At 36.2% G+C, this 72089-nt stretch overlaps 6 protein-coding genes across 7 annotated transcripts; 5 read left to right on the top strand and 1 right to left on the bottom strand.

Annotated features, from left to right (window-relative positions):
- The first annotated feature begins 28615 nt into the window (after positions 1 to 28615).
- LOC127106213 (uncharacterized) lies at positions 28616 to 31147 on the top strand. Of its 2 annotated transcripts, none has more exons than XM_051043507.1 (3): positions 28616 to 28809; positions 29162 to 29348; positions 30661 to 31147. In XM_051043507.1, the coding sequence occupies exons 2-3, from the start codon at positions 29167 to 29169 to the stop codon at positions 30845 to 30847; spliced, it is 369 nt and encodes a 122-aa protein (XP_050899464.1). In that variant the 5' UTR covers positions 28616 to 28809; positions 29162 to 29166; the 3' UTR covers positions 30848 to 31147. The 2 variants fall into 2 exon arrangements, with proteins under 2 accessions (XP_050899464.1, XP_050899465.1); XM_051043508.1 differs by having other exon boundaries at positions 28640 to 28809; positions 29151 to 29348.
- Positions 31148 to 41732: 10585 nt separating this feature from the next.
- Positions 41733 to 46148, top strand: LOC127106212 (uncharacterized). The gene is made up of 3 exons (XM_051043506.1): positions 41733 to 41922; positions 42186 to 42372; positions 45692 to 46148. Exons 2-3 carry the CDS (start codon positions 42191 to 42193, stop codon positions 45876 to 45878), a joined length of 369 nt encoding a protein of 122 aa, XP_050899463.1. The 5' UTR covers positions 41733 to 41922; positions 42186 to 42190; the 3' UTR covers positions 45879 to 46148.
- A 606-nt stretch (positions 46149 to 46754) lies between these two features.
- On the top strand, positions 46755 to 48113 carry LOC127106209 (probable caffeoyl-CoA O-methyltransferase At4g26220). The gene is made up of 5 exons (XM_051043504.1): positions 46755 to 46850; positions 46932 to 47011; positions 47175 to 47319; positions 47402 to 47533; positions 47611 to 48113. The coding sequence occupies exons 1-5, from the start codon at positions 46782 to 46784 to the stop codon at positions 47899 to 47901; spliced, it is 717 nt and encodes a 238-aa protein (XP_050899461.1). The 5' UTR covers positions 46755 to 46781; the 3' UTR covers positions 47902 to 48113.
- An 852-nt stretch (positions 48114 to 48965) lies between these two features.
- On the bottom strand, positions 48966 to 53155 carry LOC127106210 (40S ribosomal protein S15a-5). The gene is made up of 3 exons (XM_051043505.1): positions 52867 to 53155; positions 49697 to 49857; positions 48966 to 49516 (listed from the first exon to the last, which is right to left on the bottom strand). Exons 1-3 carry the CDS (start codon positions 52994 to 52996, stop codon positions 49418 to 49420), a joined length of 390 nt encoding a protein of 129 aa, XP_050899462.1. The 5' UTR covers positions 52997 to 53155; the 3' UTR covers positions 48966 to 49417.
- A 577-nt stretch (positions 53156 to 53732) lies between these two features.
- LOC127106208 (uncharacterized) lies at positions 53733 to 69598 on the top strand. The gene is made up of 3 exons (XM_051043503.1): positions 53733 to 53875; positions 61354 to 61415; positions 64032 to 69598. The coding sequence occupies exon 3, from the start codon at positions 66159 to 66161 to the stop codon at positions 69498 to 69500; it is 3342 nt and encodes a 1113-aa protein (XP_050899460.1). The 5' UTR covers positions 53733 to 53875; positions 61354 to 61415; positions 64032 to 66158; the 3' UTR covers positions 69501 to 69598.
- LOC127101865 (uncharacterized) lies at positions 53874 to 56055 on the top strand. Its single transcript, XM_051039297.1, has 2 exons — positions 53874 to 55611; positions 55738 to 56055. Exons 1-2 carry the CDS (start codon positions 54610 to 54612, stop codon positions 56053 to 56055), a joined length of 1320 nt encoding a protein of 439 aa, XP_050895254.1. The 5' UTR covers positions 53874 to 54609.
- Positions 69599 to 72089: the final 2491 nt, after the last annotated feature.

Genomic DNA, 72089 nt, shown 5'->3' with positions numbered 1-72089 from the left:
TTGTTGTTGCTTCGTTTTGCTGTTTAGGGTTTTGGATTTTTATGGATTGTTATTGATTGTGGCTATACTGTTATTTTGAATCTTGTTGTTGTTTTAGATTAACGTAAGAAAAAAATATTTGATAACTTCTTCTGGATTTTCAAAACATTCTCCTTGGTTTGGTTTGAGTTAGAAAAAACTTTGATTGCTCTGTTGGATTTTTTAAGAACCGTGTTCTGTTTGGTTTGGTTATCAGAGAAAAAAATGTTTTAGCAACTTCTTCTGGATTTTCTTCCACGTGCTTTACTGTTAATTGATTTGTTCTTATATATGAATGTTGGTTCTTGAGATCACTTGTTGAATACGGTTTTCAGATTTTGTGGGATAATTACCTTATGGACTTAAAGGTTGTTGGTTTGGATATTGGAGTGTATTTTTTTTGGTGTTTCCTTTGATTCATTGTATAACCAAATAATCTGTTTATTTTATGGTTTATTTTCCAGTTTGTTTTAAGTGCTTATTTTGATAAGCAGTTTTTTAACTTTGAATTTGGTTTTGCATTTGCAGGTGAAGTGATGTTGAATTGATTGAAAAGAGGCGATGGCTTTTTGAGTTGGGGCACTACACGAAGGGACCATTGGCTTTGGAGAAAGTTTCTGAAGACTACTTCAAACCATTAGACTCCATTCAATTATTTTCAGAATTTTAGATTATTTTTGTAACCTGTAAATTAATCAAATGCTCCTTTGAATTTTTGTGTAAATTTGGATTATTTGGAGTTTTTTTTTAATATGTAAATTTAATTTGAAACTTCCTTTTTTTTGGAGAACTATGTAACTACTTTTTTTGGGATTATCAGCAAGATCTTTTTATAATTTTAATTTTAGCTCTATTAGAGTAACTTGTAACATTTGGACTTAATTGAAATATGATTTGGAATATCACTTGGAACATTATTTGGAACATGATTTGTGCAATTAGTCTTTTTTTAAAAAAAATTCTAAACCTTGCCTTAACAATCTAATAGTATTAATCAAAAGAAAATTTACTATAATTTAAATTGAAAATGGATTGTGCTCAACAATGCAATTTAATGGACTTTTAATTTGATTGATTTTAACACATTAATATTATCAAAAATAAAATGTGCCAAAAATTCCTAAGATAAAACAGGTCACAAAAATGTTGCACTTTCAAACTTTGATCCTAAAAACCAATTAAATACTCGTGCATGTGATATCTTAATCTTAAACCAACATACTCACTTAGAAAAGATACAAGTTTAGTTTAAGGATTTTTTATGAATGGTTTAGAGATTTGGCAGATGTATTTGAGACGTGCAAATGGGTTTAATGATGAGTGATCATAAAAATATCCATGGCTCTTAATACCTTACTGTAGCGGTGTATTCGTCGTTATATGATCTATTGATTAAATCATAAGCAAAGTATACAAGTAAATAGAGTCGCCACCGCACTTTTATTTATCCAATGGACTGGCTAAAAAGCGAACAAAAGCCTAAGAAGTTTTACACGTAGAAAACCAATGAAAAGATCAGAGATCGGGGTAAGGGGTAAATTACGCAATGGGAAGGTGTTAGGCACCCATCACGTCCTAGGTACTCCTAGGGAACCCTTTTCACACTTGTTGTATAAAAAATGTTTATTGTTTTTGACATATTGTGCAAACATGGATGGGATAATGAGAAAAGAATGTACATGTTAATTATTTTTGTGTTCGAACGGATGAACCCGTTGCCTACGTACCTTCCATCAAAGGTAAGGATCAAAACGCCGTAGTTCGGCTAAAAGATTTCCAAATTATCGGTGGATTCAATTTTAAAACAAGAGCACTAAGGCTTTTCATTCTCAACGGGAGAAAACTCAACCAATACCAACAATCCACCGTGCAAGGATAGCTTCAACATACTAGTGAGGGGTTAACCCTATAATAAGTATGGAAGACTTACGATCAGCTTACTAAGGATTCGGTAAGATTTATATCAACCACTATGAGAATTGAAACCTATGGCTAATGTATGAAAACATATTAACAATGGACAAAGCCACAAAACAATTGAATGGGTGAAGTTAATTGATTACGAGTATTCACAAAATATGGTCAAAGTATGATTAAGATTGATTCAAAAAGAAGTATTAACAAAAATGAAGTTTGGAAAATCAAGGACTTAAGGTCCAAGTTTCTAATTTGAAAGAGGTGAGAATGTTTGCACAACATGTATATACAAGTTTGAAAAAGTCAACAATGTGAAAAGGGATTTGAAACAAAAGGGGTATGGATGATGGAGTGTAAAACTTCCTAGAGGTTCACCTCTTGAAATCATATAGAAGATGATTCAAGTGTGTCCTTTGGAATGAGGCAACAAAGCAAGTTAGTAAAATAAAAGACAAGGTGATACCGGATGCCATCAATGGACTTACTCCAATCTCACACAAAAGCGGATACCGGCTACCAATAAATGGATTTACACCAATCTCCTAAAACAAAACAATGATACCGGATGCCAATACATGGTCTTACTCCAATCTCACAAACAAAAGCGGATACCGGATACCAATAAATGGATTTACACCAATCTCCTAAAATAAAACAATGATACCGGATGCCAATACATGGTCTTACTCCAATCTCACAAAGCAAAACAAAATATGGATGTCAGATGCCAATAAATGGTCTTACTCTAATCTCCTCAAAGCAAAACAAAATAGGGATGTCGGATGCCAATCTATCTGGACTTATTCCAACCTCCACAAGATGATCATAGGAATACAAATGCCAACAACATGGACTTATAATTGCATCCTCACATACAACAAACAAACAATGCACTAAGCAAAGAGGATATGAGTGACCAATGAAATGGTCTTACACTCTATCCCTTCCAAATCATAGGAACAATGGCCAAAGAACATGGTCTTACAATTGTCCTCAATGGGCAAACACAAATGTGTCACAAAGATATGCAATGATGATCATGCACTAATGAACAATCAATGATGACAAATGCACAAAAGCATGCAAGCAAACATGTACGTATGAATCAAGCAAATAATCAAGCAAGGTCATTTATCACACACTATAACCAAGCAATCAGGCTCAAGCAAAGGGTTTGACTTTAAAGTCAACTGGAATGGGGTAAATGGTGCTCTTAACCTTGACATTGAGAGCCAAGGTGAAGCAGATGAAAGGATATGAGGGGTGTGCCTCATCACTCTTATCCCTGGTCAGGGAGAGTATTGAATATCAGAAGGTGTGGGAGTTCAGAAAGGGGGAACTCTCTCCACAAATTAGACTCGATAGATCTTGGGCTTTTACTCACTATGCATCAACACAAGTAGTGTGAGCAAGGTGAGTGACTCACAAAATAGTAGAAGATATGCTACATATCTCTTTTGTCTACCAATTGCCTTATTAAAAGGACTTCACCTGCTTGGGGACAAAATTAAACACACAAAGACATTGCCTCTTAAGGAGGACTTCAGACAGGTGCCTGGCTAAATAACAAGCCAGGTCTTCCAGACTACATGGAGACAAGAGAGTCTACCTCAATGCAAATGCTATCAAGCAAAGCAATGCAAGTTCTCAAAGAACTATTAGCCACTATGGTACCTGAAATCAATCAAGTATAATCAGTACCAATCACAAAATCAAAACAAACAAGGTAGTGAACCAACAGATAATGTACAATCAAACAATGCAATGTGCAACGCACAAAGCTCAAGTGAACCAAGCACCCTACAAAATAAACCAAGTTAGTCTATAACATCAAATGAAACAACTCAAACAACTTGCATTAATCTCCTTAAAGCATTTTGCTTCATAACCTGAAAATCACATTCAAACATGAGATACAAGACCACTAGGACAAGCCTAGGGTCAAAAGGAGATGAGAAATTTAAAACAGCAAGTGAAAAATGATCACAACCAAGATTAATCAATTAAGAAGAAAGACCAATTGGTCCCATATCAAAACTATATACCAAGTCCATTTTATACACATAACATGTCAAACTATGCTTTTTGGAACCACATTGGAGCTAACAGAATGATCACACTCAAACCAATATCAAAATAGCTCAATAAATTCCACAAAAATTCCAACTCAAACAGAACACATTCAATGAGCAGCATATCAAATTTCATAGCATTTGGACAAGTGGAAGTAGGGGAATTAAATCAGAAAGTCATGGTATGCAAATACGACTTCAAATAAGGCTACAAATCATGTGCCAACTTCAAATGAATGCCAAACAGTGGAAACAAATGATAAATGAGTGGGACCAAATCCAGGATGAAGTTAAACATGTTAAGAATTAATCCACAAAATTTCAGCTTCATATGATAAGGCATGAGGATTTTACAAGTCATGTAAGTTGATCACTCAATAAAAGTTCACAAAATGGTAAACAGCAAACAAAAATACCAATCAAATAGGAAATTGATCAACAAATCCTACAAAACATCATGGTTAAACTAGACATATAGATGAAATCACATGCAAAACTCCAGGGCAAATGGCATTCAATAAGCATGGAAACAAAATTCATGAAGTTGGCATAACATAGTGTGACACACATTGTCACACTCAACTTGATCACATCATATCTCCCTAACCAGAAACTCAAAAATAGCAAACTATACATCAAAATCACCAGGAAAGAGTCAAGAATGTGCATATAAAATTTCATGCATTTTGGATAAGGCATCAAGATTTCACAATCAAAATGGTGAAGCATATACTCAAAACATACATGATCAAAACCTCTAGGCAAAAGCAAAAACCAACCAGGCACAACTTTGATTATCATACCTAAAAACAACTAGAGAGAATTTGGAGATGAATGCAAAAATCCTCACTCAATTTGGATCAAAAATGAATTAATTATGATTTTTTGAAGATTTGATAAAAATGAAATAATTATTTAAGAAATTAAATGAATTATATGAAGTGAATGGCAATTTTGTAAATATCCTGAGCCAGGGGCGAAACGCCCCGTTTCATTAACAGCGGTGGCAGCGTGTTATTGGTCAGTGCACGCGGGAAACAAGAAATTTGAACACAGGCCAGGCGAGAAAGATCAAAACGCGTTCTGAAGCGAAAATAGACGTGTTCTTGGTGTTCTTGAGCTGAAATTTTCACCATGACCAAATCTCCATGGAAACGTACAAACTATATATGGTTGGAATCAGCGTGCAACGTGCATCAACAATATCCATTCAATTTCATATAACATTCAACACAGAAAGAGATTCGATCCAAGAAAGTTTTGCATCTAAATGTTCAGATCCAGATTTCTCCATGAATATTGGATGGATTCGCACGATTCAAATGTCATTCTACTCTATGTTGCACACTCTACCTAAACCACATGTCAATTTCGAGAATCGAAGGAATTGAAATCTTACCTTCTTGATGTGCAGCTCGGGTTTTTGGACTTCTCAAGCCTCCAATTATCAAAACAGATTGCGTATGATGTTGTAGGAGGTGTATGGAATGGATCTTTTAGCTCAACAGTGCACGAGGATGATGAACTTTCGAACTGCCATGGATGAGCAAGGTTTTCAACAGCTGCAAATTTGCACAGTTCTTCCAATTCTAGCTTCAAACAGATCTTCTAATCCACCTGCAGATGAAGTTTAGTACAAGGAATGGCACAAATGATGAAGAATTTTGATGAACAATTGCAAAAAAGTGTGAAGAAAAATTGAGAAAAATTGAGAGGATTTGTGAATTTGTGATTTGATCTGAAATTGTGATTGTGGATCCTCAATTTCTGTTATGATTATGCCTTTATACCATGTGTTAATCCAAATGTTAATCAAGTTTAGGCAAATTGGAAGTGATTAAGCAAAATGCATTTTCATGAGTTTTGGCCAAAATGCCCTTTTTATTATGCAGTCAATGTAACAGTGTAATTGCAATGCAAACAAGTCCAAAATGACATTCATGATGTGTTGGAAAAGGTTTGGAAGGCAAATGACTTGTATTTTTGAAAATCACTATTTTTCCCACCAATTTCTAAATGGTTCACTTGAAAAATGGCCTTTTGATGTATGGATTTGTGATGAAATGTAATGATGCAATGTGATAGTACATATCAAATTTGGTTTGCTCAAAAAAGAATCACCCAAATTGGCCTTTCCATTCAAAAGTTATGGCACTTTGAATTTCAACTTTTTCTGAAAATGATTTGATCATAACTTGCCAACCACACATGAGAAATGAGTGTTCTTGGACTTTTTGGAAAGGTGAGAACAAGATCTTCAACTTTCATGTTGGGCAAAATTTCATTTGAAGCATTCTTGGACATGTAATTTTGAGGAGAAGAACTTTCCATTTTTGGCAGGTGAAAATTACAGGTCATTTCTATTTTTGGAAACTTTTTGTTTGACCTCAAATCCTTCAATCTTGATATTTGAAATGCCAAATGAGGCTTATATGGACATGAATGAGACCTTTCCAACCATCTCACACCTTCCAATTCCTGATTAAATGCACAGTTGACCACAGTTGACTTTGCTAGGGTTTTGGTTGACTGAGCCATGTTCTGATGAATTCCAAGCCTCTACCACATGAGATCTTGATCCAAAATGATATCACAACTTAAATGAACTCTTAATGAATGATCATGGTGCCCAAATTCTTCAAGAATGGTCACCATCCATTGCCCAATGAATGATTTGACTGTCTTGACCTAGTTTGCTTCATCTGCAAGTAACAAGGTTAGATGACAATATTTTTGTACTTTTGGTTAGTAAACATATGAAAAGCAATGATATACAAATGCAACACATGCCTGGTGATCAAGAACCACACTCACAAGATAGCCACCCACTAGGAGGCAAGCAAAGATACACAATGATCCTTGAGGCAATGAATGATATGATATGATGCCATGAGGGATCTTAGGGATAAAATTGGGGTCTTACACTTACCAATAATCAAATGGACTTTGAATTAGTAATGTAAAAAGATTCAAGCCACATTTTAAATTATGGACACGTTTATGCAAATGGGCCTTTGAAACAAAGAGATCTCACGGGTAAACCAAAATGAGCTTTGTTAGCCAAAAATGCACATACCATCCCATGCTTCAGTAAGACAAACGCAACAGATATTTTCTTAAGGAATCTTTAATAAATGAAAGTGTCCTTGAAGACTTGATGTCACCAAAGGGCTGAGAAACCTTAAGATGAAGCTTATATCTTAAGATAAGATATATGTCTTATAGCATTCGATAGTGAATGCTGGTTGAAGATTTTTCCTTACCCGGACAAAATTGGGGTATGACACTGTTCAACATACACTTCTTCATTTAAGTAGCCATTCAAAAAGGCATGTTTTACATCTATTTGGAACAGTTTGAATTTCAGAATACACGCCACTCCAAGCAATAATCTAATGGACTCCATGCGAGCTACAAGAGCAAAAGTTTCATCAAAGTCTACCCCTTCAACTTGAGTATATCCTTGAGCTACTAATCTTGCTTTGTTCTTAGTAACAACCCCTTGTTCATCGGATTTATTCTTATATACCCACTTTGTACCTATGACATTTACTCCTTCAGGCCTAGGAACCAGTTCCCATACTTCATTCCTCTTGAATTGACCTAATTCCTCCTGCATGGCATTGATCCAGAACTCATCAGTCAAGGCTTCCTTGACATTTCTAGGTTCAATCTTTGACACAAAGCAGCCATGTGAGATCACTTCCCTTGATCTAGTAGTGACTCCTTTAGTTGGATCTCCTATGATAAGATCTTTGGGATGATCCTTCTGAATTCTGATAGAGGGTCAATTATTGAGTTTGTCATCTTCAGGTTCAATTTGAGGAGGTTCACTTTCCTTATTTTTGTCTGAGAAGTCAGCTGGGGAATCATTCAGAGATGTCTCGACATCGTCTATGACATCAGTCTGTTGGTCATCAACCACAACATTAATGGATTCCATCAATACATTAGTTCGGGAATTAAAGACCCTGTAAGCTCTGTTGTTTGTAGAGTAGCCCAGAAATATTCCCTCATCACTTTTGGGATCCATCTTCCTTCTCTGCTCACGATCAGCCAAGATATAGCATTTACTACCAAATTCATGGAAGTATTTGACTGTAGGTTTTCTTCCTTTCCAGACTTCATATAGGGTTATGGGAGTCCTTTTCTTTAATGTCACTCTGTTGTGAACACAACAGGCTGTGTTCATGGCTTCAGCCCAAAAATGGTAGGGCAACTCCTTAGCATTTATCATAGCTCTGGCTGATTCTTGAAGAGTTCTATTTTTTCTTTCCACCATGCCATTTTGTTGAGGAGTAATGGGAGATGAGAACTCATGATGAATTCCTTCTGAAGAGCAGAATTCAGCAAATTTGATGTTCTCAAATTCCTTCCCATGATCACTTCTAATTTTGATGACAGGGCTTTCCTTTTCTCTTTGTAGTTTTAGACAAAGCTCCTTGAAGACTTCAAACACATCAGATTTTTCTCTTATGAAATTGATCCAGGTGTATCTGGAGAAATCATCCACCACCACATATGCATACTTCTTCCCACCAAGACTTTCTACTTGCATGAGTCCCATCAGATCCATATGGAGGAGTTCCAAAACTTTGGTAGTGGTGTCATGTCTGAGCTTCTGGTGTGACATCCTTGTCTGTTTACCAATCTGACATTCTCCACAGATTTTTCCTTCATCAATTTTTAAGTTAGGAATTCCTCTAACAGCTTCAACAAATATGATCCTTTTCATTCCTTTAAGATGCAGGTGGCCCAATATTTGATGCCATATCTTCACTTCTTCTTTGGCTAAGGTACACATTAAAGAGTAACCAGCCTCTTAAGAGCTCCACATGTAGCAGTTGTCTTTGGACCTAACTCCTTTCATGATAACTTCATTTTCCTTGTTAGTAATCAGACATTCAGTTCTAGTGAAGTTTACATTCAGACCTTGATCACATAGTTGACTAATGCTTATTAGATTTGCAGTCAAGCCCTTAACCAGTAGGACATTGTCAAGGTCAGGGACTCCAGGGCAATCCAGCTTACCCATTCCCTTGATTTCACCCTTTGCTCCATCACCAAAGGTAACATAAATCATGGCATGAGGGTGAAGGTCAGTTAGCAGATTTTCGTTTCCAGTCATATGTCTGGAGCAACCACTGTCAAAATACCAATCTTCTTTGGCTGAAACTCTGAAGGAAGTGTGAGTTATTAGGCTTGTAACCTTTGTCCTAGGAACCCATTGCTTTTTGTTGACAGGCCTGTGAGGTTTGGATCTTGATTGATATTGAGTCTTCTCAGGGGTAGGATAACCATATAGCTTATAGCAGAAGGGCTTCAGGTGGCCAAAATTTCCACAGTAATGGCATCTCCATTTTTGATGCTTCCCTTTCTGCTGTCTTCCCTTCTGATGTTGAGACATATGATGTGACATCTCAGGTTTGTTTTTAACATGGCTGTACTTAGGTTTGGATTTTGGTTTACAACCAGTGTAACTGCACTCAGCCTTAGATTCATTGAATCCAATGCCAGATTTGTCCCCTGTTATTTGTCCGGTCTGGAGAATCTTGTCTAAGATGTCAGATCCATTGTTAAGCATTCTTACATACTTGGTCATCTCATCTAGTTTGGACTTTAAGAGTACTGCTCCAGTCTTCAACTTGGAGATGGTTTTCACATAATCTTCCTTTTCATTTTCCAGCTGAGCAATCACTTTCCTCTGAGTTTCAACTTGTCTGCACACTCCTGCACTTTTGTTGTACAACTCTTTGTAGGTAGTGGCCAGCTCTTCAAAGGTGACTTCATCATCTCCTGACTCTTCATCAAAACCCCATCTTCTTGTCAATGCAGTCACATGATGTGCAGCTTCTTCTGTTTCACTTCCATCAGACCAATAAGCAACAAGACTCCTCTTTTGTTTCTTGAGGTAGGTCTCACATTCAGTTTTAATATGACCATACCCATTACACTCATAGCACTGAACTTCTTTGGGCTTTTCTTCAGACCTTGTTCTTCTACCCAGACTGTTGGATTTACTGATGTCAGATGCGATGTTCTTGACATTAGATCTCACATCAATCTTTTTCATAAGTTTGTTGAACTGTCTTCCCAGCATTGCCACCTCTTTTGCCAGATCTTCATCAATATCTTGACCACCTTCCTCATCTTCCGCTTTAGTGTTTGACATGAAGGCTATGCTCTTGGCTTTCTTTTCAGATCCATCGCATATTCCCATCTCAAATGTTTGGAGGAATCCAATTAGCTCATCAACTCTCATATTTGAAATGTCTTGAGATTCTTCTATGGCTGTTACTTTCATAGTAAATCTCTTACGGAGTGATCTGAGTATTTTCCTTACTAACTTTTCATCTGACATCTTCTCTCCCAAAGCTCCAGAGGCATTGGCAATTTCTAGGATACTCATGTGAAATTCATGAATATTTTCATCTTCTTTCATCCTTAAGTTTTCAAACTTGGTGGTGAGCAGCTGTAGTCTAGACATTTTCACTCTAGAGGTGCCTTCATGAGTGGTTTTAAGAATGTCCCAAGCATCTTTAGCCACTTCACAATTGTTTACTAATCTGAAGATGTTCTTGTCTACTCCATTGAAGATAGCATTCAATGCTTTAGAATTTCCAAGGGCTAGATCATCCTCCTCCTTGGACCATTGTTCTTCAGGCTTCTTATCAGCAATGGCTTCTCCTTCCTTAGTAATTACTGGATGCTCCCAGCCTGTTAACACAGTCTTCCAAGCCTTATTATCAAGAGTTTTTAGGAAGGCTACCATTCTAGGTTTCCAGTAGTCATAGTTAGATCCATCCAAAATTGGTGGCCTGTGAATAGATCCTCTATCTCTCTCCATTGTACCAGAAAGTGTTGTCCCTAGATCTCACCCAGAACCAGAGCAGGATGCCTGCTCTGATACCAATTGAAATTCTGGTATCATATATGAGATGTCGAAGGTAATGTCACGACACTAATATCTGAGTAATGCAAACAAACTAAAGATAGAGAATAGTAAATGCAAGATACACAAGCAATTGTTAACCCAGTTCGGTCCAACTCATCTACATCTGGGGGCTACCAAGCCAGGAAGGAAATTCACTAAAATAGAATCAGTTCAAAGGCTCTCCGCACACTTCAACAAGTTACAGTCTTCCTCACCTAATCTCTACCCGTGCAATTTCTACCTAAGCACTCTTAGATATGAGAACCCACTCACTTCCCTATAATCACACCTGTGATCTTAAACAATAATCCCTTGAGAAAAGAAAACACTTTTCAATAACACACTCTTGATTTTACTTCACAGTTTCAATCAAGAAGACATACTCTTGATCTTGCTTAACAACTTTTGATCAAGAAGACACACATTTGATCTTGCTTCACAGCTTTGATCAAGTAGACACACACTCTTGCTTAACAGCTTTAAAGTGACAAATTACAACCACAAATCAGACCAATTCAATCATCAATGGATAACTTGAATGGCTTACAAGTCTCACGACTAAACAAGACACAAACCCTAGCTCTCTCTCTCTCTCTGTATTTCGCTCAGTATTGGTTGTGTGTTAAAACAGGTTTTCCAAGTCCCTTTTTATAGAAGCTATCAGCTGGGCTTGGACATCTTGAAAACCCTAAATCTATTTTCCAATCAAATCTTCTCATGACAGCTGGTTAGATCTCTTTGGAAAATAAGTAAATCAAGTTGTAATCCATGATTGAACGCGCCTGCAAATCAGATCTTTAATCATACATAGATTCCCATTAATTATGCAATCACAAAACACCAAACATTCACACTGAATGTTCTGTATACAGGATGTCATGACATCGGGTCTGACATCCTGGAGTAATTCCTGCATAATTTCATAATTCCATTTATAACTTCCAGCAGGTACATACATATCAGATGACATGTCATTGTGTATGACATCTTGAAACAATCCTGCATGATAATATCTTCCATTTGGACTCCAGCAGGTACACATCATCAGATGCCATGTTATTATGTCATTCTGAAACAATTATGCATGATCGTGTTCTTGAACTCCAGCAGGTACACAGGATATCTCATGTTAAGACATCACACATAACATCTTGTGAACACTCTTTGTTTTACCAAAATTGCTGCCAACACTTAGAACCAACATTATTAATATTATTATTCGATTTGAATATCATTGTTTTATTTTACAAACTAAACTTTAAAATTTATACTCTAAATACTTAATTTTAAGTTAATTAATTATCCATATTGTTTTTATTATTATTACTTTTGTTGTTTTTGTTATTATATTATTCGATGAATATCACCATTTTACTCTACAAACTAATCTTAAGAAAATATATATAGTAAATAAAATAATCTTAAGTTAATAAATGTATTAGATAATTATCCTTGTGGTTATTATTATTATTATGATACTTATCATTTTATTATATAAAATAAATATATATTTTATTTTATTTCTATTAATATCCTACATGATCTTATGTCACGAAATAGTAAGAAATCAAGCTTCCATACATTTCTCACCAACTATTTTCGCAAAGTCATATTAGAACATCTATGGAAACTATTCATGTAAGACTTGTAAATATTTGATAAAGACATATTTACTAGTAAGAGTTGAAAAGTTAGAAAGCATGGAAAAAAGGAGATAAATTTATATTATTTTAATATCTTACAACTAGTATAAATAGGGGTCTTTCTCACCTCATTTTCATTTATTCATTCATAAATCATCTTTCTTACCTCTCTGTAAGACCCCAATTTTGTCCCTAAGATCCCTCATGGCATCATATCATTTCATTGCCTCAAGGATCATTGGACATCTTGCTTCCTTCCCTGTGGGTGGGTCATCTTTTTGAGAGTGGTTCTTGATCACCAAGCATGTTTGCATTTGTATATCATTGTTTTTCTTTTTATCACTAACCAAAAAGTACAAAAATATGTCATCTAACCTTTGTCTTGCAGATGAAGCAATAACGGGTCAAGGCATCAAAGTCATTCATTGAGCAATAGATGGTGGTCATTCTTGAGAATTGGACCCCACAATCATTCACAAGAGTTCATATGAGCTATGATGTCATTTTGAAGCAAAATCCCAAGTGGTAGAGGCTTGAATTTCATCAGAACATTTCCCAGTCATCTGAAGACCTAGAAAGTCAACTGCAAAGTCAACTGTGGATTTGGAGGTGGGAAGTGACTAGAAATACTTCATTCATGTTCAAACAAGTCTCATTTGACATTTCAAATACTCACATTGAAGAATTTGAAGTCCAGTCAAAAATTTCCAAAAATAGCAAGTGACCTGTAATTTGAACTTTCCAAAAATAGAAAGATTTTGGACCAACTTCAACTCAATATTACACCATCAAAAAAGCTTCAAATGAAATTTTGTTGAACATGAAAGTTGTATATATTTCTCTCTCATTTCCAAAATGTCCAAGATCATGAGCATATGATGTGTGGTTAAGGAGATATGATCCAATCATGGCAAAGTATGCATGGGACTTCAAATGAGCATAACTTTTCAACCAAAGCTCCAAAATGAGTGGTTCTTTTTGCAATATTCTCCTCTTGACCTCTAATTTCCAAATCATGCATCACATTACATGAATTGTCATCATATGATCATTTGTTAATCCATGGTTTTTTTGGAGGGAAATTACAAAATTCAAAATTGGTGCATTGTATGGACTTTTTGCCATTGCCATTGGTTTTAGAAAAAGATTTTAAGTGAAAATAATGGAGCAAGTGGTACTGTTCACGTGTAAATGATACATGCACATGCAAATTTGGATTTTTGTAATTTGCCTTATTATCATTAACCAAACTAATTAGGGATTAACAAGTTGATTAGTAAACCATATAAATACCTAAACCCTAACAGAATTGGGGAATTAATCATATTTTCACATTTTCTAGATCTAAATTTCTCTCTCACTCAAAATTTTTCTCTCATTCACAATTCAATTTTCTTCCAAATACCATGGCATTTTAACTTCAGATTCTTGTTCCTGAGCTTGGATTTAGTAGAGATCAAGGTTTATTGTGCTGAATTCGTGGAAGAAAAGTGCAGTTCATGTCCATGAAGATGCAAATGGAGTTTCTGTTTTGAGCTAGATCTAGAGACATTCGAGCTTCCATTGATTCATCAAACCTCATTTCAAGTATAGTGGAGTAGATTGGAACACTTCCAGGCTGCAGATCGTGTGAATTCAAAGGCTCTGCACTTCAAGAGGTCACAATTCAAATCTCTTAATTTTAAAATCCATTGCAATGTTGTTGTAGATCTTTTTGTCCTGATGAATCTGAGCTTTGAATCGTGTGATTTGGTGCTGTTTTGAGTTAGTTATAGATGTTTGAACATTTGACATGTTGAAATATTTTTCTTCGATCCGAGTTTGTTTTGATGTTTTTGCGTGTTTTGGTTGTTGATCTTGAATGTATATGTCATGACGAATCGTTTGGTGTTATTCTTGTTAATTTCTGGACGTTTTGAGATTTTCTGGAAAATCCAGATGAAGATCATCATGATCTTCATCTTCAACCTATGAACATTCATCGTTTCCAGAACTAGCCACAGTTTCGCTACCATTTTGCTACGAAAAATTCATCAGTTTGCTACGAATCTGGAAATACCATGCGCGCTAGGGTTTAAGCCAATACGGTGTCGTTTCATGTTGAGCGCCAAATTTGAATGTGGCAATGGTTCGAATCCGCCTGAGCGCAGTTTTTCAAAATGCTTTATCATTTCACCTTTTCCCTTTCATTTTCATGCCTTTGTCCATTTTTTATTTCAATTTTTTCCTTAACTTCAAAAAATCATATAAAATAGAAAATTGATCCAATTTCACTCCAATTTTTTGCACAATGCTCCTTGGTTTGTCTACTTTTTTATCATCATAATTTCCAAAGTTGTGCTTGGCTGGATAATATTTTGTGCTAGGATGATTGATCATATGTCTTATTTTGACCTTGCCTTGCTTATCTCTTTGTGAAATGCTTGTTTCTTATCAAATGAACTTGAAGTTTTGCATGATGAATCTAGACACATTGCTTGACATTTTGGTTTTGGTTTGGTATTTTTCCTATGCTCCATTGCTGTTTTATGCTTGTGCTAACTTGGTGTGACAATTTGTGTCACACCTTTGCTTGTCCAACTTGTACCATGTGATTGCCATGCCAAATGATCTTTGATTCCCCTGATTTTTTGTATGTTGATCATGTTAGATGTCTTGAATGTGCATGAATTTTTCTAGATTTATTTGAATCATTTCTGTTTTGATTTGAATTTTTCATTCATGATGATCACATATGAGCTTTGAAGTTTCCTTGAACTTCACTTGATCATGAAATGCTTTTGGTGATTGATTTTGGTATGAGACCTTTTGGAATATGTCAATAGGTGTTTGAAGTTACTTTGTGTTAAATTTCAGCTCCTGTTTCAAATTCTTTCTTCATCTTTGACCCTAGGCTTTGACCTAGTGGTTTGTTACTTACTTATGAGCTTTGATTTCAGGTTAAACATCCAAGTTGCATAGTTGATGATGCTCCATCATTTGAGTATTAATGTTTGCTTTTGATAATTAATACTTGAGTGTTTTGTAGGTTGATGCTAACTCATTTGAGTTTGCCTTTTGGCTTACACTTTTTGTACATTGGGATTGTCTGTTGCTTATTGACTGTTGTCTGTTTGTCTGAGTATTGTACTGATTTGTTTAGTGTTTCCACTGGTACTTAAGTTGCTTTAAGTTCATTGTGGGTTGCTTAACCACTTAGGTATAATATCTAATATTCATGTAGTCTGGAAGACCTACTGTTATTGGTAGGCACCTGTCTGAAGTCCTCCTTAAGAGGCAATGCTTGTGATTGTTTAATTTTTGTGCCAAGCAGGTAAAGTCCTCTTATGAGGCAATTGGCAGATAAAAGAGATGTGTAATCCATCTCCTGCTACTCAGTGTGTCATTCACTTTGCTCACACCATGTGTTGATGCATTGTGAATAATAACCCAAGATCTTATAGAGTCCATTTATGGAGAAGAGTTCCTACTTTCTGAACTCCCACACTTTCCATTGTTTAAAGCTCTCCTTGACCAGGGATAAGAGCTATGAGGCACACCCCTCATCTCCTTTTTATCTGCTTCACCCTAACTCTCAATGTTAGGGTTAAGAGCTCAAAATACCCCATTCTAGTTGGCTATAAAGCCTAACCTTGCTTGAGCCTAATTGAGTGTGTATAGTGTGTGCTAATTGACTTGTGTGTCTGCTTACTTGATTCATCTGTGCATATTTGCTTGAGTGTGCCTTTGTATCTTCATTACTTGTATATCATGTCATAGACATTGTTCATCATGTTGTCACATTTTGTTTTGTCCATGGAGGAGGCAAGCATAAGCCCATTGATTGGCAGTTTGTTTCCCATGATATGGTAGGAAACTAGTATAAGTCCATTGATTGGCCTCTGGTATCCTTGTTTCTTTGCTTTGCGAGACTAGTATAAGTCCATCGATTGGAAACTGGTATCATTGTTTCTTTTTGTTTTGTGAGATTGGAATAAGTCCATTGATTGGCATCCGGTATCCATTTACTTTGTCCATCTGTTATTTGCTTATTGCCTTGTTGCTTATTCCAAAGAAATCACTTGAATCATCTACATATGATCTTAAGATGTGAACATCTAAGAAGTTTTACATCCTCAACCTTCCACCTTTTGTTTCTTTAAACCTCCATTTGCATGTTAATCCAAAACCAGAAAACTATTGTGCAAACATCTTCATTTGTTTTCAAATTAGAAACCTAGGCCTTAAGCCTCTGATTTTTCAAACTTCATTTTCATAATACTTCTTTTGAATTGAATTCTAATCATACTTTGACCACTTTTGTGAATAATCCTAATTGGTTAATTTCACTCACTCAATTGTTTTGTGGCTTTGTCCACTCTTGATAAGTTTTCATACATTAGCCATAGGTTTGATTTATCCTAGTTGGTTGATGTTAATCTCACCTTGTGTCCTTAGTGATTGAATTGTAAGACTTCCTTGCTTATTATAGGGTTAACCCCTCACTAGCAAGTTGAAGCTTTTCTCACATGGTGGACTTGTTGATTGTATAGGTTGAGTTTTCTCCCGTGGATAATGAAAGACCTTAGAGCTTTTGTTTAAAATGAATCCACCCATACTTTTGGAAATCTTTTAGCCGAACTACGAGGTTTTGATCCTGTAAAGGTACGTAGGCAATGGTTATCCATCCAAACACAATAATAATAACTTGTATATTCTTTTCTCATCCCTCAAATCATGTTTGCACAATAAATATTTCATAAACAAATAACATTTCGTACAACAAGTTGTGAAAAGGGCTCCCTAGGAGTACCTAGGACGTTTTGGGTGCCTAACACCTTCCCATTGTGTAATTAACCCCTTACCCAGATCTCTGATCTTTTCATTAGTTTTCTATGTGTAAAACTTTTTAGGCTTTTGTTCGCTTTTTAGCCATTTCTTTGGATAAATAAAAGTGCGGTGGCGACTCGATTCTTTGTATGCTTTGCTTTTGGTTTAATCAATAAATCATAAAGTGACGAATACACCGCTACACTCTCTATTTCTTTCCTTCTCTAATTTCTTCATATAGCAATATTAGTTTTAGTTGTCGAAGTTCTCACGGTGTCGGTTTGTAGCTTTTAGAGTTATTTTGGGATCAAAGTTCTTTTAAAGTTTTAAAGGAGTTTTATACGTCAAAGTTCTGCCCAAATCATTTTGATAAGTAACCGATAAGCCGTTATAATGTCCATTTTATTTTAATTATGTTATTTATATAAAAGTTATATTTAGATTTCGATTTAAATTTCCGTTCAGACGTCGAGATATTGAACATATAAAGTCCAAGATAAATTTTACCATTTTAAGTTGTTATAATGTCCAAGTATTATTATAAAATTAAAATGTTATTAAGAATATACTCTTGATAATTTTCTAAAACAAACAAATCCAAACAGGAGTATAGTCTAATTTATACTTGAATTTAATAATTATTTAAATATAGTGGAGGTTATTATTAAATGATTTTAAAATATATATATTTTAATCTGTAATGGAATTATGTTTAATTAACCGTAAATTATATTCTAATTATTTTATAAGTTTTGTATAATTCAACGGTTATCGTAAATTAGGCTTTGGGCAAACATCGGAGAAAATGCTCGTGGACTTTCAACAACGCTCAACACAAAAGGTGGGGGCAAGGTCTCGTATACATTGGGACAGTTAGCGTAAAATAGCTTAATATATATGTGTGTAGTGGTGACCCAAGCCCTACTAGCGATAAATAAGTAAAGAGAGCTTATTCTCGAATAATGATTTTCCCAAATCACTAAGCAAGGTTACGCTAGCCTTAATTATTTATCATAAGAATAATCTATGACAATTTGAGGTTGTATTGTGCTTGCATTGTTCGATTAATTGTCTAATTGTTTATTTTATTTATACTTGAATGATTGTGATTGATAGACTAAGAAAATGATCTATTAAGGAGAGAACCAACAACATTGTTAGATAGTAAGTGTTAGGTCCCCAATAAAAGAAGGGAAGTTGTATACATTGAGTAGTTGTATTCGGTTGGATTCTGGCTAAGGAAAGACTTGGTCGACTATGTCCTTTACGGTCCAGCTCTCTTACCTGGGAAGTCAACCATACATTATTCATTGTATAAACTGAACCGAGTATATAGGGATAAGGATCATGCCAAGAAGAGATAGACAAAATATTTGACGGATTTGGCACTCAACCTAAGTATCTAGATAATAAGTATAACCTAAAAGGTTGATACGATATTTCCCAAATATTAACTTAATACTTAGGGTTGAGAGTTGCCACAAGATGATTGAGTGATCATATAGGCTTGCATTGAGGAATGTGTAAGTCCACTACCGTGCGGTATGAGACGTACGAGGTTGATCGGTCGCCTACAATCTCAATCTCAACGAGGATTATTATTTATGCATGTTAGGCAAGATGAGGTTCTTGGCCTGAATCCTCAAGGAAGATCGACTTATAACACCTGGACTCCGTGTGAAGTTAGATGGTGTAGCTCTTGGTAATTGGGAGTACGTTGGTGGCATGTGGTCTTGTGATCTTTGATCTTGGTAAATGGGATAGATATCCTTGACAATGTTTAGTGGCCTAAGTCAGCATATAGTTTAGGGATGCATTAGAATAAATTGTTATATAGTAGAGGTAAATATGGGATAAAGATACACTTGTTTGAATAATTGTGGTTGTCATATATATTACTGTTTTACATCCTATTCACACTTTTAAACTTGTACGTAAATCTTAGCCATGTATTCTTTTTGTCTTGCATTTTGGGAATGATCTATGACGATCAGGCGACGAGCTAGACCGTTTATGAGGGAAGGCTATAGAGTGACAAATTACGATAACGTCAAGACTGAAGTTTGCTAGCGTTTTGTCAAAGGCTGATTAAATCGCTACTACTACGTAATATTATGTACAGTCAATATAAGTCTCAGTCTCGTTGGACTTAGAAGGTCCTTCTATTATGCTTTCTTTTGGTTTTCTTCATGTACTTTTATTTTAATTTTTATCTATGTGGCAAGGTCACTAGTCTTAACGGTGTCAAGCTCTATGTAAAATATATTAGAAGCACATATATGTGAAGTAGTATGTTTTAATTAATTCAGTCTTGTTATTTAAAAGTTTCAAATTTTCTTTATTTTTTTATAAAAAATTCTACATTTTTATAACAATTTCACTAATGGGACATAGGTTATCTCATTTAATGGTATCAGAGCTGGTCGATTCAGCTCGTACCGTAAGTGTCTAGAGTTACATTGACTGTATCGAGTTGGATTCCAAACTGGATGATAACTTTTCTTTTGTGTGTTGTGTCTTCCTCTTGAGAGCCTTCTAATATACTGATCTAGGAAGCATCTTTAACACACTTAACTTATTCCCCCCCCCCCCCAACGGTCACACAACGGTAACGTAACAGACACTTCACAAAATTCACTCTATAAATACTTCACACTCATTCATTATTTTCATATTAATTTCAAAGTACTTATCCATACCTTACAAGTGGCAAATGTTTTCTTTTATTCATCACTCTTCTTGTCATTATCTTGTTTCTTATTGGTATTATCAAGCATGAAGAATTATGTAAAGATTCCGTAGCAATAATGATAATTATAGTTTTACCATTACTAGTCTTAGCTTGATTTATTAATAGAGGTTTTTAAATGAAACATGGTCATGGTTTTTGTAATCGTTGTTATTGAATAAATTGATATACTTTTGTTTGTACATTAAATGTTGATTATGTTTGCCCGAATTCTAGATATAATCATAACTAACGTTAAGCATTAATTCAATATTTTAAACATAACCTTGCATGTGAGAGAATTGAAAAAATCCTTATCGATGAATCATTCATTGGGATATAAATATACATATTTGTTATGTTCTTTATGTCTTGTGAATGATTGAAACCTAATAACTTATCCTTTTCAGGAAGTTATGGTTCAGAACGCCAGAAACGCGAGGTGTGGTAGGAGTGCTGGTAGAGGCGCTAGTAGAGGTGTAGGTAGGAATGTGAGTGGTGAAGCTACTCCCGAAGGGATAGCTAACATCCCCATGGGACGAGAAGATCATTCCCAAACTGGAACGGACTCTCAAGCTGACACTCGAGGTGTTCGTGAACTTACTGCAGTTGTGTTAGTTCAAACACAACAAAATGCTCAAATCCTGCAAATCACTCATGATCATCAACTTTTTCAGCAATAGTAAAGAGAAATCGTGCATGAAGATATGAGATTGAACTTGTTTCTGAAAGGTAAACCACCATAGTTTGGTGGTGAATTTAATCCAGAGGATGCTGAGAAATGGTTGTAAGAGATAGAGGAGATATTTTCGTTCACTCACTGTAGAGAGAATAGAAGAGTCGATTATGCAACATTCATGCTGACAAGCGAGGATGAAGCCTGGTGGAGAGGAAAACATAGATTGTTGGAAGAGGAAGGAAGAGAGATCAACTGGATCTTATTCAAAGAAGAATTTTTGGGTAATTATTTTCCAAAGCTATGTAGAAAAGAGAAGGAGAGAGAATTTTAGAACCTGCATCAAGGTATGATGACAGTGGGAGAGTATATTAGGAAGTTTGAATCCTTGCTAAAGTATTCTGAATTTTACCACTTGCATCCAATGGAAGAATAGATATGTGAAAAGTATCAAGATGGATTGAAATATGATATTCAGAGAGCGGTTCTACCTCTGCATATTATGCACTTTGGTGAGCTGATAGAAAGGTGTTTGGAGTTGGAAGGAATTAACAATAGGAAGAATCAATATGGATCAGGAGGACCAACCCGAAACAACAATCACAAGGGCCATTTTAACTGAGGCCATGAAGGAAGGACCCAACAAGGGGGTAGGCCATATCAAAGGCCTACACCATATCATAACCAGGATTCTAGGAGGTTAATGTTCAAGTGTTACATTTATGGAAGGGCACATCTTAACAAAGATTGTCCAAACAGAAATATTAGAGCTTATTTTCGCTGTGGTCAGAAGGGCCGTTTTCTCAAAGATTGTCCCCAAGGACAAAATCAACCAATAAGCCAGAAGAGAGTCCTAATAAACAATAACAATGTAGGGAGAGCAAGGAACGGAGGCCCAAATGTTGGTCAAAGACCTCAGAATCAGAATAAGCCAACCACAGGAAGAGTATTCACAGTTAGAGGAGCTGAGATCTCAAGGAATTAAGTGTAGTGGTCATATTAGTTCACAGTAAGATGATAATTTAATTGCAATTCAATAAATACATAGTTCATTAACGGGTAAAATAAGGGGATTCAATATAAAATACCTAATTGTTTTTCTCATCTTGAATTTTATTCTCTTAGTTTTCTTGTTCTTGTTTTGGAACCATATAAAATCAAAACCCCCAAGTTATTATTATTTTAATTCACATTATAATTACCTTGTTTAAATTTGAAATCCTTGTGGAGATGAATTATTTTATTACTTCGACAAAATTACCACTAGTAAGAACCAGTAATCTACAAGAAGTGTGTTGGTCAACTTTTGGGAAGATGTGTGAACTACCTAGAGGTGCTCTAGATCTTATTAGTGTGCTATAATGCACACTATGAAGGACACTTTAGAGGAACCAGAACTGTTGCTAAGATTCTACAATCAGGTTATTTTTTGCCCTCTTTATTCAAGAATGCTAATGAATTTGTTAAAATTTATGATAGATGCCAAAGGATAAGGAATATTTCCATGAGTCAAGATATTTCACTCACAAACATTTTAGAAATTGAATTGTTTGATATGTGGGGCATTTACTTCATGGGACAATTTCGCCAATACTTTGAAACTATGTACATACTTGTGGTTGTTGATTATGCGTCCAAGTGGATAGAGGCAGTAACAACTCCAACTAATGATGATAAGTTTGTGATCAAATTCTTAATTAAAAACATTTTTTCTAGACATGACACACCTAGAGTCATCTTTAGTGATGAAGGATCCCTTTTTTGCAATAAACGTTTTGAAGATTTGATGAACAAATATGGAGTCAAACATAAAGTTGCTACATCTTACTATCTCCAAAGTAGTGGACAATCTGAATTATTTAATAGGGAGATAAAAAGAATCCTTTGAAAGGTAATTAACCCTTTTAGGAAGGATTGGCCAAAACATTTGGATGATACTTTATCGACCTACATAAATGCTTTTAATACGCCTTTAGGAATGTCTCTCTATCAACTAGTTTATGGCAAAGCTTTCCATTTACCCGTTAAGTTGCAACATAAAGTCTTTTAGCCAGTAAAAAAATTGAACTTCAACTTGCATGTTGTTGGGCAAGCAAGAATGCTGCAACTCAATGAGCTGGAAGAACATAGATTGTTCTCTTATGAGAATGTTCAACTTTATAAAGAAAAAACCAAAAATGGCATATGACATAAAATGTTAGAAAAGAGAGTTTGTAGAAGGACAAACAGTCTTTTTGTGTAACTCAAGGTTGAAATTCTTCCCCGAGAAATTAAAATCAAGATGGCTAGGTCTCTTTAACATAGTAACAATTTATTCTCATGGGACTGTAGACCTTTTTAAAAAACAAACAAGGAAGATGTTCAAAGTGAATGGTCAAAGAGTAAAAACCTACCAGGGTGAGCCTTTGAGTAACACAAGGGCCTTCATGGATTTGAATGATTAAGAATTTCGTTTAAAGTCAGGATATAAGACTTTAAAAATAGCGTTATTAGGAGGCAACCTAAAATAATGTAATTGTTTATGTTTTTATTTTTATAATGATAGGTTGAAATTAATTTTCTTGAGTTGCTGAAGTCCTATGTAATCTCCTCTCACAAATCTGACATGTTAAGGAAATGTGAGAATATCAGACTTGAAAGTGAGAAAAGACACGTGGAATTATCCAAAAAGGGATTAAGTAAAATGAAAAGAAAAAGGAAGTTGAAGGAATGAGAGAGAACGTGCACTAGTAGACAAAATCTAGGGAGCTATGCACATGGGTCTGATGCACCGTACAAGGACTGTAAAATGATGGCTTTGTCCCCTTCATAACACCTGGAATCTATAACTGGTCTCGTAAGTTACCTTGCGGTAATTTCCCAACGTTTATTTCCTCTCTCTCTAATTTCAAATTTCAAAATTTTCACTCCCCCCTCACATACCATTACTTAACCGTGTTCTCACTCTTAAAACTCTTCACTCGTCCATTGTAAGAAACTACCCTAAAACTTATCCTCTCTTTTAAAAATAAAACTTCTCTCAAATCTTAATCTTCCCTAACCCTCTTCTCTATTCTTTCAAACGTTCATCAATGGAACCCAAATTAATTGGAAAAAGGATCAAGACTTGTGCACGAAAGAATGACATTCCCCATGTGGTGTATCTTGAATCTAACTCCTCTGATATTGAAACATTTGTCAATATCAATGCCCATAGAAGGTTCACAAAGTTCTTTGCTTTAAGGAGTGTGTTGTCTGAAAGAGGTTTTGTCTTTGATTTGGAAGACGAATACCTTAGTTTCACTGATGAGATCGGACACATCATAACAGATTAGAAATAGAAAATATTTTGCAAACACCCTCTTCGTTACAATACTCAGATTGTGAAGTAATTATACTCCAACTTAACCAACACCTCTTAAAAGAAAAAGGAAGTGCTCGTGAGAGACAAACCGGTCCAATACTCTGAAAAGACTCTTAACATGATGTTAGGAGTAAAAGAAGTTGAATACTCGTATCAATCCCCCTTCGAGAAAGTTGATGATGAATACTTAGAAGTGATTGAGGAATCTTTGTGTCTCCCAAGAATAACTTGGATGGAAACACCTAAATCTGTTGAAAGAAGACTGTATTGAGAATGTATTTGAGACTCATACCAAAAATATGATAGCAATTTCTAAAGCACTCTTTGATGCCAATTATACATAATGGGACTGGAAACAAGACAAGGTTAATTTTTATGCACCGCATCAATGGCTGTACCCTAATCAACATTCCAAAGGTTATTATTCAAGAGATACATGCATGCGCTAGATAGTTTGAATATATGTTCTTTTCTTAGTTATATAGTTTATCTACATAAAATATTTCATATTAATATAGCATGCATTGCACTTTGAGACTAAAGTAGTTATACCAAATAACTTTGTAAAAATATTATAATGCAAAAAGTTATTATGTTTGTATATTACAAAATAGAACATTGTGAAATAGAGCACGTATTTGAACGGTGTATTAGAAAATATGCGGGTGTAAATAATAACTCATTGTGGCCAACTACTTTGGTCTCACACGGCCCAAACAGTTCAGCGACCAAACTGAAAAAGAAAATTAAAGAAAAATAGACACACAAAAAAAAGAATTGAAAAAAAGAACACTTCACAGTTCACAGAACTACGTAAGGTTTAGACTCGAGCGCTGAGAGTCTAAATTGCTTTTGCGAGAAAGTTCTTTTGTGAGTGAGAATAAGTTGTAATTCTGGAATGGAAGACTTGTAAAATTCACCATGAGAATTTTTATTTACACATTGGTTAAAATATTATCCATTTATAAATTGTTTGGGATAAAATTTAAACCCGTAAAAGCTTTTGGTTTGGGGATTGTGTGATCAAGCCCTTGTTTAGGTTCGAGATCAGCCTGTGGTAAAATCTCATAGGTTCTTGGTTAGCCTATGGTAAAACTAAGGTTAATTAAATCTTGCTCCAGTATTAAAAGCTTGGATAACATTTGAGATTAGCCAGGTATTAAAATCTCCCAGGTTATTGGTTAGATAACGTAAAACTAAGGTTTAAGGTTCGTGAGCTCAACCTCGTGGTAAAAGTTTGCAAAGTTTGTTTAGAAGCTTGAAGACTAACCACTCCAAGATTCTCGTGGAAAGAAGACTATATGCTTGATCTACCCCGGGAAAATAAGACTAACCTCTTCGATCTATCATTTGAAATAGAAGACTCAAACTGCTAAATTTTCAATATTATTGTTTAGTTGGAAGTCAACCATTTTTCCTTGTATAAGGGGGTTAGTGAGTATTACCTACTAAAAACTCTCAAAGTTTATTGGATGCTCTTAAGATCAATTATTGGAAAGAGAAGTATGTCTTTTTCTTGTTGGACCAAACCTCTATAATTCTTGGTGTCCTCTCTTTTTTTAAACTCTTTATTTTTCACAGTTTATATTTCGCAACTTTTTTGTTGCTTGATATTTAAACTATTTTCAAAATTATTTTTAACTTTTATTTTAATTTGCAAAAAATTTCAAAACCATGTTTTCTGGACCACACATTCACCCCCCTTCTTGTGTAGGAAGTCACGTGTCCAACAGAGCAGGCTATGGTAGATGTTGTTGTTGATGTATTGCCTATATGTCATTATATCGTGGAGCTTGGGCAGATAGATAGATATATATGACTATTTCCATATGGCTTTGAGATGAGGGACACTCTATATACTATCATTAACGAGGCACAGAAGGAACTTCAATACATGAGACATTGTAGGAATAATGGGACACGATTCCATCATACGCAGTAATATATAGTATTTCTATTATGAGCACTATTATCGGTTGTATTTTATTTTGACTTCATTCTATTTTATTTTGACGTCATAAAACTTTTGCAACGCCATTACTAATGATTTATATGTACCATTTTCAAGCTTAAATCCTCCAACACTTGCCAAGCATATTTGATTGGTCATGTGCTCCAACCTACAGTGAGGATATGCCATGTGCCTTTGCATTAATGTCACTTAGAGGGAATCATACGACGAAGCCATACAAAGTGTATCTTGACCATATTTTAGCAGAGGATATACATATCTATATGTTGGCTTGCGATTCAGGTCTGATGTATCCTCGTTTGCCTGAGTACGTCATGCGTTAGTTTGACTACATGCAGTTTGTTTCTAGAGACCCTTCCGAGTATGCTCCTCCTGTTATGACACGTATAAATATAAGTGTCATGCATGGTAATTACCTTAATCATTTGTTACTAGACGAGGCACAAAGTACCATAACTTATAGCGATTGGAGTACTGCACACAGCTAGATCTAGTGTTATTTCAGAGTGTCACATTCTTATATAACATCAGATGCTTCAGGAGATCCACATAGGCTAACTCATCAGGAGATAATATAGGAGGAACAGGTTAGGGCATATCATGTTGTTGATGGGTTGCCTAGATGTCGTCGTATCATGGAGCTTGGGAAGGCAGGTATAGATAAAAAAAAATCTCTGATGACTCTGAGGTGAGGGACGTTTAAGAAGTCGTCATAAAAAAGGCACGAGAGACATTGCAGTGCAGGAGGCAGCGTAAGAACAAAGGGACCCAAGTCCCTCATACACAATAGTATATAGTAGTCCATGAATGTTAAATTCCTTTTTGATTTTAGCCCCTAAAGCTAAAATCCGCAGGAAATCCACAGGAAGCCTGCAGGTTTTAACTGTAGGGACTAAAATCAAACGAAATTCAACATTTAAGGACTTTATCCAGAACAAAAAATATAAGAACAAAAAAGAAAAATACGTCAACTTAAAGGGACTAAAAGACTATTTAAACTTATATAGTATTTGCATTAGGAGCACTATTGTCGATTGTATTTTATTTTGACTTCATTGTATATTCCAAGTTTATTAATTTATATTTGTCATTTTCATATTATTCCGAAAGTGTGTGGTTTAATTTATATAAAATTGAATATGATAGGATAACTATAATACATCGTCAACTTTATTTGTGCATTTCTACAATAAAGTCAAAATTTAGTGTCTGTGGTGAATACGAAGATGTATCTCCGAATTAATTTATGTAAAAAAAAGGTGTTTCAATGAAGAATGGATGGAGTCTACACAAAGTAATTAACCCTTTTAGGAAGGATTGGCCAAAACATCAGGATGATACTTTATCGACCTACATAACTACTTTTAATATGCCTTTATGAATGTCTCTCTATCGACTAGTTTATGACAAAGCTTGTCATTTACCTGTTAAGTTACAACATAAAGCCTTTTAGCCAATAAAAAAACTGAACTTTAACTTGCATGTTGTTGGGCAAGGAAGAATGCTGCAACTCAATGAGCTGGAAGATCATAGATTGTTCTCTTATGAGAATGTTCAACTTTATAAAGAAAAAACCAAAAATGGCATATGACAAAAAATGTTAGAAAAGAGAGTTTGTAGAAGGACAAACAGTTTTTTTGTTTAACTCAAGGTTGAAATTCTTCTCCGAGAAATTAAAATCAAGATGGCAGGTCGCTTTAAAATAGTAAAAATTTATTCTCATGGGGTTGTAGACCTTCTTAAAAAACAAACAGGGAAGATGTTCAAAGTGAACGGTCAAAGAGTAAAAACCTATTGTGTTGAGCCTTTGAGTAACATAAGGGCCTCCATGGATTTGAATGATTAAGAATTTCGTTTAAAGTCAAGCTATAAGACTTTAAAAATAGGTTGAAAGAAGTTGAATACTCATATCAATCCCCCTTTGAGAAAATCGATAATGAATACTTATAAGTGATTGAAGAATCTTTGTGTCTCTCAAGAGCAACTTGACTGAAAACACTTAAATCTATTGAAAAAAAGATTATATTGAAAAGCATTTGAGACTCGTACCAAAAATATGATAGCAATTTTTAAAGCACTTTCTGATGCTAATTATACATAATGGGGCGGTAAACAAGGCAAGGTTAATTTTTATGCACCGTATCAATGTCTGTACCCTAATCAACATTGCAAAGGTCATTATTCAAGAGCTACATGCATGTGCTAGATAGATAGTTTGGATATATGTTATTTTGTTACTTATATAGTTGATGTACATAAAATATTTTCTTTTTAATATAGCATGCATTGCACTTTGAGACTAAAGTAGTTATACCAAATAACTTTGTAAAAATATTATAATGCAAAAAGCTATTATGTCTGTATATTTCAAAATAGAACATTGTGAAATAGAGCCCGTATTTGAGCGGTGTATTAGAAAATATGCGGTTGTAAATAATAACTCATTGTGGCCAACTACTTTGGGCTCACACGGCCCAAACAATTCAGCGACCAAACTGAAAAAGAAAATTAAAGAAAAATACACACAAAAAAAAGAATTGAAAAAAAGAACACTTCACAGTTCACAGAACTACGCAAGGTTTAGACTCGAGCGCTGAGAGACACACATAGAGAGAGATACGCATCGTCGGTTATTGCAGCGTCGTGAGGTACCGGCGGCGAACAATTTCCGATTACTGCATTCATTCACTCGATAAGGTAACGTTCCTCCGTCGTCTCTGAATTATCACTCCCGTTGAGTTATTATCTCTTGTTAGGATCGTTTTCTGCTATTACTCTTCAGATCTGGTTTCTCTTTTGTTTTTCCGATCTTATTTCCTGATACTTTGCTTCTCACAAATTTTTCTCGTGATTCGTGATTTTAATTCTTCAATGTTTTATTATTGATTTACCGAAAATTGTAGATATGTAGGGTTTTGAACAGTTTTTCTTGAAGTTCTAATTTTAAGATAGAATTTAATGGAAAAGTTATTATAACAATTTGAAGCTCATAAGCTCATAAATGCGCTTAATAATTTAAAATAATTGTTGCTTGCGAGGCTTTTTGCAGATTTGATGGCGTCAAAGTTGCAGCAATTGACGTCCAAGGCATGTCAGGCATCACAATTTATAGCGAAGCATGGAACTTCTTACCACAAGCAGCTGTTGGAGCAGAACAAGCAATACATTCAGGATCCTCCTACAATAGAGAAATGCAATCTTCTGGCCAAGCAATTATTTTACACTCGCCTTGCTAGGTTTATTTCAATCAACTTTTTTTTTCTTTTCATTGTTAATATATCTAGCTGGATTTAGTGTGTAATATTCTCTAGCTATATATACTTGTTTGTTGGCTTTGGGTTATGGATTTCAAATAAATTTGTTGACATTCTTTGTTGCACTTTGATTGATGTTAGTAAGTTTTGAAACTAATGTTCATTGTTCAATTCAATCATGTTTTTTGGAATGCACACTTGAAATACAAAGTAGACAGTTAGATGCTCAGAGTAGTGTTATGATGAAACATCTTACTTTTGTATTAGATTAACATGAACATTAGTATTTGCGTATGATGATTGGGTGATCACGGGTCAACATGAATCTTTTCTTAGCAATGAAGTGTTGGTAACTAAATATGATGCAGCTTGTGAATATGCTTAGAGTTTAATGTTGGATAACATAGAGTTCATGCCATGAATTAGGGTTTATGTGGATATGATCAGAATTATGATCCTTTGTTGAATTGAAACATAAGATATATTCTGAAAAATGTTCAGAACTGCTGTAAGACTGTTTATCGGCCCCTTCTGATCTCTTGAACTGACATAATTCCTAAGCCTCGAGGAACTTTTTAGATTGTCATCATTAGTTGAAGCTGCCAATACATAGTTGAAGTTAGCTTCGTAAATATATCAATACGTGAAACCACAACACTAATAATAGTTTAGCAGTTCTAGAACTATGTTGATCTACATCACAGTTGTACAACAACAACAACCAAGTCTTATCCCACTAAGTGGGGTCGGCTACATGTATCAACTTCCGCTATAATGTTCTATCCAGGGTCGTGCTTTTATCTAAATTGTTAAGCTCGAGATCTTTCTTAATAACTTCTCTTATAGTGTCTTCCTTTATCTCTAACTATTTGATCCCTCTCTATCTGATCTACTCTCCTTATCACAGAATCTAAAGGTCTTCTTTCTACTTGTCCAAACCACCGAAGTCTATTCTCCATCTTTTTTTAGCAATAAGACACTAATTTTATTCTCCATCTTTTTTTAGCAATAAGACACTAATTTTATTCTCCATCATAGCTGTAAGACACTAATTTTAGAATTGCGATTAGTTAGTTAGCAATAATTGTTTGGTGAAACGTGACATTGGATCGAAGGTATGAATAGTGGCAATGCGCAGATATGCTAGTCTGTAGTTGGTGCCGTTTAGCAGCATTTCCATGGTTGGTTTGTTTTGGTATATGTTTACTGAATCTATCTTATTCTATTCTATGCTAATTTGGTTTTTGTTGCTTCTGTTATTACATTTAAGTTATAACTCATCAATCTTTTGCAGTATTCCAGGTCGTTATGAGTCCTTTCATAAGGAACTTGATTATGCCAAGCAATTCTGGAAGAACAGGAAAGACTTAAAGGTTGAAGATGCAGGTATTGCTGTTTTGTTTGGCCTGGAATGCTTTGCATGGTTTTGTGCTGGCGAGATTGTTGGAAGAGGATTTACTTTCACAGGTTACTATGTCTAACAGTAATCATTTTACAATGTAATGATTTAGCGGGGCTCTATACTCTCCTAAATCCAGGAGTAATGTCATTTATAGCATTATGTTGATGTTAATTTTGGGCATTCTACAAGCAATTTGTCATTCTTTTTCTGAGGGAAAAAAGGTTGCAAAACTAGTGGTTAATAAGCCTCGGTAACCTCTTGTATTTGAAGCGGATGAACTATGTGTTGTTCTCTTATCATGTTAGAAAGCTAGCAGCGGCAACCGACCATAATCATTTTCCATGTTTTTAGACTGAGAATAAATTGTTCAATTTCTGTACTGACTTTTTCATCTTGATTTTGAGTTTAAGCTAGTCTGAGTACATATTACTGCAATATGTAGCGGTATGGGTATATTATATATGAATTATCAAATTTGCTTTCGGTTAAGCTTATTTTTATTCAATGTAAGCCACAAATTCAAGCTTTAGATTGAAGTTAATTATTTTAATGAATCGGACTCAAATTCTACAAACTTGACATTAACTAACTAAAGGGAGATAGACTCCCTTCATATACAATTTCAATGTGCCCAATTTTACACAAGTTCAGAAAGAATGGTGCACCATAAAAAAGATCATGATCTAAAGTTGGACTAACCAACTTAATGGGTCTATTGTTGCTTGGGGAATTGCATATCCCACTCTAAGTGATGGAAAAGTATTCTATGAAAATTTTAAAATGCATTTTTTATTTCGGAAATGTATTTTCTGACACATCCTATTTCACATCAAATTACGACTCACTTGAGATTTTTCCTCTATTTTCTTTTAAATATATCCTGGAGATGCATCTTTAAAACTACTTCATATACATCCTATGCAGTCTTCACTTAAATATCCTTTTTTGACATAAATTGATTCGGAGATGCATCTTCGTATTCAATGTACATACTTATTTTTTACTTTGTTTTAGAAATGCACTTATGAAATTGACGATGTATTATAGTTATCCTATCATATTCAATTTTATATAAATTAAATTACACATTTTCAGACTAACCAACTTAGTGTGGTCTATTGTTGCTTGGGAATTGCATATCTCACTCTAAGTGATGGAAAAATATTTTATGAAAATTTTAAAAAGCATTTTTTATTTCGGAAATGTATTTTCTGACACATCCGATGTCACATTAAATTACGTCTCATTTGAGATTTTCCCTCTATTTTCTTATAAATATATCTTGGAGATGCATTTTTGAAACTACTTCATATACATCCCATGCAGTCTTCACCGAAATACCCTTTTTTTGACATGAATTGATTTGGAGATGCATCTTCGTATTCAGTGCACACACTAATTTTTTATTTTGTTTTAAAAATGCACTTATGAAATTGACGATGTATTTTAGTTATTCTATCATATTCAATTTTATATAAATTAAACTACACATTTTCAGAATAATATCAAAATGACATATAAATTAATAAATTTGGAGTACAAAATGAAGTCAAAATAAAATACAATCGACAATAATGCTCCTAATACAAATATTATATATTATTGTGTATGACGGACTCAGACCCCTTTGTTCTTATGCTGCCTGCACTACAAAATGTCTTTTGTGCCTCCTTCATGTTGACATCTAGAACGTCTATCACCTCAGAGCCATCAGAAAAAAATCATTTGTCTGTACATGTCTTCCAAAGCTCCATGATACGACTACATATAGGCAACATATCAATAACATGATCTTCCCTATCATGCTCTTCCTCTAATATCTCCCGATGAGGTGGTCATACAGATGAGGAAACATTAGACCTAAACCGCAAGCCAACATATAGAAGTGTATATCCTCTGCTACCATGGTCAAGATACACTATATATAGCTTTGTCACCTGATTCCCTCTGAGTGAGATTAATTCAAAGGTATGTGACATATCCTCAATGTAGGTCGGAGCACATGACCAGTTGGATATGCGTGGCAAATGCTGGAGGATTCAAGCATGAAAATGGTACATATAAATCATTAGTAATGGCGTAGCAAAAGTGTTATGACGTCAAAATAAAATAGAATGAATTCAAAATAAAATACAACTGATAATAGTGCTCGTAATAAAAACACTATATACTGCTGCATATGATGGACTCGTGCCCCCATTGTTCCTACGATGCCTCATGTACTACAGTTCCTCATATGCCTCCTCCGTGATGGTATCTAGAATGTCGCTCATATCAAAGCTATCTGGAAAGAGTCATCTATCTATACCTGTTTTCCCAAGCTCCATGATACGATGACACTTAGGCAATACATCGACAACAAGATCTGCCATAACCTGCTCTATTGAACATGTGACTCCCCACACAAGAGAGCGATGAATGTGTGATCCAGAAAAGCATGGTTTTGAAAGTTTTTACATATTAAAATAAAAGCTAAAAATTATTTTTGAAATCAATTTAAATATTAAGCACCGGAAAATAAATTGCGAAATATAAATTGTGAAAAATAAAGAGTTCAGGAAAAGAGAGGACACCAAGAATTATAGAGCTTAAGTCAAACAAACAAAAAACATACTCCTCTCCCAAATAATTGATCTTAAGAGTATCCAATAAACTTTGAGAATTTTTAGTACGTAATACTCACTGACCCCTTATACAAGAAAAAATGGTTGACTTCCAACTAAACAATAATATTGAGAATTTAGCAGTTTGAGTCTTCTATTTCAAACGACAGATCGAAATGGTTAGTCTTATTTTCATGTGGTAGATCAAGCATGTAGTATTCTTTCCACGAGAATCTTGGAGTGGTTAGTCTTCAAGTTTCTAAACAAACTTTGCAAGCTTTTAACACGAGGTTGAGCTCATGAATCTTAAACCTTAGTTTTACACTAGCTAACCAATAACCTAGGAAATTTTAATATCGGGCTAATCTTGAACTTTATCCAAGCTTTTAATATCAGACTAAGCTTTAATTAACCTTAGTTTTATCACAAACTGATCTCAAACCTAAACAAGGGATTGATCACACAATTCCTAAACCAAAAACTTTTACGGGTTTAACTTTTATCACAAACAATTCCTAAATGGATAATATTCAATCAATGTGTAAATAAAAATTCCCTTGGTTAATTTTACAAGTCCGCTTTTCCAGAATTACAACTTATCCTCGCTCACAAAAGAACTTTTTTGCAAAGGCACTTCGGCTAAAATATTAGTGAGAGAAAGTACAAGAAAAGTTTAGAGAGATATGGAGAGGGTGGGAAGTGTCAAAATAAGATTATGGATTATTTTAAATGAGGGAAGAGACTTCTACTTATAGGCTAGAGGTTGGCTCAAAAAGGAAATTGATTTTAATGCTTTTTAAAATAATCTAATCGAGTACACCTAATGCCAATTGATTAGATACTTTAAATATAATCGATTATAAGTTCGAAATAGGAAATAATAAATATCTAGTCGTTACACATCATTAAGATGATGTCCTAATCGTTTATGATTCAATTTTTAATTGAGCTAATTGATTAAATAAATGTCCTAATCGATCAGAAAAGACTAAACTTTGCCCGCAACAATCCTAACAACTTCTAATTCACCTGACACAACTTCAAGATATTTTTTTAATATATTTTCTTGATAAAAAATAGTTTGAAAATGTGTGTGTGTGTGCGTGTGTGTGTGTAAGAGTGAGTGCGCTCGCGCGTGTGCATGTGTGTGTGTGCGCGTGCATGTGTGTATGTGTGTGCAATTTAGTCATTCACTTTTATGAGAATTCCCCTTTTATTTACAAAGTATTCACTCTGACTAATCTGGATATGGATTTCTTGCACTTCAAGACTTTGTCAGATGCTTTCTTTTGCACACACTTGTTTAAGTCCACTTGAGATGAGGCTTGAGCTTATATTCCATTTGGTTTCCATCATCAGATAGTCAGGTCCATCAAATATTAATATTTAGGTTTGCATTTTTATCCGCTTAATCACTTATGATTGACTTGTCATAAGACATTAGAGTCATCATCGAGTTGTTGTCATCATCAGAAGTTCATGTCCTTGTTAAAATTATATCACCTACAAAATAAGGTTCCACATTCTCCCCATTTTCAATGATGACAACACATCTTTCAGGGAAGGTGGCAAAAGAAAATAAAACATATATGTTTGGAGTAATTAAACTCCTTATGAGTTAATTAGAGAGTATAATCTACTCCCCTTGGGAGTATATTTCTCCCCTCTATCAAAATCAAAAAGGCGGGTAAAGATGCATTGCATAAACTTAAATAAGCAAACATGAGCAGTTAAGACATAAAGAGAAGGAAAAAGCATCACTCGTACTATTTCTAAGAGTTCAAATTACATAAGGGAATTTGCGGAATTGAAAGTACGAGAAATTTAAAACATAGGTGAGATTATTCTTCGTCAAGATGATCATAGAAGAATATGTCATGTGGTATTTGGGTTTGACATGGTATGAAGTTTCAGACTATGAAGTCGATCTTGTTACTCATTACATCTATCTTCCCAGTTAAGATTTTAAGTATGTCTTTGATTGTGGGTAGTTAAGGTATGGAGTTGTCGGAGCTGTCTATCTATATGGGTATTTCTTTTATTTTATTTTCATTTGATGGGGGCTTTTCGTTTATCCTTCCATTTATGATTCCAAACTTCATTGGTGGTGAGATAGATTTTCCAATTATAGTTGTCTCTCCTTTCAATTATTCATCTCCAAAGTTGTATCATGTTTCTTTCAATTTTTTTACTAGATTCTCATATGAAAGACATGTTTCTTCTTACTTGTTAACCATCATGTAGTCTACTACTTGTTGTGCCCAGTTTACCTTGACTTTTTTTCACTAACCATATCACTTCTACATCAACTTGTGTTATTAGACCGAAGTTGATTTTTATTGGAAAAAGTATGTGATTAATCACATATTGAGTCATACGACTTTCTGAGTGGATGTATCCAGCAGTGAACAAATATGATATGGATGGTGATGGTTCCTTCATAATAGAGGATGCATCGATAATGTAGTTCTATCTGTTTACTTTGTCTCTAGTCTCGATGATTGTGTCTTCATGAGGGAGACCTAACATCTCTCCAAAATCTTCTACTTAGAGAGTTAGAATATGCATTTTAACTTAACTTAGAAGTATTCCATCAGTGAGATGAAGATTTGAGAAGAAAATATTTATCAAATATGGATATATTCTTTTTAGGGCATACAGAGAAAAATTGATAGGTTGAGTTCTTCGAAGGTTTCAAAGAATTTTCATTCTTTGAAGTCTTATGGACCTAAAGTGTGAATTATTACAAGGGATCGGTTGGAAAAACTTTGAAATCTAACTTGTTGTTGTTTACTGGTGAAGAAGTCAGAGAAGGGTCTAAAAAAGCTTAGCCTTTTGGGATTCATGATGATTTTGTAAGAACAATATCACACTCACAGATTTGAAAAGAATATGTAATGCAAGAGAATGACAAAATAATACGTATTTATAGTGTGCCATATGAATATTTGATCATGTATTCCTGGAAATCATTTAATGTGGATTGTGCTGATTGAAAATCAAATCAAAGTCTTTCCAAATTAAGTGAGCTAGTCGATTAACTAAGGGATCAAATCGATTAGATAGCCAGAATTTTCAGGATTTCGTGCAATCTTCATCAATGTTGGGATTTTATTTGATTGAGGATAAGTTTGGCTTGGATTTGATTTGAAATTTTGCGCCAAGCTTTTCTAGTCGGTTGTCCTACCGTGCTAATCGATTAGGTTTACGTAGTTCAACCTCTTTGGTGCATGTTGGGCCTAATGTTGGAATTTTGACTTTTTAACACCCCCATTTGTCAATATTTGCACCCCTTTCTTATAAAACACTATAATACCCCTTTTTTAGGTTAGAATAATAATTTTTTGAAATGAGAAACAATTAAATTCATTATATTAAGGGTTTTATCAAAATTATCTGACTATTTGGGTTTAATCAAAATTGTGTGGGTTTAATCAAAATTGTGTGGTCCAGAAAAACTTTGCAGAGTAAAATCAGAGTTAAAAATCATTTTGAATATTAAGCAGCGGAAAATTAACTTTGGAATATAAATTCCAGAAAATAAAGAGTCTACAGAAAGAAAGAACACCAAGAACTTTATAGGTTCATTCAAATAAGAAAAAGATATACTTCTCTCTCCAAGAACCGATCTTGAGAGTATCCAATAAAATTTGAGAGCTTTTAGTAGGTAACACTCACAAACCCCCCTTATACAAGAAAAATGATTGACTTCCAACTAAAAAAAAGTCTGGAAATACAGCAGATTGAGTCTTCTCTTTCAAACGGTAGATTGAAGCAATTTGTCTTCTTTTTGCGCACTAGATCGAAGCAGTTAGTCTTCTTTCCACGAGAATCTTGGAGCAGTTAGTCTTCAACCTTCTAAACAAACTTTGTAAGTTTTTACCATGGGATGAGCTCACGAATCCTAAACCTTAGTTTTACACAGACTAACCAATAAACTGGGAGATTTTAATACAAGGCTAATCTTAAACCTTATCAAAGTTTTTAATACCAGGATAATATTTAACATAGCCTTGGTTTTACCATGGGCTAATCAAGATCCTATGAGATTTTACCACTGGCTAATCTCGAACCTAAACAAGGGCTTGATCACACAATCCTCAAATCAGAAGCTTTTACGAGTTCAACTTATAACCCAAGTAATCCCTGTATGGATAATATTCAACTAAGGTGTAAATAAAAATCTTTTTGGTGAATTTCACAATTCTACCCTTCTAGAATTACAACTTATCATCACTTACAAAAGAACTTTATCACATAAGCATTTTGGCTAAAATTTTAGTGAGAGAAAGTAAAAGAAAATTTTAGAGAGAGAGGGAGAGAATGAGAAGTGTCAAAACACAATTGTGGATGATTTAAAATGAGGGAAAAGACCTCTATTTATAGGCTAGAGAATGACTCAAAAAGAAAATTGTTTTTAATACTTTTTAAGACAATCTAATTGATTAACACCTAATGCTAATCGATTAGATACTTCAAATATAATTGATTATAAGTTAAAAATAGAAAATAATAGATATCTAGTCGTTGCACATCATTAAGATATTTTCCTAATCGTTTAGGACTCAATTTTGACCTGAGCTAATTGATTAGATAAATGTCCCAATCGATTAGAAAAGACAAAACTTTGCCCATAATTCACCTAGCATAAATTCAAGACATTTTTGAAGTTATTATCTTGAGAAAAATCAATTTGAAACTATGTTTTAGTGTTTATGTGATTTAGCCATGCACTTTTACAAATGCCCTCTTGCTTTACAAAGTATTCGCTTAGACTAATAAGGATATGGATTTCTTGCACTTCAAGACTTTGTCAGATGCTTTATTTTGTAGACACTTATGTTTGAATTTTTATCCGAGTTAATCACTTATGCTTGACTTGTCAGAAAATATTATAGTCATTGATGCGGCCGCAAGTGCGCGACTTTATCTATTTTAGAATAAAAGATGTTGAATCCCATAGAGACCAGTTGACTAGTACCATTATCTGTTATTATGTTGGTTATCTAAGGCGATGTAATTGGGTTTGTTTGCGTAATTGGAAAATAAGCATTTTTAATCAATTCTAATAACGAGAGGTCAGGACGTGGTTTCCATCTACCCGTGTTACTCTCATAAATTACAACATTTTATTGTAATGGGAAAAATATTTTATTTTTGCAGAAATACTAGTTAAAGGTACCACAAGCTTTCGTGTGCCTGTTATTGGGTTTTAGACTCATATTCGTCTGCTTTCGTGTGCTGCAAATTACAAGTTGAAAACATTGATTTAATAATTAATCAGAATCACTTTCGCGTATTTAGTAATTAAAAGTAATAATTTTCTAAGTTTAATATTTTTTTCTTTCTTTCTAGTCGTAAAAGGTATTTCGGTGTCTCTACTTCTGTAGTAGAATTGTGAGTCTTACAAGCAGAAAATTTGATACAAAATTTCTAAAATTCCTAAATTCTCTCGATAGATTCTGATTCTATTCTTGCTTTTGCATGTCCATCGGAATCTATTGGTCGAATTTATTTGTCAGATACCGTCCCCGTAAGAAATTGAGATGCCATTGAATCAGATATTTGTAGTCAAGAGAATGTGGTCTAATTCAAATGCACTTGTTGAGATTAATCAACCAAATATATGTTTAACTCCAAAGATATCATATCTTTAGTTTATTAATCAGTTTTGCCCTATTTCCCTTTATAATAATTTGTATAAGATTATTAGTAAAGTGGTTGTAAATACCTTGAAGGTTATTATTCCTTGTTGTTTCTCATTTTCAAATGGGCTTTATACCAAGGATAAGTATTCATAATAATATTATGGTGGCATAATAAATTACTTATATTATGCATAAGATGAAATGGAAGATGGGGTACTTTGTAACTAAAGTTGATTTAACTAAAGCATATGAAATGCTAAAATGGTATTTCATTGAAAAATTCTTGAATTAGGTGGGCTTTACTTTTGAGTTAATCATTATTATTAAGGTCATATTACGGCTGTGACCACTAAAGTGAAATGAACTAGAATTAGATTGGAATTTTCCAAACCTCTGAAAGATATCAGAAAAGGAGACCGTATTTCTCCATACCTCTTTGTTGTTTATATGGATAAATTATGTCATCTTATTTCTTATAATGTGGAGCAAGACTTTTGGAAAACTATGAAGGCGGGTATAAATGATCCTCTCATATCTCACTTGATATTTGCAGATGATCTTTTATTGTTTAGTCAAGCTACATAGGTTTAAATACAACGTGTCCTCAATATTGTTAATCAATTTTGCCTTTTGTCTAGTCAGCAAGTGAGTATTAATAAAATAAACATTATTTTCTCTATGAACTCTTTTGTGTCAATTCTTCGTAAATTGGTTGCTACACATGGCTTCCATGAAACATAATCACTTGTCAAATATCTGGGCGTCCCTCTCCTCGGTAAAACACCAAGAAAATCTGATTTAAATTATATTTTGGAGCAAGTTAAGTCAAAGTTGGCCTCTTGCAAAGCTCGACACTTTTCTTGTGCAAGTTAGGTAACTCTCTCTAAAGTTGTTATTGAAACCTTTCCCATCTAACATTCCTAAATCTTATTTGTATGAGATTCAAAAGTTCCAGTGTTCTTTTATCTAGGGTGATAGCGAGGAGCATAAAAGAGTTCATTTATTAGAGTGGAATGTAATGACACTTTCAAAGTTCTTAAGAGGATTAGGTATTAAACGATTGGATGTTGTGAATGATGTTTGTCTTTTGAAGCTTGGTTGGGCTATACATAGTAATGAACAATCTCTTTGTTGTGAAGTTATGTGTGGGAAATGTATGACGAACAACGTTAGTTATGAGGATGTGATTTTTAAGGCAAATGACTCTAGTTTATAGAAGAATCTCAGTAATTTATGGCCTAAGTTTGCTTAGTTTGCGTATTTTGGTGTATAGGAGATGGTGCAAACATAGATGTCTATCTCGTTGTTGAATTTAACCATGTATAAAGTTGATGGATATTAATATTAATGTTGTTGATACAAATTCTTATTAGCGTTTAGAGAACTTTATTAGATTAACATGGATAATATAATGTGGACCTACAAAAACATATAATGCCTAAAAAATATGGTAACTAAAATTATAGCTATTATCCCTCTCGATAGTAATAGTGGAAGAGTTATTTTTTGTTAGCTAAGAGATAAAAAAGGTGAGTATACTCTTTTATCAAATTATAAATTAATGTGTAATTTTGGTAGGCAAAATGATGAGGATGGTTGAAGATTGATGTGGAAACTTAAAGGCCCTAAACGAATAAGGTCATTTATTTGGTTGGTGTATCATGGTTAGATAATGGCTAATGAGAGAAAAATTAAAATGCAATTAGGAATGTCTTTTTGTAGTCACTGTGGAACAAATGTGAAATCCATTATACATGTCTTATGTGACTGCGCTTTGTTTTTTGCTATTAATGGAAATCTATTATGGTCAAAATGTTGGGCAACCTCTTCCCATGCACTTTGGATGTAGAGGAATAAGGAACAACATGATGAGAATTTTTTGAGACCTAGAGTTTCATGACGACATGTTACTAAGTTGCTAATGGGTGTTGTTGGCGGCAAAGTTGTATGATAGTATAATGGATTTAGCTCAAGAGACTAAACAAACAAGGTGGTCTCCTTCCATTTCAGGTTGGGTGAGATTGAACACAAATAGATCTAATAAGAATGACTTGGCAGTTGCATGTGACAGTTCTTTAAGAGGTTGTACATGTGTGTGGTTCAAAGGCTTCACAAGATATTTGAATTATTGTATTGCATATATTATTGAACTTTGGCGTGTGCCAAAAGTATTAATATTAGAATAAGAGTTTGAGTTTGTGCTATTGAGTTTCGTATAGATTTTAAAATGGTTGTTCAAAATATTTTGGATTCTGAACACGATAGTATAAATCGAATGTGATTGATACAACAAATTTAATAGTTGCTCAAACTGGATTAGGAGGTGTGAGTTTGTTTATAATATTTACTATGAGTCAAATACTTATACAAATGAACTTACCAACATAGGGTGTGATGTAGGTCTTAATTTGATGTTCTATAAGTGTGTTCATGTTTAAATTTCTCTTATTTTATTAACAGATTGTATTAGAGTATCTACTCCTAAATCGATTATTATGTAATCTTTTCTCTTTTGCCCTCAACTCTCTTTCTTAAAAGAAAGAAAAAAAAAGACCAAAATCACGAATTAATTAAAACATGAACCGAAATTGCATTTAAGCTTGAATGATAATTGAGGTCTCACTTTCTTTTTTAAATTGTGAAAATCTCAACTCTAATAAAACAAGGGTGCTAATAGTAATAATTTTCACCACCTACTCTCATTTCATATGGCCCAACCAATCCAGACCAAGAATTGCTCAAGAAAGTATTATCAAAAACAAAAATAAACAAAAAAAAGCGAAAATTCGCGCACACGGTTAGAGTCTATAGAGCTGAGTTTCCATAGAGAGCCGCATCCTTGGTTGTTGCAGTAGCGGCGCCGGCAAACAATTTCCGATTACTGCACTCATTCACTCCACAAGGTAACGCTTCTTCTTCTTCTTCTTCTTCTTCTTCTTCTTCTTCTTCTTCTCAGATCTCATTATCTTATAGATATCGTTATCGCTTTCGCATTCCTCTTCAGATCTGCGAATTTCTAGGGTTTTGGACTTTGCATCCATAAAATCCATATAGATTATCATTGATTAGAATAATTTAGGTTGTTTAAAATGATAATTATGGATTAAGAGTGTTGTGTCTGAGTGATTGATGTATTGTACATTGGGCTTTTTGTTTTCTGATGCAGATTTGATGGCGTCGAAGTTGAAGTCGTTGCAATCGAAAGCATGTCAAGCATCACAGTTTATATCCAGGCATGGAAATGTTTACTACAAGCAATTGTTGGAGCAGAACAAAGAGTACATTCAGGAGCCTGCTACAATTGAGAAATGCAACCTTTTGTCAAAGCAATTATTTTACACCCGCCTTGCTAGGTTATATTTTATCCAACTTTGTTCTTTTTCAATTTTTTTATTTAAAATTATGTTATATATAGCTGTTTTTGTGCTATAATTAATTCTCTATTTATATATGCTTGCTGTCCATAATTTGTTCATTTTGTTGATATTGTTGTCATTCTGAATTCCACTTTGATTTTGTTGGTAATTTCTTGCTGTTTCATGGTTTCCCTTTATTCTACTTTGAAGCCCCTGAAGGGTGAGGCTGAGATTGCGTGTTTTGAACTTTAAAAAAAATGTAGTAGACAGTCAGCATCTTGTCGCGAATCAGCCTACTTTGGTATTTCATTTTTAAAATTATTAGTAATTGCTAGTTGCTTACATCAAATGGTTAGGTGATCGGGCATATTGAAGACGAGTATCTCAGATTTTTAGACATATTCTGGATTCTGATTTAATGTTCAAATGAATACCTGAACATTGTAACACAACCAGATTGAACTACTCTGTCCAATTAGTTAGCATTTAAATGCAAACAAATAGGAAAAAATAGTATAAATATCACCATCAATTTTGAAAGTGTAAAAAACTGCCTTTTAAAAAATCTGTTTTTTTAGAGTAGTAGTACTTATGGTGCTCTGTCTATGTTTACTCCAAAAAAAGAACTGACGGATTACAAAACCAGTCTTTTTTTTATTGAAAAATATATTCCTTGACTAAATTAAAGTCAATATATATATATATATATATATATATATATATATATATATATATATATATATATATATATATATATATATATATATATATATATATATATATATATATATATATATATATATATATATATATATATATATATATATATATATATATATATATATATATATATAAAGCTGTAAGCTTAACTAACTTGGTTATTAGTAAACTGTTAGCCTAACCAAGTGGTGCGCTCAAGTGGTTAGTGAGCTTCTGCTAAAGTAAAATTGATTAGAGTGCCTGAGTGCTCCTTGGTTGAAATAATCATCCATTGGTCAAGCGTTACATATATCTCAGTTGAATTCTCAATTACATGGATCCCTTTTCCCTAAGAACAGAAGTATGCTGTTAGCTTTTTCCAGTTGGGTAGTTAAAAATCGGTTACAATAGTCAACCCTTGAGCTTTCTTTATATTGCTAATCATTGTATTAGAGATCAGTCAATGAAAATAAAAATAACATTGACTATTTACAGCCTCTTTATTTGGTTTCCTCTCTGCGATTTTTCCTGCCTTTTAACTGTAAGTCACTGGCACTGCATTTAGCAGTCCAACGAGCAGTGTTGTTTCTAAGTATTGCTTGCTTTTGATGACCTTTTTGGACTACCCATGATTAATTGAAACCCTGATTAAAAAGTTGGACTCTCCTAGGCTTTATAAACTTGTATAATCCACCACACGATAACTCTTTATCTGTTGTTGACTTAAGTACAATGAGCAGTAAGTGAAGAAAATATCTATGTTGTATCAATGATAGGAATTGTTTTTCAACATTGCAGTAGCAAGGCCAGCATATTTTTCAAATGCCAGCGCTTCAATGAAACATGTCTTTGCTTCAAATAATTTCTTTGGATGAGCATGTTGGTTATGTTTGGTACCTTTTTGCAGAATTTGGTTGATTTCATGCGACTTCTACTCGCATACCATAGTAATTAGTAAAGCAATTTAGATTTAACCCCGAAGTGCCTTTCCTGCAGCGGAATGTATAGGAATATATATTCTGTGCATGTCAACTACACAGAATACTTTCAAGTCCGGACTGCTGTTTCTTATGTTACATTCTTGCATTTTTATTTGTTAAGAATTTTATCATTCAGATAAAAACAGGTGGGTCCACCAGACACAGTGATAGAGAAATAGATGGAGAGGCCTAGCATGTGGTCCATAACTGTGTATAAAAGTACTTCTCAAACTTGGAGGAAAATTGTACTGTGCTGTCCATAACTGAGAATGTTAGACAAGACAAGATAGGATTAAGAATAAAGTCATTGAAAAGAAGTTGAGTGATTTCTATCATAGAAAGGATGGTAGATCCTAGTCTTAGGTTATTTGGGGAATATGTTTGGAGAAGAACTATAGTAGCATTACTAGGAAGGTAGATAAAGGAAAGGGTATAATTCAATAGTCAAAGGTAGAAATTGAATCAAGGAAAAGTATAGGTCAGACCAGTAAGAAAGATTTATAGTTAACGGTCTGTCAATGGACTTAATTCATACTGGGCATTATGACATCATATGAGCCATGCAGTTTACCCCAGGAAAAAGCTTTTCTTGTTTGTAGTATTATTGATATCTAATATAAGTCTAGCATATTTTGCTTTTTCAACTATGTTTGGGTGAATGACTTTGAAAGAAACTGATTAGGTTGAAATTAAGATTAAATTAAAGTGATTAATGTTTGAATATTTTCTAAATACAAACTTGATGCAAGACTTTGTGTAAAATTTTCAATTCAACGCAAAAGCTACTTTTCATCACTTCTAGTTAAACAAAGGTTTGTTAACAAAATGAATGAATCAAAGTAACCCAACATAACTTATTTATTTTTTACTAGAATCCCATTAGTAAGAAGAGGAAAAATAAATTCTGAGACTTTCTACTGTGAATTCAAATGCAAATTTCCTGATTGTTTTAGATTCTTCTGATCGCAAACTGATGTTTAAGTGGAAGGAGTAGCAAAGGAGCTTTTCCAAAAAAAAAGCCTTAGGAGGTGCTACTTTTTGTTTGCTGTGGTTGGTATAAAGCAAAAGGATTGTAAGTGCTACGGAGTGTAAAAATGCATGTAATTTTCTTGATCACCACAAAATAAACACTCAACATGATTTATGAATTTTAAAGAAAAAGGAATGGTTGTTTTTGGATAACATTTTTTATCTTGACATTTGGTCAGAACTATGTTTTCATGTTTAAAGATTTTATACTTTATATTCTATCACTTTACAGTTTGATTAAATTCCTTGAATGTGCTTGTGAAGGCGTACAATAATGTAGATAATCATGTCAATAATGCTGATAACATGCTGCTTGTAGATTTTATGCTGAAGCCCGCTTCTGTTTGATGTTTTGAACTTTGAATTTTGCTTATGCACTATTACAATATCACTTTCAAACTAGCTGTGCTTATTAAGTTGTCCGGCATATCTTCACTTCACGACCATCTTTATTAAATTAACTAGACAATCATGGTGAAATGTGATGAAGATGTAATCTTCCTGGTCATATGTCAAATATATACATCTGTCAAGTCTGTTCTAAGCCAATCTTGTTTTCAAAGCTTCTGCTTCTATATATTACTCACTCTGGTATATGTATTTTGCAGCATTCCTGGTCGTTGTGAGGCCTTGAAGAAGGAACTTGATTATGTCAAGCAATTATGGAGGAACAAAAAAGACTTAAAGGTTGAAGATGCAGGCATTGCTGCTTTGTTTGGCTTGGAAATCTATGCATGGTCTTGTGCTGGTGAGATTGTTGGAAGGGGATTTACTTTCACTGGTTACTATGTCTGAAAATAGTCACCTCCAAGTGTAGATTTTTGCAGTCCTGCATAGACGCCTATGTCGGTCTATATACACTCAAATATGGCATTCCGCATGGCAATATGTTATTCTGATTTTTATTTACTTTGAGAAAACATGGTTGAGTAACTAGTGGTTGACTTTGATAAGCCTCAATAACCCCTTGTACTTGAATTGGGAAGGACCTTGCGTTTTGCGTGACTTTTCAACAATGGTGCTCCATCAATTTTTTTAAATAATTGTCATTGCCTTTTGAAATGATGATACTGCTTCTTCTTTTTTGCTGTGTTCAAAACATTAAATGAGATTTCTCTCATTGTACAAGTTGCTCTAACAAAGTATGGATTTCTGAATAAGCCATCTCCTCTGTTATATTGTTACAGTAAAATAACAAATCTCACTTATAATACTAAAATTCTTCTTTCACCCCCTGAAATCTCTAGCAGTTCAGGATAATTTTGTTTTTAACTTATGTTCCTGATTTCAGTCTTTTTGCCTTCAAAATAAGCCTTGGATGCATTTATAATTTAACCTTTGCGAATATACTATTTTCTTACATTTAGTCTCTAAAATAATAGTTTACTTGTTCTTGTAATCAAGTTTTGGTTTACTTTTGAATTATGTTTTGTAATAATGAAAACCAAAACAATTTTTTTTCAAGAATTAAAAGTTAAAAAAATAATTGTAGAGACAATTTATTTTTAAACCTCTCAAAAATATTAATATAGGCATCCTGAATTGTCTTTTGAAACCACGAAAAGATTGTGATGACTGAAAATCCAAACAAGGAAATCATGAACCATCATGCATTCTTTGCGTGAAATATCCTATATAAGAACAAAATCATATTCATTAAAAAATCTATCTATAGCGTGAAGGGTTGCAGAGAAGTAAATGGAGAATATATCAAAGCCAGCAGTTTCCCCCAATCCAATGATTTTGAAAAGTGAGGGCTTACTCAAGGTTCATACAAAAATCTAGTCATTTTTGTTGTGACTGTTTTGATTAATTCCCTACTTTAACTAACACTAATTTTATGAACAGTATATACTAGAAACCAGCGTTTATCCACGAGAAGCAGAGATTCTCAAAGAGCTAAGGAATGCAACCACAAATCATCCTCTGTAATTATTCTTTATAATATAATATTACTTTTAACCTACAACCATGCACGTTTGTCAACATAACATGATTTGATATGCATACAAGAATGTCTCAAACATGAAAATAGCATGACATTATTATATTCATTTTTGTTAAACTTGATATCCAATGCCATTCTTTCAGTGGCTTCATGGGCACTTCACCTGATGTGGGTCAGCTAATGGCCTTGCTCTTGAAACTCTTAAATGCAAAAAAGACAATTGAAGTTGGAGTTTTTACCGGATACTCTCTTCTCCTCACCGCACTTAACACTCCTCATGATGGAAAGGTTTGTATATGTGTATGCTTCTAAGGTGGAGAAGTATCATTTATAGTTTATGTTGTTAGCTCCATTTGTTTGCCTGTTGTAGATTATAGCTTTGGATCCAGACAGAAAAGCATATGAGATAGGACTGCCATTCATCAAAAAGGCTTCTGTTTTGCACAAAATTGACTACATAGAGTCTCCAGCTTTGCCGGTTCTTGATAAACTCCTACAAGATGTAAGCAACTTACAAACCATCTTTACATCTCTCTGGCTAATTATGGTTTTTATTTCATTTTTTCTGTTTTGATGCAGCCTGCAAATGAAGGGACTTTTGACTTTGCCTTCGTTGATGCTGACAAAAATAACTACTGGAATTACCACGAGAGGCTTATCAAATTGATTAAGATTGGTGGGATTGTTGCCTATGATAACACACTTTGGGGAGGAACTGTTGCCTTACCAGAGATGGAAGTTTCAGAACCAAAGAGAGAATGGAGAAGATTCACACTTGCTTTCAACGAAGCAATTTCAAAGGATTCTCGTCTGGAACTTGCTTTTGTTTCAATAGGCGATGGGCTCACAATCTGCAGGCGCATTCGCTGATTTAATTTGATTCCCAATATTGACTATTTGCATCCCTTGTATTTGGTTTCCTCTCTGCAATTTTTCCTACCTTTTAACTGTAAATCACTGCATTTAGAAGTTCAATGAGCAGTTTGGTTTCAAAGTAATGCTGCTTTTGATGACCTTTTGGACTACCCATGATTAATTGAAACCCTGATTACAAAGTTGGACTCTCCTAACTTTATAAACTTGTTTAATACACCACACCATAACCCCTTTATCTGTTGTTAATAAACTTAAGTATAATGAGCAGTAAGTGAAGAAAATGTCTATTTTGTACCAATAGTTATTCTTAATAGGAATTGTTTTTCAACATTGCTATGGCAAGCATATTTTGAATTGGTCACTATCAAATGATCTCATGCCAATGCAATATTAAAATTGTTTTGCTCTTCCAAACATACATTCAAGTTGTACTACCAGCAAGCTCGATGAAGAGAGTGCTAGAAATGGGTTTGGTCATGGACTATTGAAACTCCAAACAGTTTGTAGTTTGATGTATACTCAAAATTACATTCCCATCATCATATGATTGTCTGCAAACTAAAATCCCTCACAATACAACGATGATCAGCAAAAGGAACTTGACGAGCTGATCACAAACATTCTACTTAACTCATACAAACAAACAGGAATGCATGGTCGCAGTTAGCTTACGTCAAACTGGATTACTTATCGATGTTCAGTAACTCAACACACATGTCGATTATCTGCTTTCCAATATCACTAATCAGCCAGATACTACCATCCATTTGCATAACTTCGATTTTGGCGTTTAAATCACCTTACATATTAAACTGGTCATCATTCTTAAAATCAAATAAGCCGAATCCATATATAACTGTGCAGCATAGCCTCGCCTCTAAGTACATTCACTCATTGATAGTAATACTCCTAATCCTTTCTCTTTCTCCTTGGGAATCAAAACCATATTTTTTTTTGCACCAACAGAGATACTTCTTATTTTACCATAAATTGGATGACAACTTTTGTTGTTGATTAAGGCCATCTATATAATATGCAAAGTTGAATACAAGAGAAAATCTAGTAAAATAAATTGGTCTTCAATTGACTGGGCATTAAAATATCCATCAGGTGACAGGGCTGAAAAATAAATTTCAACATTGACTATCCTCTAGAATGATACATTCTTCATATCCAAAACTGCATCTTTGGAAAAACAAATAAGAAAAACGGCGTGCAGAATGTATGAACTTGAACTAACTACGGATTAGACAAACCCCACTACATATTTAAAGTAGATTATGATATCCATTCAAGTCTAGTCTATTATTTAACAGAAACAGGGCATGAGATCCAACGCATCACACTCGTCATGCATGAACTACCACAAAATTCATACAGCACAATGCATCAATTGAAAACAAAACCACCTTTGCTGAATAAAACATTCTTTCATCAAATCCTTTGAAAGTTTATCGGGAAACTTAGCTGAACACAGTGGCTGGTTAAAATAACAAGGTAAAGGACGACTTTAGTGAAAGTAACCAAGAACCTGACCACCTACATTCCTTTTCGCGGCCTCTTCGTGATCCAAAACACCATCGGGGGTTGTAATCACAACATAACCCCACTGCATCAAGATATATAGAATGAAATGATTATCCTTTTCCTCAAGTGTTTTCTTTTAAAAGAAAAAGTGAAATATAAAAGCTGGCTGGCATCTGATACGAACAGCAGTCTCCATATTCAAAAAGGTCAAACTGCTGTAAGCCTATAACACTAAATGAAACAAAACAATAACATTACAAACCTGATTTGTTGGAAGAGTACGCAGTCTGTAGGCTTCAATATCCTTTGCCTTTAGGTCTTGTCGGTATGTAAGGGCCTTGCAATCGTTAAGTCTACCTTGTAGTTCAACGGTGATCCTCCCCACTCTATGGGGATCATAGACCTGAAAGTCCTTGATATATCCTATCATAATAATGAACGAAACAAAATTAGCTGAATATACATTGGCATTGTAGTCATTCTCTGAATACCAAATGATTTTAGTATGTTTAGAACCTTTCATTTTCATCTTAACTAGACTATGTCAGAGGATTTTGGTAATGTTTCATGCGTGCACATAGACATACAGAAATAAAGAACATTCTTCTCCAAATGATAATAGTGTTCGAAATAGTTCCCAACAAAAAACAGAGACCAATTTTATCCATTAGTAATAATGAAGCCTAACACAGTCACATCACCGGCACCGATGATAATCTGAGAAAACAGAACTAATTAAATGCAATCACATGGGTAGATGTCCAGGATCAAATATGTCTTCAATCCTTCAATCCAAAGTATCAGTGCTGCATAGTCCATGAGCCATGAGAAAGGTAGAAAACACCATAACAATCCTTAAGAATCTCAAATATGGATAAAACTAGTCATAATAGGACTAAAATATCTTTGAAAATTATACTAAGCATATATTTAGTTCCGCGGTGAAAAAATTGATTCAGAGTAAACTGATTATATAAAATTGATTCTAATTTTTGACTAAAAGTGAGTTGAAAGTAAAATGATTTATATTTGGACAAATTCTTGTAAAAGTGATTTAAACAGTAAATTTTAATGCAAAAATCACGTTTATACTCAAAAGCTACAAATCTTGGCATGAATTCAGAAAAGCATAATTAATTCTACTCAAAAGCAACCAACCATGTCAAAATTAATTCTACACATCCATAATCAATTCTAAGAGCTCCAACCATAAAACCAAACATACGCTACTCTAACTTGACAAACTTCCGACATTATTATGGAATGATAGAGCATACTTCAAAAAGGGAGTTTTCCTTTTAGATTAAGAAGACAACAATACTTAATGCAATAACACGTAGTTTAGTCTTTCTTCCTCTTCCCCTACACCTCACACTTGCTTTTACCAGTAACCCTTATTTCATTTGGTTCACTTATAAACTAAATCCATCAAAAACATCTTAACTTTTTATACCAAGAGTGACACAGTTCAACGCGTTTGTTTAACTTATGCTTACACCACAGAACACACCATTCATTCACAGGGAGAGGAACAAAAGCACAGTTATCAATCTTGGATAACAACATATATAGGTGATTCGCAAAACCACTATAACAGGATATAGCATACCAGGATTACCAATATTCTTAATTTATTTTTCATACTCAAAATTCATGAAATATTGATCAACAATAAAAAAAAATCAAAGGTCTCAAGCAAAACATAAAAATCAATACCAAAAACAAGTTGGAAAAAGTAGTGAGCACATGTTTAAAAATTTCAATTTATGCAGGAGCTATCAACAATTCAAACAAAATAATAAATTATTGAACATATATGCATTAGCTTAACCATATATTCACAAAAATGTCATAAATAGATCAAATAGCTTCAACATCCAACATTCACACATAGTCCATCACAGAACATTTGTATCACTTGTCCACCATAACAGTCTTGCTTATTTTTTATGTTTGACCGAATGTTAAAAAAGATTTCACTATGCATCAATTCAACTTTTCAATACGGGTCATTTTCACAAATCAAGAAATAGATAGTTTTTATAGGAAATTAGAGCATTCAATGCTTATATATTGAAAAATGACTTTGGGGCCAGGTTTTCGTAGGATAGTTTTTCTACAAGAACTACATGTTTTTTGCATTTTCAATACAAAATACGCTTTCTCGCTTTGTTTCCTTAGCCATTACCTCAATGACCCTCACCCTCGTACCATTCTCCTAAAAACATTAAGAAATAAGCAAAACCATACATATAACTCATCCTTTAAGCATTAACTTCAATAGGGATAACAATCAGCAATAGCAAGTCACAGGGAAAGACAAACAACCTCAAAGCCAATTACCAAATAAAACATAACAATCCATTTTTATGATAATCAACAAATGGGCTGTTCAAATTACCTTTTTACCTCCTGGAGTTTCTCAATTGTATATAAGTTAAACTTTTTTCATCGATGACAAAAAAAATAAAAAAACAAGATTAAAGAGATGCACCATGTAAGTGTAAACCAACTTTGCACATGTATCAGATGAGGATTCAATATTTTCATATTCCATCAGACTTCTAATTGAATCTTAAAATTAATAATATAAGGTAACATAGTGAATTCATATTAGATGTCAGCGTAATACTGATTTACACTCCCAGTGTGTCTTGTAACTTGATTTAGTTTCAAACTTAATATGACTCTTAGCCTATTAAAAGGCATTGAACATGAATTTAGTTGAGTTCATTACCCTCAACAGTTAGAAAAGTTTTTCTGCTTATGGGAGACTCTGCGCCAAAAATACCAAGGTTCTACCAAGGTGAGCGAGTTCGGTCACAGACACTACGCAAAGAATTTGAAATTCTCAACATGAATGATATACTTAGAGTATTGTCTAGAAGTTATTGAGATGATATATACCTTAAAAATATCTGGCATCTATAGAAATTCTTCCAACTTCACAGAAAATATTTAGAGTATTGTGTCAGTATTGAAAGCTCATTAATCAAAAACAAGGTGTCTCCCTCAGGGCTTAAACCGAACAACTCTACATAACAACCCTTCCAATTTCATGAAAGTAACTCTTATAATACTTCAACAATCACCTTCATAAACTAGAATCGCATCCCCGCACACAAAAAATGCATTTTACTCTAACAATCAAGGTTTTGCGGATGCGTCCTGGTCACTAGTAAAGTTTTCGTGATTTCAGGCCGGTGTCACAACAGTCGCGGAATGAATTAACCACAATTTATTCTTTAACATAAAAACAATAAATAACTTATTGCTGTCGCGGCGGCGGACCATTTTTTAAAACCCTGCTTACAATAACAATATCCTAATGAAATTCTACAAAACAGATAAAGATAAATCCAGCATGAATTTCATACTCAATCATATGGGAAAAAATGTGTGAGTAGTGAAAAGGAGAAGTAGAATCATTACCGCGGTGTTTCATGATTTGAAGAAAGGAAGAGATGACAGTGGATATAGGTTTAAGCTCCACCATAGCTTTCCCTCTCTTCTCAGCATTCACCATACTTCTCAACGCATCATTCAATATCCTCCTCCCCATTCTTTTCCCTCTCAATCGAGAACAATTTTGTTTGTTAATTGTGAAATAACGGTGTTGCCGGTAGTCGGAGTTTGTTCGCCGCCGCAACCTCGCGACGCTGCAGCACCAGAATGCGCCTCTATATCTCTCTACGTCTTTCTTGTGAAACTTTTTTTTTTTATTTTTAATTTTCTCTATTCTTTGGATCTGGGCTGTTTTGGGTCATATGAGTTGAGATTTTTTGCTCACTAGTACCTCTACTTTTCTTATACACCCTCCTTTCACTTTTTAAAAAATAGGAATCACTTTATTTCCGGAATAACTTTGCATAGAATTATTTTGTTTAATAACTGACTATAAACATTATATTTCATCAAGTCAATCTTTAAATTAATTTTTTCATTCAGTATATTACCTTCACAAATGTTTACAAAAATTCAATAGTTATAATTGTATAATTGTTGTATTTTTTTACAAATTTTATTTTACTTCTAAATTGAAGTTATTTAATAAAGTATTAAATAGTTTTAAATTTTTATTTAAAAAATTATAATTAATAACCTCAATTAGAAATTTTAATCCAACATTTAGATTAATAAACTATAATCTTTATAGTCAATAATTAAACAAAATTATCTCAAGAGTAATTAATATATTCTTTTATAAATAAATTTTAGCATGATTAAAATTTTAGAGAAACCTAGTAGTGAAAGTCTATGAGGTTGCTTTTGTAAATACATAACCAACACGAAACATCGTCCTTACATTGGATGGTTGTTTAGCTTTTCTATAATGAATAGTACAATTGATTTGACATTTGTTTTACTCCGTCCTCTAAACAAAAATTTGTGCTCTTAATGATGCAGCAGACACCATGCTCTAAGAAACCGACTTGAAGAGGTAACCATATTTTTTTTTTACGGTAGCTAAAGGTCTTTTGAATGTTTCTTCGATTTTATGAGTTATTCTATGTTGTTTCATTCTGGGTACGAACTTAAAGACAACCAAGTAGAGAGGTTTTTTTTCTTTTTTTCCGTTTATGAGATTTGGTTAGACATCCCAAGGATGAAAATTTTTAGGCAATTGATATCTTGCTGATAATTGTCAATAATGTATCAGCTCTACATATATTCAATTTAGTATCTATAGCATCAATGTCCTTTAATATTAGGAAACTATTTTTGGAATGATTAGCTATTTCCATTCAATCTTGTAATTATATATAGCATATGATGACTCAATGAAATAAATGACATTTTCCATCTCAGAACAATTGTGTTATGGTATCAGAGCAGGTTATACATATAGAATAAAACATTTAAATCATGTCTGACAGTGAAGGTGAAAGTTCTCCTGTGAAGGAATCTTCCAAGTCAGTCAACAATGGCGATGGAGCAGTCATCCGAAAAACCATCTCTCCCTATAATATCACTTCCAATGATAATCCTGGGAGTTTGATAACACCAGTTCAATTAAAGGGAGAAAACTATGACGAATGGGCTCGTTCACTTAGAACGACACTTTGAGCAAGAAAGAATTTTGGTTTTGTTGATGGATCAATCAGCAAACCTGATGAGGAATCTTCAAATCTTGAAGATTGGTGGACTAACAACTCCTTGTTGGTCTCTTGGATCATGAACACAATTGAACCTTCATTGCGATCAACTATGTCGCATATGGAGGTAGCCATGGATCTTTGGGAAGACATTAAGGAGCGGTTTTCCATTGTTAATGGACCACGTATTCAACAGCTCAAAGCAGAGCTCGTTGAATGCAAACAAAAAGGACTGACCATTGTGACATATTATGGGAAACTGAAGAAGTTGTGGGAAGAATTGGCGAATTACGATCAGATCCAGGCATGCAAGTGTGGGCGTTGCAAGTGCAATCTCAGCTCTGTGTTGCAAAAGAAACGCAAAGAAGAGAAAATCCATCAATTCCTCATGGGATTAGATGACGCTCTTTATGGAACAGTACGGTCAAATCTTCTCGCTCAGGATCCTCTGCCTACATTTAACAAAGTTTATGCGACATTAATTCAGGAGGAACGGTTGCGCACTGTGACTCGTACGGCCGAAGATCGTGGTGAGGTCATGGTGTTTGCAGTGCAGTCCAACTTCAAACGTAAAGAAAAAGGAGGAATGTGCAGTCATTGTAATCGAACGGGCCATGATTCAGATGGTTGTTTTCAGGTAATAGGATATCCTGATTGGTGGGGAGATCGACAACGCGGACAGTTGAAAGGAACCGGGCGTGGGAAACCAGAACAATATAACGTTGTTTCTAGTAACAAAAAACATGGAGGAACTGTTAAGGCTCATGTAGCACAAGCAAAACCATCTAAAGAAGAGGTTGCTTCTGAAACGTCAAGTTCCGATATTTGTAATCCAAGAAATATTACTAGTGATCAATGGCAAGCATTGGTCAGCCTTTTGAACAATGTAAAGCTAGGTGCAACCGAGAAGCTAAGTGGTAAGTGTTCCTTTTTGCCATGGATTATTGATACAGGTGCATCAAATCATATGACCGGTCAACTGGAATGCTTAACCAATATGCACAATATTTTTGAGTGCTCTGTTGGACTACCAAACGGTGAAGAGACAATGGCGACAAAGGAAGGAATTGTGATGCTCAATGTAAGAATAAGATTAACTAATGTCTTATATGTGCCTAGTCTACACTGCAATCTTATCTCAGTATCCCAGCTGCTAAAAGATTCTAACTACACTGTTAAATTTACTGATAAGTTTTGTCTTATACAGGACCCCACTTTGAGGACGCCGATTGGAGCGGGTGAACAAAGAGAGGGGCTATATTATCTTAAAGATATGGTCAAAGCAGCTACAGTGAAAACAAATAAGGAAATTCCTTTGGACTTGTTACATCGCAGACTAGGACACACATCTTTGAAGGCTCTACAAATGTTTCTGAATGTTAGTTCTAATAGAAACAATTATCTATGTACCCAATCATGTGAAATATGTCTTAGAGCAAAACAGTCTCGAGATACTTTTCCAATTAGTGAAAATAAAGCAACTTCTGCATTTCATTTAATCCATTGTGATTTATGGGGGCTGTAGCACCTCAAATTTGCACCTATCATTATACATACATTTTCATACTAGGTCATAGCATATCATGGTCCATTGCATAGCATTTGCATTGTCCCTCTGTTGCCTCAAGAGCAAGCAATCAAGAATTAGGTCAAACTAATCTCCTGATCAGTCAACCAAGCAAGCAAAAGAATTTCTCATTGAATCAAGGCCTTGGGGTTTGTCCAACAAGTTCACATGACTTGGAGGTCTATTTGAAGTATTTTGGTCAAGGGTTAAGGGCTCAGAGGTCAGCAGTTCATGCCCAGACAGTCAAGAACCCTAAAAAAGTCAACTGTCAGTCAAAGCAGTGGATGGTGGTCATTCTTGTGGAATTTGGGCACCATGGTCAATAATCAAGAGTTCATACAACTTGGGACATCATTTGAAGTCAAGTCCTCAAGGAATCAGGGTTTGGAATTCATCAGTCAATGCATAATCAATCAGAAACCCTAAAAGTCAACTGTTGGTCAACTGTCCATTTAATCAGTGATTGGATGATTGGATTTGGTTTGTGAGAGTTCATTCATGTCCAAATAGTCATCATACATCATGCCAAACACCATCATGGAAGAATTTGAAGCCAGATCATGAATTTCCCAAAATGGAAACTGGGCCTGTAACTGAAACCTGCCATAAATGGAAAGTCTTGATCCTCAAACTTACATTGTGATACAAGCCTCAAATGAATTTTTGCCCAACATGAAAGTTGAAGATCTTGTTCTCCCATTTCCAAAAAGTCCTAGAACTCTCAATTCCCATGTATGGTTGGCAAGTTATGATCGAATCGATTTTAGAAAATCTTGAACTTCAAAGGGCCATATCTCCCAAACCGTTTGGCCAAATTTGGTGGGGTTTTTTCCTACAAACCACATTTTTCATCCTCTTTCCAAAAATATAAATTTCATGACCCAAAACTTCACCAATCAAAATGGCAAATTTTGACCTTTTTCATTTAAATGTAAGTTTGACCAAGAGTTGACTTTTTGACTCAAACATTTTTTCAGCATTTGGCCAATTGTAAAAGCTCATAAATGTCATTTAGAGTGTGTTTGCAAAGTCAAATTATGCAGCACATGTGAATCTTGCTTGGTTGCTTGAATTGTAAGAAAGGTACAAATGCACCATACTTGTCCATGCCTTGCCTTGTACCTCAAGAGGACAGCAATTATGCAACATTCTTGATCATTCTTCTGTCACTTTTGAGGCCTTGTAGTGCAGCCATACTCCAATAGTACATATGGCCATGTTTGTTTACTTGAATTTTGGAAAATGAGTACAAAGCAACCATTCATCCATGTTTCCACACCTTAATTTGTACTATCCAACAGCAGGGCATGGCATGATTTTCTGTCACTGATAGCAGCATTGGAAGCAAGGAGCAAAGGAACCAATCTTTCATTCACCTTGCCCTCACCCTGCTATGGGCATCTCACCCTTTCTGCCAAAAGAAAAATGACATAGATCTGGCCCTCACCTTGTTTCTTCTGTCAAGAACAAAAAACACCTAAGCCAAAGCCTTTGCCCTTTCTTTTGCATCATTTTCTGTCATACACACACACATAGAACAAACAACCCTGCCACAAAATAACTAAATCTCCAAACCAGCAAAAAAGGCACCACACCCCTGTCATGAAAAGATCCTGCATCATTTTTCCTGCCCTTGGTAGACAACAGCAACCTGGTTCATAAAAAATAAACTCACTTGCATTATGCCAAACCTTGCCTTGCATTGTCTAAAAAAAACTGCACCATTTCCCTGCCATAACAAGACCATTAGCAGACAAAAACAAGCTGACTGAGGCCAAAATCTTGATTTCCCTCTCATTTGGCACTGTTGGAAAACTGTCAAAAACTCCATCTTTCATGGCTATGCTTGGTACTGCAGAGACCAATCTTGTTCATTTTTCTGCCACACCACAAAATCCTAGCAGCAGACCAACCAAAGGTTCTTGGACCTGGCCTTGCATTTTCTAAAAATTGTCCAAACACAAGAGTGCCAAAACCTTGCCAACAAACTTGCTAGCAGCATACCACCATACAGCAGCCACAGACCAAAACATCCATTCTCCTCTCATCTTGCATTTTTTGCACAAAGGGAGTTCTGAGCAAAACATCAAAAAACCCTTGAACCACCTTCATTATTTCTTCATCTGGACTCCATTTGGAAGTGATTTGCTGCATCAGACATCCTCTGCATAGCCATCTTCATGTCCTGTTTTCTCAAAGCTCAACAAATGGCAAATCGAGCTGTGAGATTTTCCAAGCATTCTTGAGCTTGTCTACACCAAGTATCCTTCATTGCCAAGCACAAGGAAGGACTGTTCGAGCACAACAACTTCAAAACACCACTGCATCACCATTGTGCTTCAAATTTGGTAATATTTCGAACTTCATCATTCATTAAGCCATGCCATGTTTCATGTAGGTCTTACTTAGTAGGATGATTTAAGCTTTGAATCACATTAAATGGATGACTATGCTGTGAGATATCTTGATTTTCATTTTGGTGAACAAATGCATTTTTCATCGATTTAGCTTGGTTATAATGATTTGGTGAAAAGTGGTGCCATGTTTGTGATACTGAATGTTTGATGATGCTATTGGTGCAATTAATTTTGGGATCTGAGCATTTTGATTTTCCTGCTTACATGAAAATGATGATCATGCTGTTACCTTAAAACCCTAATTCTGTCCAGAGTTTCTCACTGTTAATGCTTGTTTGGTGGATGGTTGATGTTGCTTGATGGTCACTATGCCATGACATTGTGTGTTTGTGTTTGAAACTTGTTGGATGTTGATGAATCATAAACATGAAATTGGTGTTGCTTACCCTGCTAAGTGATTTTTGTTTTCTTTGATGTTGATTAAGCATGAGATGAGTTTATGCAGGCTGCTGTTTAAACCCTAGTCTTCCAGAAGCCTACATGAATTTAGTGGCTTACTATTGTTCTAGTTGTGTGAGAGCCAATACTATGCTATGCCCTGCTGTTGTTATTAGTATTTGCATGATCATTTGTTACTGCTATGCTGAAAATGATGTGTACCCCTGCTGTTTTGCTGCCTTAAGCTGCCAAGGAAATCTCATGAATATGATGTATGCTGTTGTTCATGATTGGTGGTTTGAATGATGATTAGTGATGAATACATGTTACCATGCTGCTAAACCCTGCCATGATAAATCCTGTGATTTTTCCAGAAAACTAGATCATGTATGTTGGCTGATGTTTGTCTGTTGGTGTTAGAAGTTTGTTTTGATGTTGGTAACTACACAATGAACCATGCCTAGAAAATCCATGTGAATCATGTTTGAATGCTGTTTGATTGGTTGTTTATTTGTTGGAATTTCAATTGATTACTTGATGCTGTCAATGCCCTGCTGTTTGAAAAAACCTTTAAACTTGCTTGTAAAATCCACATGATTGATGTTTGGTTGTGTTGGTCGTGGATGCTTGACTTATGTATTGTTACATGTTGCTGTTCATTTGTTGTTGTTTCTGGTTGATTGATCAAGCTGAATGATGAGCCATTGCTGTTGTTTGTTTTGTTTTGGATCGATACCATGAGCTTGATGCATTGCCCTGCTGTTTTGAGTTTGTTTGTTGGACTTCATTTTGATTAATTGCATGAAGTTACATGAGTGAGAATGCCAAGCCATGCTGCTAAAACCCTGTTGCTGTCTTGAACTTAGCCCAGAAATCCATATGTTTTGTGTTACCATGCTGTTGATTGCTTGCTGAATAAATGCTGTTGTATGCTAGTCAAGTTTTTGTGTTGCTGTTGATTGCCATATGCCATGTATGCTGTAAAACCCTAAGGGTTTATGAGAAAAACCAGAAATTTGAGCTCCTTTGGCCAATACACTGTTCCATTGGCTGAGAGCCAATGGGAACATTTCATTTCTTTCCCCAAAACGCAGTAGTTTAGATTAGTGAGTCCCAAATTACGCTTATGCCATCGTTGACTCTTATGTTGACCAATTGCCATGCCATGTTCTTCATGTTTCCATTCAAATGTTCATCAACTTCCATAATTCATTTTAAATTCATTTTAACTCCAAAAATTATGAAATTTTTTGCATGATGATCACAAATGAGTCTAGTATTTTATTGTGAATTTTAATTAATTTTTCAGTGGCTGGATTTTAAATGATAATTGTTTTCCCAACATGTATGCCAAAATGACACCCTTTACCATTTCAATTGTGAAATACTCATGACATATCCATTGCCTTTGAAATTTTTTGTGATGAAACTAGACATGTTCACCTTCATTTTGATATAAAGTTTGTGGATTTCCCATTTGTGGTTTGCTGGATATGATTTTTTGAAGTTATGTGTCACATTTGGTGATCATGCATTTTCCCTAATTTTGTTCACATGCTTCCTTGCATCCAATTGACCCCATTTTTTGCATGAATGATCCTTTGTATGTCTATTTCATGTATGAATTTTCTTGGAATTAATCTTGCTGTTTTCCATTTGATTGTGAATTTTCTTCCATGCTTGGTCATTTGTTGACTTTTTGTGCTATACATTGCCAAATCTTTTGGGAAATTCTCATAACATATCACATGATTATGCAATTTCATATGTGATAACTAGACATCTCAAGCTTTGCATTGGTGTTAATCTCATTCATTTCTCATCTTTTTTCAATTTGATATGATTTTTTGAAGTTGACACATGCTTGTTGACTTTCTTTGTACATGCTTGAACTTGGTTTGACTTCATGATTTTAGTTGACTGCCTTCCTCTCATCCAAATGCCATGAAATTTTACATGTCTACCATGTTGGATGTTAGGATTGAGTGTGATTTATTTGATGATTTTTGAGATTGTTTAGGTTGACTTTTGATGCAAGGCATTCTGTTGACTTTTGTATGCTTTCCTTTGCCTTACTTTGATTTCAAATGTTCATGAAATGATAATGATGCATGATATGATTGTGGGCCCAATTGTGATTGCTTTCTAATTGGTTGACTTTGACTTTGAGTTGACTTTTCCTTGCTGCCTTGACTTTTTCTTTCATCTTTGACCCTAGGCTAGCCCTAGTGGTCCTTTGGACTTATGTTGAGTTCATCTGTTTCAGGTTGAGCATAGTGCTTCCAAGATCATACCAATTTGATTGATGTTTGTTTGTCTATATTGTGCTAACCTTTTGTTTTGTAGGTGACTCATGTGTTTGAGTCTTACTTTGCACAGTTGACCTTCTGTGGTTGACTGTCTATCCATTCCTTTTGGTTTTAACTTTGAAACCGTTTACTGATTGGTTTGACTTTTTCAGGTACCTTAGTTGCTTAAGTTCTCTGAACTTGCTTTGCTTTGCTTTTTAGCAACTTGCTTGAGGTATAATCTCTTTTACTCCATGTAGTCTGGAAGACCTGGCCTGTTACTTGGCCAGGCAACTGTCTGAAGTCCTCCTTAAGAGGCAATGTTTGTGGATGTTTACTTTTGTCCCTGCATAGAGTCAAAGTCCTCCTAAGTGAAGAGGTAATTGGTGGAAGGTAGGGATATGCAATCTATCCCCCACTATTCAGTGTGTCATCTGCCTTGCTCACACCACTGTGTTGATGCATTGCAGATACAAACCCAAGATCTTGTACAACTGTACAGTTGAGTCAGTTTTAATGTGTAGAAGGGTTCCCACTTTCTGAACCCACACATTCTTGTCTTGAGCTCTCCCAGGCCAGGGATAAGAGCTATGAGGTCTCATCCTCACTTCATCCTTTCATCTGCTTCACCTTAGCCCCTCAATGGCAAGGTTAAGAGCAACATTCACCCAGTTCCAGAGGTTTGTTTGTTGAGGTTGATATGACCCCTTGACTAAAACCTAACCCTTGTTTGAGCCACTTGTTTGTGTATAGCGTGTGCTATCTGTGCTTGTAGGATAGTTTGACTTGCTTCCTGTGCAAGTTAGGATAGTTTGACTTGCTTCCTGTGCAAGATAGGATAGTTTGACTTGCTTCCTGTGCAAGTTAGGATAGTTTGACTTGCTTCCTGTGCAAGTTAGGATAGTTGGACTTGCTTCCTGTGCAAGTTAGGATAGTTCGACTTGCTTCCTGTGCAAGTTAGGTTTTGCTTGGCTTGCTTCCTGTGCAAGTTAAGTGTGTGTGGCTTGCTTCCTGTGTGAGCCATACTTAGGATAGGTTGGCCCTTGTGCCATTCAGCTAGAAACCATAACTTAGGGTTGCTTTTGCATGACAACATCTAGGCTCGAGTCGTAGTCTCCCTAGAGTTGTGTCTCCCTCTGTTATCTGGTTAGGCTAGAACCTTTATCCCTGCGTAGGGGAACTACATCGCCCTGATCTTCATACCAGATGAAGTATGTAGGCAGGAGATTGAGCTGATCTCTCCGGGCGCCTTTTTCTTTTTTTTTTTGTGTGTGTTTGGCAACTATTAGGCTCGAGCTCTAGTCTCCCTTTTAGTTTGTTTGTTCGCCCTTTCTTTCTTTTGTGTGTGTTTTGGTTCGGATGCTGATGTAAGCCCAGCTATTGGCATTCAGGCTCCACGTTTGCCTCTTTGTGTGTTTTGGTTCGGATGCTGATGTAAGCCCAGCTATTGGCATTCAGGCTCCACGTTTGCCTCTTTGTGTGTTTTGGTTCGGATGCTGATATAAGTCCACTGATTGGCATTCAGGCTCCATGTTTGCCTTTGTCTAGTTTGTCTGTGTGCGTGTCAGCCGAGCTACGAATGCTCTGATTCTTCTCTCGTCCGAGAAGATACGTATGCATAGGATGCGACATTCTAGCGAGCATGTGTTGTTTCCCCAGTCCGAACTACTTTGACTCTGATGTCTATGCCGGATAGACTAAGTAGGCCCAGGATGCGACATCCTGCCGAGTCAGCCTTGTCTGTTTTCTTGTGTCTCTTTCAGCCAGTGTGTGTGTGTGTGTTTGAGCAGTGTTTTAGCAACCATTTTCCTTCCTATTGTGCGTGGATCCCGTCGAGTACGACGGATGCGTAGGGGTGCTAATACCTTCCCTTCGCATAACCGACTCCCGATCCCATTCTCTTTGGTCGCGAGACCATGTCTTTTCCCAGGTTTACTCTGAGCGTTTCCTTTCCCTCTTTTGGGATAAATAACGCACGGTGGCGGCTCTGTTGTTCTTGTTTTCCCGCCGGTTTTTCGCGCGACGCGACAGCTGGCGACTCTGCTGGGGAATATTAGAGAAGTTGACCTATGCTGGTCCATCTTCCCTGAGCGAGTCTCTCCTAGCGCTCTCTAGGTTAGGGTTTGGTTGCTTTGTGCTGTGTTTATTTATTGCATTCATTATTTACTGTTTGCATTCATTGTTTATTGTTTGCATTTATGTTTGCATTAATGTTTGCATTTATTCATCTGTTCACCTGGCTGGTTGTCTGTTTCTCTCTGTTGGGGTGGGAGTTCTATGAGGTAAAAGGCCCAATACCCAGGCTATGAGTGAAATCTAGGAAACCTAGGAATAGAGTGATTCATGGGAAGCGGGTGGTGTACGCCACTTAGCGGAACATTGATATCACGAGCAGTTCAGACTCTGATGGGGTATTATCGGTGCATACATCGGGTGTGCACAGGATGATATTCTTGAAAGGGTTGTTTATCCTGCGTTCCTCTTGACCTTACCTTGGCCTAGACTACACCCGTGAGTGGGGAAGGGTTATTCATTACAGGTACTGTTGGTGACTTATGGTTCTGTTGGTGACTTATGGTTCTGTTGGTGACTTATGGTTCTGTTGGTGACTTTGGGTTCAGACAACAGTATATTCAGTTGACCTTGGGTTTTCAAGTTGGATTTGGGTTCTGAGTTTAGACCGAAGCTTCGACTTTGTGATCAGAGATGCACCGCCAGCCAGTTGTGTCTGCATCATGTGCATCATAGCATATTTATTTTCAAAAAGAAACGCAAAAAAAAAAAAAGAGAAAAAAAAAAAGAGAAAAAAAAAAAAAAAAAAACTAATCCCTGCATGCATATCATTTCTCAGGTACATTCCAGAGCTTGTTCACTGATAGAGATGGCAACAGTCCCAGAGTTGAAGCGGAAGACCTGTATCTACGTTTTTCACCGGGAGCCTTTAACGCCTCTGATTGAGTTGGGCAGTCTTGTGACCAGTGATCGTCTAGGGGGGTTCGTGAACCAGTATGGGGATATCCTGACAGTGTTGAAGACAGTAGTTGACCCGGTGCCGTTGCAGACACTTCTTCAGTTCTATGACCCGGAGCTTAGATGTTTCACGTTCCAAGATTACCAGTTAGCACCTACTCTCGAGGAGTATTCTATATTGTTGAGCATCCCGATTCAGCATCAGGTTCCTTTCTTGGACGTACCAAAGGAGGTTGACTTTAAGGTTGTTGCCAGAGCTCTCCGGTTGAGTGTTAAGGAAGTTTGTGATAATTGGAAGCCCAGTGGGGGAGTCGTGGGTCTGCCGTTGAAGTTTCTTCTGAGAATAGCCAGAGTTGAAGCAGAAAAGGGAATTGGGAAGTTTTTCACGCACAGCTAGCTGCCATGATCTATGGGATCATCCTATTTCCCAGTATGCCAAATTTCATTGACTTCACTGCTATCAGCATTTTCATCAGAGGGAATCCAATCCCTACTCTTCTAGCTGATACTTACTATGCCATCCACAGTAGGCATGGTAGGGGTGGAGCCATCAGGTGCTGTCTACCTCTCCTATTCAAATGGTTCATGTCTCTTCTGCCAGCCAGTGGACCGTTTGTGGATACCCAGAGCACTCTGAAGTGGACTCAGAGGATCATGTCGCTCACATCTTATGACATCAGATGGCAATCTTACCGGATGAATGTGAAGAATGTTATTATGAGCTGTGGAGAATTCCGGAATGTGCCACTCGTGGGGACCAAGGGTTGTATAAATTATAATCCAGTTCTTTCTCTTCGCCAGTTAGGTTTTGTTATGAGTAGAAGACCACGTGAAGCTGAGATAGCTGAGAGTGTGTACTTTGAGAAGAAGGATGACCCTGTTAGGTTGGAGCAGATTGGGAGAGCTTGGAAGTCCATTGGCGTCAGAGATGGATCCGTCTTGGGGAAGAAATTTGCCATAGCCATGCCTGATTACACTGATTGGGTCAAGAAGAGAGTAGAAATTTTGTTATTACCCTACGATAGGATGGAACCGTTGCAAGAGCAACCACCCTTGATTCTTGCTGATAGTGTGCCTGCTGAGCACTATAAGCAAGCTCTGATGGAGAGTCGTCGGTTGAGGGAGAAGGAGCAAGACACCCATATGGAGCTGTACAAAGCCAAAGCCGATAGATTGAACTTGGCCCATCAACTCAGGGAGGTGCAAGGAGAAGATGCTAGCAGAGCAAGGAGCAAGAAGAGATCCTACGAGGAGATGGAGAGTATGTTAGATGCAGAACACCGGGAGCGCTTGAGGCTGCAGAGGGTTGAGGCCAGCTATCAGAAGAAGATCAGAGACTTGGAGAAGCAACTCAGAGATAAAGACATCCAGTTGAAGAAGGAAGTAGACTTGAGACAGGCATCAGAGGACCACCTTGGAGGAGAAGTCTTGGAGCTGAGAAGACAGTTGAAAGAGAAGATCACTCCTTTACCAGATTGCTCAGAATGTTCGCTGTTGATAGACCAGTGTCATTACCTGAAGACCCTCATTCCGGAAGACCGTCTGTCTTAGTTTGTATCTCTGATTGTATTTTGTTGAGAATCACCTCCAGGCTTGTTGGATGGGATTCATTTGCGTGTAAGCCATCTCTTGGATCTTTTTGTTGAGAATCACCTCCAGGCTTGTTGGATGGGATTCTTTTTCTTTGTACGTTGTTTACTCAGATATTCTGTCGACATTGGTTGTATGCCTTTGTACCCTTATGTATATGTAAGGATGTCAGCATTGCCCTGTATCTGTTTGCTCTCTTGTTGCTGCAGGTTGCCATCTTTTCAGGATGGGTCAGGCTCTTTGAATGCCTGAGAAATGAGCATATCATGTGCATCATACGCATCATTAGCATCATACTCATATCATTTTGCATAACAGGTGTTCTTGGTCGTGACTTCTCACTCTTGGTTCCTGTTCAGGCAGGATAGCTGATCAACGTCCGCACCGCTACTCAACAAGACTGAATCAACAGAGAAGTATGGATCAATTTCAAGCTGAGTTGGCTGAGATGAAGGCTAGCATGGCCCAGTTTATGAATATGATGCAAGGGGTTGCGCAAGGTCAAGAAGAACTTCGAGCTATGGTTCAGAGACAAGAGGCTGCGAATCCACCGATCAACCATGCTCCGCCAGAGGGAGGCCCGGTCAATGATAACAATGTTGCTGCTGCTGTACCCGTCAACAACTATGCTGTAGGTGATGAGTTAGGGGGTATTCGAATCAATGGTCAACCTATTGTTCCAGATGCCGCTAATGCCAGAGTAGTCCGTGCTCCGGCCCGTAATCCTGCTACGATTATGGACAGACAAGAGGATATGTTCTCTCTGCTCAGTGAAGACGAAGACGTTCTGGGAAGGGTTAATGAGAGAGACCGCAAAGTTGAGGCTCTTGCTGAGAAGATCCGTGCTATGGAAAGTCAGAATTCTCTTGGTTTTGATGTTACTAATATGGGATTGGTTGAAGGTTTGAGAATCCCTCACAAGTTCAAAGCACCGTCCTTCGACAAATACAACGGTACTTCTTGCCCTCGCACCCATGTGCAGGCTTACTACAGGAAAATCTCTGCGTATACCGATGATGAAAAGATGTGGATGTATTTTTTCCAAGATAGTCTATCTGGGGCTTCTTTGGACTGGTACATGGAATTGAAGAGAGATTCTATCCGCTGTTGGAGGGATCTGGGTGAGGCCTTCTTGAGGCAGTATAAACACAACATGGACATGGCACCGAGCCGGACTCAGCTGCAGAGTCTTTGTCAGAAATCCGGAGAAAGCTTCAAGGAGTATGCCCAGAGGTGGCGTGAGCTGGCCGCTAGAGTTCAACCCCCTATGCTGGAGAGGGAGTTGACAGATATGTTTATTGGTACTCTTCAAGGTGTGTTTATGGACCGGATGGGGAGCTGCCCGTTCGGTAGTTTTTCTGATGTTGTCATTTGTGGAGAAAGGACTGAGAGTCTAATCAAAGCTGGTAGGATCCATGACGCTGGTTCCTCGTCTTCATTAAAGAAACCCTTCTCTGGGGCACCTCGCCGTAGAGAAGGAGAGACCAATGCTGTACAGCACAGAGGGGGTGTGTACAGAACAAATGCTAACAGAGATCAATATCGTCCAGTAGCTGCAGTAACTATTCCGGCACCTCAACCTCGTCAACAACAACAACCAAGAGTTCAACAACCGCAACAACAACAACAACAGCAACGTCCTTATCAGCCCAGACAGAAATTGCAGGCTGATAGAAGATTTGATCCTCTGCCCATGTCTTACACAGAGTTATTACCCGAACTACTCAAGTTGGGGATGATTGAGTTGCGTACAATGGCTCCGCCTACGGTGCTGCCTCCTGGTTATGATGCAAACGCCCGTTGTGACTTTCACTCTGGGGCGCCAGGCCACCATACCGAGAAGTGTCGAGCTCTCCAGCACAAGGTTCAAGATTTGATCGATGCCAAGGCAATCAACTTCGCTCCAGTGCCTAACGTCGTAAACAACCCTATGCCTCAGCATGGTGGGCATAGAGTGAACAATATTGAGGGGAAAGAAGCGGAAGATCTGGTTGTTAATGTTGATGATGTTCAGACTTCTCTGCTAGTTGTGAAGGGTCGTCTGCTGAATGGGGGTGTCTACCCGGGCTGTGATGAAAATTGTTTGGGCTGTGCAGAATCTGAGAATGGTTGCGACCAGTTGAGGACCGGTATCCAGGGTATGATGGATGAGGGTTGTTTGCAATTCAGTAGGGCTGTAAAAGATCGTGGAACAGCGTCAACTATCACCATTTACTTTAAACCGTCTGAAGAACGTGGACAAAGGGTCGTCAATGCACCTGCAACAAATGGTACCCCAGTTACCATCCCCGTGCCTGTAACCATCAGTGTTCCAACTACTATCGTTGCGCCTGGAAGAAGGGCTGTTGAGAATAGTAAAGCCGTGCCGTGGAAGTATGATAATGCTCACCGCAGTTACAGAAGGGCTGAAAGTCAGACAAGACCAGTGAATCAAACTCCAGTGACAATTGGTTTACCGAATAGAGTTCCTGCAACTGTTGGTCCGGCTGTGGATAATGTAGGAGGTCCAGGAGGTTTTACCAGAAGCGGTCGTCTGTTTGCACCGCAGCCTTTGAGGGACAATAATGCTGAAGCTCTCGCCAAAGCAAAAGGTAAGCAAGCTGTGGTTGAGGAAGAACCTATTCAGAAAGAAGCGCCCGAGGGGTCATTTGAGAAGGACGTGGAGGAGTTTATGAAGATAATCAAGAAGAGTGACTACAAGATTGTAGACCAGTTGAATCAAACTCCGTCCAAGATTTCTATACTTTCACTGTTGTTGTGCTCTGAGGCACACCGTAACGCCTTGTTGAAGATGTTGAATTTGGCTTACGTACCTCAGGAGATTTCTGTCAATCAACTGGAGGGTGTGATGGCCAATGTGAGCACCAGGCATGGTGTAGGTTTCACCAACTTGGACTTACCGCCTGAAGGGAGAAACCATAACAAAGCCTTGCACATCACCATGGAGTGCAAGGGGGCAGTGTTGTCTCACGTATTGGTAGACACCGGGTCGTCGCTGAATGTGTTGCCTAAGCAGATTCTGAGGAAGATTGATGCGGAAGGGTTTGTGCTTAATCCCAGTGACCTGATCGTTCGTGCTTTCGACGGATCCAAACGTTCTGTGTGTGGAGAAGTTACCTTGCCTGTGAAGATAGGTCCTGAGGTATTCAATATCATCTTCTATGTTATGGACATCCAGCCCGCCTATAGCTGTTTGTTGGGGCGCCCATGGATTCATGCAGCAGGGGCAGTCTCGTCGACTCTCCATCAAAAGCTCAAGTATGTCTGGAACGGTCAGATTGTGACTGTGTGCGGTGAAGAAGAGATTCTGGTGAGTCATCTATCCTCGTTCAAATATGTTGAGGTGGATGGCGAGATCCACGAAACTTTATGCCAGGCGTTTGAGACTGTGGCTCTTGAGAAAGTGGCGTACGCTGAGCAGAGAAAACCAGGTGTTTCAATTACTTCTTACAAGCAGGCTAAGGAGGTCGTTGACTCTGGCAAGACTGAAGGCTGGGGCAAGATGGTGGATTTGCCGGTTAGAGAAGACAAATTTGGTGTTGGTTATGAGCCTCTCCAAGCAGAGCAGAATGGTCAAGCGGGTCCGAGTACCTTTACCAGCGCTGGGCTGATGAATCATGGCGACATTTCTGCAACCGGTAGTGAAGACTGTGACAGTGATTTTGATTTGGACAACTGGGTTCGCCCGTGTGCGCCAGGGGGGTCTATCAACAACTGGACGGCTGAAGAAGTGGTTCAAGTTACTCTTCTGACAGAGTAATTTTCTGTTGTTTTGTCATTTTGCATGAAAATCCTACGTTCTGCCCAAGGCGTAGTGATTCATTTTTGTAGGGCCTCATCATGTTTTAATGATTATCATTAATGAAGGACATTTTTTGAACAAATTTTTGTGATCCCTGTCTTTCTATTTTTGTTTTCATTTTTCTTTTTCAAAAACAATAAAAATGGCAATGTTTTTGTTTTTGTGACTTTATTGAACTCTTTTTCTAAAACAAAGCATCAAACATGCAGAAGCGATCTTATGGCATTCACTATGAACAGTTCTGTTATGGCTCAGTATGATTTCGATAATCCCATCTACCAAGCTGAAGAGGAGAGTGAGGAAGACTGTGAACTCCCTGCAGAATTGGCCAGATTACTGAAGCAGGAGGAAAGGGTCATCCAACCTCATCAGGAGGAGTTGGAAACTATTAATTTGGGTACGGAGGACGACAAAAAGGAAATCAAGATTGGGGCCGCTTTAGAGGACTCCGTCAAGAGGAGGCTGATTGAGATGCTGAGAGAATATGTGGAGGTATTCGCCTGGTCATATCAAGATATGCCTGGTTTAGATACAGACATTGTGATGCATCGATTACCTCTTAGGGAAGGATGTCCTTCGGTCAAGCAGAAGCTTCGTAGAACGAGTCCTGACATGGCAACTAAGATCAAAGAAGAGGTTCAGAAGCAGTGGGATGCAGGTTTTCTGGCTGTTACCAGTTATCCACCGTGGGTGGCCAACATCGTTCCTGTGCCGAAGAAGGATGGTAAAGTTAGAATGTGTGTCGATTACCGGGATTTGAATAGAGCGAGTCCGAAAGATGATTTCCCATTACCTCACATTGATGTATTGGTTGATAATACGGCTCAATCCTCGGTATTCTCTTTCATGGATGGTTTCTCCGGATACAATCAGATCAAGATGGCGCCAGAGGACATGGAAAAGACGACATTCATTACACCTTGGGGCACGTTCTGCTATAAGGTGATGCCATTTGGGCTGAAGAACGCTGGTGCTACCTATCAGAGGGCAATGACGACTCTCTTCCATGACATGATGCATAAAGAAATCGAAGTGTACGTGGATGATATGATTGCGAAGTCGCAGACGGAAGAGGAGCACCTGGTTAATTTGCAGAAGCTGTTCGACCGGTTGAGAAAGTTCAGACTAAGGTTGAATCCGAACAAGTGCACGTTTGGAGTGAGATCCGGGAAGCTCTTGGGTTTCATTGTCAGTGAGAAAGGGATTGAGGTTGATCCAGCTAAAGTCAAAGCTATTCAAGAGATGCCTGAACCGAAGACGGAGAAGCAAGTCCGTGGGTTTTTAGGGAGGTTGAACTACATTGCAAGGTTCATATCTCATCTAAATGCTACCTGTGAACCAATTTTCAAACTGCTCAGAAAGAATCAGGCGATCAAGTGGAATGATGACTGTCAGAAGGCATTCGACAAAATCAAGGAGTATTTACAGAAACCTCCAATCCTTATACCTCCAGTTCCAGGGAGACCTCTGATAATGTACCTGTCAGTGACTGAGAACTCGATGGGGTGTGTATTGGGACAGCATGACGAGTCTGGTCGAAAAGAGCATGCCATATACTACCTTAGCAAAAAGTTTACCGACTGTGAAACAAGATATTCACTGCTCGAGAAAACTTGCTGTGCTTTGGCCTGGGCTGCTCGCCGACTGAGACAGTATATGTTGAACCATACTACCTTATTGATTTCTAAGATGGATCCAGTAAAATACATCTTTGAGAAGCCAGCTCTCACCGGACGTGTTGCCCGTTGGCAGATGATCTTAACAGAGTACGACATTCAGTACACGTCACAGAAAGCCATCAAAGGTAGTATTCTGTCAGACTACCTCGCCGAGCAACCGATTGAAGATTATCAGCCTATGATGTTTGAATTCCCGGATGAAGACATCATGTATCTCAAGATGAAAGATTGCGAAGAGCCTCTTGTCGAGGAAGGACCGGATCCTGATGACAAGTGGACACTGATGTTTGATGGGGCTGTGAATATGAATGGTAACGGCGTTGGGGCAGTATTGATCAATCCTAAAGGTGCTCATATACCTTTTTCTGCCAGACTGACGTTTGACGTCACCAACAACGAAGCTGAGTATGAGGCTTGTATCATGGGGATAGAAGAAGCCATTGATCTGAGGATCAAAACACTTGACATTTATGGAGATTCAGCTCTAGTGGTCAATCAAGTCAACGGAGATTGGAATACGAATCAGCCGCATTTGATTCCGTATAGAGATTACACCAGAAGAATATTGACGTTCTTCAAGAAAGTGAAGTTGTATCATGTCCCCCGGGATGAGAATCAAATGGCTGATGCTTTGGCTACTTTGTCGTCTATGATCAAAGTTCATTGGTGGAATCATGTGCCACATATTGAAGTGAATCGACTCGAGAGGCCTGCTTATGTGTTTGCAGCCGAGTTAGTTGTTGCTATTGATGAGAAGCCGTGGTATTATGACATCAAGAACTTCCTCAAGACTCAGGAGTATCCTGAAGGTGCGTCAAAGAATGACAAGAAAACCCTGAGAAGGCTAGCTGGAAGCTTCTATTTGAAT

Source organism: Lathyrus oleraceus, chromosome 7, assembly GCF_024323335.1.
Source record: "Lathyrus oleraceus cultivar Zhongwan6 chromosome 7, CAAS_Psat_ZW6_1.0, whole genome shotgun sequence".
Taxonomy (NCBI): Eukaryota; Viridiplantae; Streptophyta; class Magnoliopsida; order Fabales; family Fabaceae; genus Lathyrus; species Lathyrus oleraceus.
This window is presented reverse-complemented; position numbering and strand designations above follow the sequence as displayed.

Coding starts and splice junctions, on each gene's coding strand:
- LOC127106213 (XM_051043507.1), top strand. CDS start 29,167: ATGGCGTCAAAGTTGCAGCAATTGACGTCCAAGGCATGTCAGGCATCA. Junction 29,349..30,660: donor TTTTACACTCGCCTTGCTAG/GTTTATTTCAAT, acceptor AATCTTTTGCAG/TATTCCAGGTCGTTATGAGT.
- LOC127106212 (XM_051043506.1), top strand. CDS start 42,191: ATGGCGTCGAAGTTGAAGTCGTTGCAATCGAAAGCATGTCAAGCATCA. Junction 42,373..45,691: donor TTTTACACCCGCCTTGCTAG/GTTATATTTTAT, acceptor TGTATTTTGCAG/CATTCCTGGTCGTTGTGAGG.
- LOC127106209 (XM_051043504.1), top strand. CDS start 46,782: ATGGAGAATATATCAAAGCCAGCAGTTTCCCCCAATCCAATGATTTTG. Junction 47,320..47,401: donor ACACTCCTCATGATGGAAAG/GTTTGTATATGT, acceptor TGCCTGTTGTAG/ATTATAGCTTTGGATCCAGA. Junction 47,534..47,610: donor TTGATAAACTCCTACAAGAT/GTAAGCAACTTA, acceptor GTTTTGATGCAG/CCTGCAAATGAAGGGACTTT.
- LOC127106210 (XM_051043505.1), bottom strand. CDS start 52,996: ATGGGGAGGAGGATATTGAATGATGCGTTGAGAAGTATGGTGAATGCT. Junction 49,858..52,866: donor TCAAATCATGAAACACCGCG/GTAATGATTCTA, acceptor TTATTATGATAG/GATATATCAAGGACTTTCAG. Junction 49,517..49,696: donor GTACTCTTCCAACAAATCAG/GTTTGTAATGTT, acceptor ATCTTGATGCAG/TGGGGTTATGTTGTGATTAC.
- LOC127101865 (XM_051039297.1), top strand. CDS start 54,610: ATGAACACAATTGAACCTTCATTGCGATCAACTATGTCGCATATGGAG. Junction 55,612..55,737: donor AAGGAATTGTGATGCTCAAT/GTAAGAATAAGA, acceptor TGTCTTATACAG/GACCCCACTTTGAGGACGCC.
- LOC127106208 (XM_051043503.1), top strand. CDS start 66,159: ATGGATCAATTTCAAGCTGAGTTGGCTGAGATGAAGGCTAGCATGGCC.